Source organism: Callospermophilus lateralis, chromosome 6 (genome assembly GCF_048772815.1).
Source record: "Callospermophilus lateralis isolate mCalLat2 chromosome 6, mCalLat2.hap1, whole genome shotgun sequence".
NCBI lineage: Eukaryota > Metazoa > Chordata > Mammalia > Rodentia > Sciuridae > Callospermophilus > Callospermophilus lateralis.
Genome location: NC_135310.1, coordinates 128,207,034 through 128,279,122, shown reverse-complemented (window position 1 = coordinate 128,279,122; position 72,089 = coordinate 128,207,034). Strand labels below are relative to the sequence as shown.

The 72,089-nt window shown below is 34.0% G+C and overlaps 1 protein-coding gene across 1 annotated transcript; it reads right to left on the bottom strand.

The window, feature by feature from the left end:
* Positions 1 to 11,831: 11,831 nt before the first annotated feature.
* Positions 11,832 to 62,273, bottom strand: LOC143402068 (uncharacterized). Its single transcript, XM_076859555.2, has 18 exons — positions 62,107 to 62,273; positions 58,094 to 58,208; positions 57,765 to 57,938; positions 54,395 to 54,501; positions 53,202 to 53,339; positions 50,698 to 50,762; positions 32,130 to 32,163; positions 29,275 to 29,347; positions 24,448 to 24,529; positions 22,297 to 22,395; positions 21,671 to 21,702; positions 21,502 to 21,574; positions 19,127 to 19,200; positions 17,600 to 17,693; positions 14,517 to 14,545; positions 14,353 to 14,431; positions 12,489 to 12,598; positions 11,832 to 11,861 (listed from the first exon to the last, which is right to left on the bottom strand). Exons 1-18 carry the CDS (start codon positions 62,271 to 62,273, stop codon positions 11,832 to 11,834), a joined length of 1,575 nt encoding a protein of 524 aa, XP_076715670.2.
* Positions 62,274 to 72,089: the final 9,816 nt, after the last annotated feature.

Here is a 72,089-nt window from a genome sequence, read left to right as displayed (position 1 = left end):
GTGGAAGGAGACCTTCATTGTTATACAAAATACATGTATGAAGATGTGAGAAAAAAAATAATAGTGTTACCTTAGATTAGGTAGAGAGAAGTGATAGGAAGGGAGGGGAAGGCTGGGGAGATAGGAAGGATAGTAGAATAAAATGAACATTATTATTACCATGTGTATATATGTGAATGCATGACCAATGTGATTCTGCAACCTGAATAGTCAGAAAAATGAGATATTTTATCCCATGTGATTCAAATGTATGATATGTCAAGGTCATTTTATTCTCATGGGTAGCTAATTAAAACAAATTTAAAAATCACATAAAAGTAAAATAGAGTCTTGCCTAAAGTTAAAAAATAAATAAATAAATAAAAGTACTATTGTTTACATTAGTAAATTACTAAAATAATATATTGGTAGTTTTCTAGGACTTTGGACGTGTAGGGATTAGAAAACTGATAGCTAAGAGGTTCCAGGTTTCTTTTCAAGAACATGAAAATGTTCTAAAATTGACTGTGTAAATGGTTACATAACTCTGTTAATGTACTAAAAGACACTGTATTTTACATATTATATGGGTGAATTCGATGTCAGGTGCATTACATATATCATAAAAATGCCTTTTAAGAGATGTACTGAAAAAAAACTTAGCTAACATTTTTCATTGTCTAGTTTGGATATCAGTCCAGACATAATACAAATATTTATATGCTTCATAATGTATCTAAATAAATGAAACAAAATAAAGAAATAGCATAAGTATTTCAATAATTAAACTAAAACCTAAAACATATCTGTATTTTGAGAAAAGCATAAAACAATTTGTACACATTTTTAAAGTCAATTTAGTAATTACTTGCAGATTTTGAATAGATGCACAAAAATGAAGTAAAAATAACAAATTTTCCTGAAACATTCTATTAAATAGTACCTCTAATTTAGTTTTCCTTGTTGTACCATAGAAGTAGAGACAGCATGAAAAGCTGCTGGGTTATAGAAAAAATCTCAGCTTTCCTCAGACTAGATATTTTAATGAAAGTTGCTGATTTTGTAAGAGAAAAATTCTAAAAGAAAAATTTAAGTGTAAGGAATAAGTGTAGTATAAAGATCCCCAAATATAATAAAATCAATTATAATGAAAATATAAAGAAAGCTGTTCATTGAAATTAGTATCCCAGAATAACTTTTATTACTTAAGCAGGTGTTGATTTACAGATGACATGTTCAATTTTCTACATACTTGACTTGTCATTTGTCTTAGTTTCTTCATTAAATCCTGTCTTTATATTTTAAATTTATGTGAAAGTGTGCTAAATCTTCTAGAGAAGACTCTGATACACGTTGTAGTTTCAGTGTACCAGCTGGTTGTTTTTCAAGATGTCTCGCAACTACCTGATATTTCTGTTAATGATTTTGTTACTCAGCTCACTTTAAAAATTTATTATTATTATTGTTATTGTTATTATTATTACTATTTGTTATTATTATTATATAATGATGTTTACTCTGAAAAAAATATCACTACACACAACAGTAAGCTGCTGTTTATTTCTGAATTCCCTTAAGAAAATAGAAGATTGTGTACTCCTGCTTAGTCACTATCACATTCCTTACACAACAGGGTGGGCCCTGTATCTCTACATACTGCCCTTGATAAAGTTGCAATATTTAACAAACTACTGAAATCTCAATCAAAAATGGTTACACAGGTCTCATTGGTAGTGGTGAATTCTACAGAGGTTATTATCCCTCTCTTATTAGAGACTCAAGTTAATACTCCACATCCTCACATCTTTAAAGCTTTGCTAAAATAATTCCAATATACTTTCACAAAGAATAAAGGAGATGCTAGGTAACCTGGTCTCCACTTCACTGCCTGTCCACATCTCCTAGATTTCTCACTGGTCCTCACACCACTCCTGCTTTACATAAACCCTGCCACCCTCATTAACCTGGACATGGGGGTTCAATGCCAAATTAATGAATTTTAGATGGCTACAATTATCTTTGTCACAATATAATAGGAATTAGGCCATGAAATAAAGAAAACTATTAGCAAGTTATCATGAATATATGCATCAAATTACAGATGAAATCAACTGTGGTTTTGCTGCAATTCATCACATTAGTCCCAATTTATGATAATGACAAATAGATGTTTTTAAAGAGGTGGACAAGACATGAATGAAAACAAAAAAAAATATCAGGACAGTTATTTTCAGATTTATGTTAAACTTAAATGACTAAAAATAAATTTACCAACTAGAAATATACAAAAATATACTGAAGAAAGTCTATTACAAAATACAGCATATACATTTCAGTTCAACTGTAAAATCTGAAATGAACTGTAGAAGTAACTAATTTATTTGAAACTAGGTATGAGCATTTCCATTATGTGTTTCATTGTGATCTTCAAGTATAGCAACAAGAAGACATTAAAATTGTTATTCGGTAATGGGATGTAGCTCATTGGTAGAACATGTGTTTAGCATGTGCAAACTTTGGGTTGAATTAATAGCACCAAAATTAGATATTGTTTCAGCATTATTGAGACCATATTACTAATGTCAGCATATAAACCTACAAAAAAATCTTAACTCAACCTCTTAAATCTTTATAAGAAACAATTTCTTAAATTGAAGGGTCAGGCCCAAGTTTTAAAAATTTCCTCCTTTTTAAATATTAAAATACATTTTAACTAAGTCTTTTGTGTTTAGTTGACACATGAGTACCTATAGTTATTTTAAAATATGTACACAATGTGTAAGAATCAGAGCAGGAAAATGGTAATACTCAGCACTTCAAACACAGATTGGTTGTGCTGCAAATGAGGTCTAAGTTATTTTTGCTGGACAACAGGTTGTAGTTCTGTGTTGATACAGAAACACATTCATAATATATACATTTTTATATTCATCAAGATTCAACATTTAGCCATAAGCAGATATCACTTTCAGTATTCCTTTAAAGACTCTTTATAAAGATATCTTGCTTGATACTTACTTCTTCTGCTTTCTCCTTTCCATATTGATCCAGTTGTTCTTTTAAATGATTAGTTTCATTGATTAATTCCAAATATTTGTTTTCCAGCATGAGACGATATCTGTCATTCCGAGCTTGAAGTTTTTTTATAACATTATAAAATTGGGTTTGGACATTAATAATTCCATCTATTTTATTTTCACCTTTGTTCTGATAGTCATGCAATTGGTCTTCACGCAATGTAGTTTCTCTTTGTAGTTTAGGTACCTTCTCTTTAGAAGCTTCCTGCTTTCTGAGGTGTTCATTCCTTTTTCTTTCTTCGTTTTGATACCTGTGTTCCAACTCCTTCAGTTGGCACTGTCTTTGCTTTTGGTGTCTGTTTACTTGATCTGTAGCCAAAGTCATTACTCTTGTCTGATGCAGCTCATTTTCTAGGTCACTTGTTTTTATTTCAGACTTTGGAACCTGTTGGGAAGGAATCTCACTACTACCGTTTAGGTTAGATACATCAATATTCTTTTTTTCCTGTGAACTAAAGTCTTTATCTCTGCCTCTCTGGAAAGCAACTTCTAGATTTCTTTTTGGTGTTGGACTTTCACCTTGATGGGGTGGAGCAGGATCAGATCTGGCAGGGTGAGATTCGACATCTGTTTCTGGTCTTTCTGTGCTTTGTTTTTCACTCTCAGGTGTGAAATTTTGCAATGTATTCTCAACTTTCCAAATACCCAACTGTTCATTGTCCTGAAATATTTCCATAAGTGTTTCCTCATTCAATTTTTGTGTCCATGGAAGGCTGGTATTCTTTTCTCTTAAAATTTCAGTATTCTCAAAGCACTTCTTTTCCTGGTTCTGATATTTTACTGTGTCCATTCCCAGTCTCTTCATAGAGACCTCATCCTTCTTCTTGTGATATTTATGCAATAGCTTGTTTTCTGTCCCATCACTAGGAGAAACCTAAGTAAAACCAAGGATACATTTAGCTAGCACTCAATAAAATGATGTTTCATAATTTTCACTGAATTTAAAGAAAAATTTGTTTATTTGTATAGTGAAAGGGTTTCAATAAATTGATACCTACAGAAGAAAAATTAGATGTAAACTTCTGAGCTTATAAAAATATAAATTCCCAAGAGTTCAAAAGTTAATTCAAGAAGATGGATCTATGAGAGTAAAAGAAAATTATAACTTAAAGAATATAAGAACTGCCAGGTTCAGGGGCTCATGCTTATAATACCAGTGTCTCAGGATACTGAGGCAGGAGGATCACAGGTTCAAAGCCAGTCTTCAGCAATTCAGTGAGACCCTGACTCATTCATAAATAAATAAATAAATAAATGGCTGGGATGCATCTCAGTGGTTAAGCACCCTGGTTCAATTCCTGGTTATAAAAAAAGAAAAAAATTAAAGATTGAAAAAATCTGCATTATACCAGAATGAAAGAATAGATTAAGTGATTAGTTAGTTTGCCAATGTAAAAAAAATAACTTTGCAGAAGAGAAGTGACAGAGAAAACCCCACACATATAGTTATCTAATACTAGACGAACACACTATAAAACATGCATTGGGGAAAGGATAGGTTCCTCAACCAATTGTGCTGGGAAAACTGAAAACCCATATGTCATAGGAGAAATTTAACCCCTATTTCTCAAAAACAAAGTGGATCAAGGACCTAGATAATAGATAAAAGACCCTAGACCTATTACAAGACTAGACAGGCCCAGCGCTCCATCTTGTCAGTGTAGGAACTGAATTCCTCAAAAAGACAATTAAAGCACAAGAAGTAAAATAAAGAATCAATAAATGGGGTGGTATCTTTACAGCAAAGGAAACCATCAAGAATGTGAGTAGACAGCATATAGAATGGGAGAAAATCTTTGTCACTGCCATGTCAGATAGAGCATTAATCTCCAGAATATATAAACAACTCGAAAAATAACTCACAAACAAAAAATAACCCAATCAATAAATGAACAAAAAACTGAGCAAGCACTTCAAAGAAAAATATGTACAGTTAACAAGTATATGAAAAAAATGTTCAACATCTTTAGTGATTAGAAAAATGAAAATTAAAACTACACTGAGATATAAAGAATGCAAGTAACAATAAGTGTTGGTGAAAATGTGGGGAAAAGATTCACTCATACATTGCACCAAGCAATTTTTCAGGAAAGCAGTATATAGATTTCTCACAAAACCTGGAATGGAGCGACCATTTGACCCAGTTATTCTGCTCCTCAGTGTATACTCCAATGAAACTATAGTGACACAGCCACATAAATATTTATAGCAGCTCTTCACAAAAGTTAAGCTGTGGAACCAACCTAGGTGCCTTTCAACACATGGAAGTATAAAGACAATGTGTCATATATACACAATGGATTCAGCCATGAAGAATGAAATTATGGCATTTGCTGGCAAATGAATGGAACTGGACACTGTCATGCCAAGTGAAATAATCCAGTCCTCCAAATCCAAAGTCTGAATATTCTCTTTAACATGTAGTTGTTAACACACATAAGGGTGGAGGATAAAAGAATAGAAGTTCGTCGGTTAGACAAAAGTGAATAAAGGGCTGAGAGGGGAGGGGAATATAGTAGAATGAATCTGACATTACATTCCTATGTTCACATATGAATACATGACCAGAAAAACTCTACATAGAAGAAGTTATATGCTGTGTATGTGTAATACACCAAAAGAACTCTATTGTAATGTATACCTAAAAACAATAAATAAAAATCAGAATTCACTATTTCTCTGTTGATCCACTTTTAGGATCATATGATCTACCCTTTAAACAGTTAAAAATTCCAAATATTTTATCATGTACCTATCTGTTGGGATGGCTTCAGTGGCAAATAAAAGAACACTTAACTTTAAGAAGAATAAGTTTGCAATCTGACACCTCATGTATTCAACCAGACCATAGTAAGAGCCTTAACTCTAAATCTACTGAGACATACAAAAGTTCTCCAAGGTCTTTTCCTAAAAATATTCCTAGCATATTCTGTTTTCTAACATTTTGTAGCTGAGAATGAGAATTGCATCTATTGATAAATTATAAATGTAGAAACAGCATTAAACACATGATCTATATCAATGAACAATGTATCACAATTCTTAAAAGGAGCACAAGGCTAAAAACATAGGCAAATTGCATGATTTTTCTGCAAGTCTTTTGCCTCTGCTTCTAGTGCTCATCCATAAAGCCAGTTACTTCTGTCCTCTAAATGAATAAACACCAAAGAAGGCCTGTGTCTCAAAATACAAATGACAAATAAGGCAAAATGTGTAAGGCTCTACTGAGAAAATCCTAAGATTTCTACTCAGTAGCATTTGTTTCATCTCAGTGAATATTGAAACATGAGTCAATATAAAATAAAGGAAACAAACAGATCTTATGTATTAGGAACAAATACTTACCAGTAATTTATTTCTAAGAACAGATTATGGTATGCCATTTTTTCCAAAGGTGTTTTGTACTGAAGTAGGAGATTACTTGAAGCAAAGTATTTGTTTCTCTTCTTAAAAGTGAGAAAATGATTTGCAAAACCAGAGTATTTGCTGGCCCCACTTTTCCTCCTTACTTAACAGTGGGAGTAGTAATGCACATTAATACAACAAGAGAGCAAAGTCACTTCCCCAAACTAGAAGATCTACTATTAGAAGCAAGGGTTTTGAGATCATAGAAAAATCATCTATTCCTCTGGAAAATATTAAAAGTCTTTTCTCTTTATAAGGCTACTCTGAAAATCATCATGGGACTGCTGTGGAGAAATACAGTTGAATTAAGAACATTATTTAATTCAATGGGACAAAAATTGCACCCCTCACCTCCAAAATATGTACATTATGGTTATAAGTATAGGGATTCAAAACCCTCTATACTTTCCCATAATTAAAAAACTTACTATTTAACTATGTTACACACACACACACACACACACACACACACACACACACTCAATCATTTGAAAACAGAATAAAATAATTCAGGAAACATGTCCTTTCTACACATGTCTATCTTTTTTGTTTGCAAAGATGTGTTACTGAAATTTCATATTGTAAATTCTGGCATTATGGTCTCATGGAAATTGTCTGTAGGTTTCATTTTGTTCTGCTAAAATCTACAAATTTATTTCAGCAAGGTTCTGGCTGTATATGAGCAGGTGACAGAAGTCTAAAAGCTTAATTTAAGAGTGGGACCTTCAAGATTAAAAAATAATTCCAAAAGGTAGATTTATTCTTTATGAGTAAATGTCTTACATTTCACTTGTACAAATAACAGATAAATTTGGGTGAGTGAAAACATTTCTTGGGGTGGGGATGTGGGTCAAGTGGTAGCGCGCTCGCCTGGCATGCGTGCGGCCTGGGTTTGATCCTCAGCACCACATACAAACAAAGATGTTGTGTCCGCCGAAAACTAAAAAATAAATATTAAAATTGTCTCTCTCTCTCTCTTTAAAAAAAATTAAAAAATTAAAAAAAAAACATTTCTTAAATGCAGACAGAAATGCAATTGTAAAACACTTTTTTAAAAAATGATTTAAATAGGTGCATAGATATTTAGTTTGCATTTTAACATAAAACACCTACATTTGTATTTATGTCAGTGATCAAACTAAACTTCTTTATTCAAAAAACAAATGCTGAACAACTACCAGATGCTAAGTTTTGCTGTAACTAGTTTTGTCATAAATATCATATTTAATTTTAGAGTCAGATAACATTGTGTTTTTTTTTTCTGGTTTGTCAGATCTTTTTTTTTTTTTTTTTTTTTTATTGCCAAATAATGAACATTGTGTTTTAAATCAAAATAGTAGTTCACACCCCACATACCCATGCTTTGGGAAACAGCAGACTGCATATAAATGGAGGTGCTATAAGTCTGTGTTTCCTGGCATTGTGGGAGATGTCTGAAGTGTGTGGAAGTACACACACATGATGACTGCATGTTGGTGAAATTGCCAAACAACACATTCATCAGACCACATTGCCATCACTAAGTGAAACATGGCCACATACAATAAGTTAAAGGGATTTTATAAATAATTCAAATGAAATACAGTAAAAATTTGAAACTTTACTGAACATTCATTTACCTGATTAAAATGATTTCTTGCAGTCTCCAATTCTGTATCTATTGTACAAACAGAGATTTCAGCTTGCTTTCTCACATGATCCTCTTTGTTAAATTCTCTTTCTTTTTCTTTTAATGGGTTCTTATTTTTTTCATGTAACATATCATCATTTTTTCTCTTCACCTCATCTTCTTTTAAGGTATATCTGAAGTTAATATGGATGCCTTTTAATTGATTTTTGCCAAAAATGCCTTTTTATGTTCTGGCTCTTTGTATGCTGATTTAGTATCTTAATAAAAATTCTAAGTTCTCTGAAGCTTTTATAGTTTAACATTTTAAATTTCTCCTTTAATCTTGTGTAAAACATACATAATTGAAAGTCAGTAATAAAAGATTGTTTTGTTATTTGATAAGTTTCTGTTACTAGCAAATCTTTTAGATACCACAGAAAAGGAATTTAGAAATGATTAGGTAAATTGACAAGTTTAAGGTAATTTTTTTTTGCACAATCATAGGTCCTCGCCAGTTAAAAAAATAATTTCATGTCAAATAAGTTTTAAAGATATTGTTTATATACAAACTTATGAATTCAGTAGTAATATCATTTATCTTCATAAAATATGTCAGGTGTACCTATAATTGGCTTACAGTGTAACAGCATATTCAGACATTCTTTTTTCAATATGTGTCTTTTGGGGCTGGGGCTGTAGCACAGTGGTAGAGTGTTTGCCTAGCATGGGTAAGGTGCTGGGTTTGATCCTTAGCACCACATATAAATAAAATAAAGATATAAAAAAATATGTATCTTTTGTATTACTATAACCCTGAACTGGGATAAATGATCTAATACCTGTTATTATACTTTTTATGTTTCTTTTATGGTAACACTCTCAACTTATATTTTTGATCATTATGTATTTTACAAAAAAACTCAAAATCCATTTTTGAACAAGATGGGACCTAATATTTAATCCAATAATGAAGAGTAATATTCTTCAACAGATGAATGGATAAAAAAAAAATATGTGTGTGAGTGGGCACACACACAATGGAATATAAGACATAACAAAAATAAATTTATGCCAACATATAGTCTACTGTCATGTATGTCTAAAAAACATAAAAAGTATGAACAAATTTATGAATGAGAATGAATTTGAATAAAAATATGAACAAATTTATGAATGAAATATGAACAAATTTATGAATGAGAATGAATTTGAATAAAAAATAATCTGTTTTAATTTCATTTTTAATGAATGTTAATATTAGAAGTGTAGCCAAGTGTCTAGCTCAGCACTAGCACATCACACTAGTAACACAAAACCCTGAGTTTCATCCCCAAAATCAGCCTAAAAACTATAAATGTATAATAACATGTTTCAGGGCAGTGAAAAATGCCTCACTGTTGGAATACAAACTTTCTTGAGAGAAATTTAAAAATCCTGTAATCTTTTTAAAGTTTCCCAACTTTAACCAAATAACTCTATATTGAAATTTTTTTCAAAAGTAAACAGAAATATAGAAAGTTATTTTTTTTCTTTTCTTCTCATCCCCAACTTTGGTACCAGGGATTGAACCCACAGAAGCTAAATCCCTTAGCTACATCCCAAGGTCTTTTTCATTTTTTTTTTTTTTTTGGAGACAGGGTCACATTAATTTGCTTAGGACATTGCTGCTATGTTGATGAGGATTATTTTGAACTTTTGATCCTCCTATCTTTGTCTCCCAAGCTGCTGAAATTATAGGCACATGCCATAGTATCTGAGTTGGAAATGATTTTTTTATAAATTATATTTCTTGAAATATTAATTGTAATAAAAAGTTAAAAATATAAACAAATAACAATCCCTAATTATGCTTGTTAAATAAATAGATTACTAGCAGATGGGGTTCCATAGAGCCATTAAAATTGTGATGGGGAAAAATATGAACTTAACTTTTAGAAGTAATCACATTTAATAATATGCTATCATATTTGTAAGAATTTTATAATTTATTCATGTTTTTTCCTTTGCAAAGTGCTAACAGATGAGGCAGTAGTTAAAAAATTTTGTCCTTCTTATTTTACTGGATTAAAGGAAAAGATTCCACTCCGTCTTTCAATCTAGGATATAATACCTCAAATTGTGGACTTGTTGTTTCAATTCTATATTTTCTTTCTTAAACTCTGATACTCTCTTTTTTAGCTCATGAATCTCATTTTCCAGTTGTGCATTTTTTTTAACATGTAGTGAACACTGTGTGCAGTGACTTTTTTTGCTTTTTATTATTCTTTGGAGTGATAGAACTGCTTTCTGGGTTTTCGACAGGCTAACAGAATCTGTCAGAAAAAAGAAGATAGAAATAAAGTATGTGACTATTTTAAATATATGAATGCTGTATATTTCACATGCATTATTTATACACTAAAGCAATGAGTGCATAAAACACGTGACACAATATGCTAAACTCTGAAGATATAGCAGATGAGATTAGACCCCTATTGTTCTTTAGCTTAAAGTCTAATGGAGAAGACAGACACAAAAAAAAGATCATTATAATTTTAGACAGATGATATTAGAAAAGAGGTTTGTGATCTAATACATAAATCTGATCTATAGAAAAGATTCCCTGAGGAAAATGAAAATACACTGAGAAATGAACAGAAAGCAGGTAGAATGTGAAGAACATTATTCTTTCTAACATAAAAATTCAAGTTTTCCAACTCCCCTGTGGTCTATACTTGTCTTGTACAGAAACTAAGAGGGACACTCCCACTATAACCTGCTGCTGGACTTTGGTCTTGAGAGAGACAACTCTTTATCTTTCTTGCTTTTTCTTTATTCCCTGTTTACTAGGTCCATTTCTCCCAGTATTAGAATATATCAGCACTCATGTTATAAATCAATATTCTATCCAAAGAACTGTGTAGAATATGTTGTTCTTACCATGGACATGTCCATCTTCTTTCTCTTTTGCTTTATGATGTTTCTCTCCAGATGAGTGAGAAACACACATCTGCGGATGATCCTCAGAAAATACCTGCAAAATAAAGGACCTCAATGAGCTGCATGAAGACTTCACTATCATTCTTTTAGACAACACCCAAATTTTGGTCTTGAAAGCAGCTAACTAACATGTAGATAACTACAGACTGAGCAGTCATACTTTCCATAGGGTGTCTTAGCATTGTGTTCCAGATGAAGCTGAACACTTATTTTCCAATGGCTTCTAATTTGGTAAAAGCAGGATGGATGTCATAGAAAAGGCATTCCTTGACAACATGCTAACAAAGGTGTATACACCCCATAGGATGGGAGGAATGATATTCATTGTAACTCATCCGACTTTGCATTCACCATCAAATGTGAGAAGGCTTTCAAGTCTTATTTTAAAGAATTTTGAGGAGTATGTTTCATATTAAATAGGATTACACTTTTTAAACAATGAACTAACAAAGTTTTTGTTTGAAAATATGAGACTTAGGTGTTCAGTTGGGGATTTGACACTGAGATATGGCCCCTGCCCAGGATACACCCCAAAGGGAAAGCTGTAAACCCAAGAACCTACATATGCCAGCCAAATAAAATAAATCCAGATGTGTGCTAAATCTCACACCAGGAATGTTGGCAATGTGAGAAAAAAGATGAGACAGCATCTCTAAATTCCATCATTCCCCCATTAATGCACACAAATACATTTCTTTAATATACTAAGACATTTTGATAAAATTATTCAACATATTGACTGAATTTTCTGCAAGGATGAGAAACAAAATGAAAAGGTCACTTTAATTGGCAACTGGAGTCCTCTGAGTGAACTGAAAAATTGTTTAATTGTTTAATACATGTAAGAAGACAGAAATTGCATCAACATACTTTATACAAAACCAGAGATATAAAAAATTGTGCTATATATGTGTAATAAGAATTATAATGCATTCTGCTGTCATTTATTTTTTTAAAAAATCAATAAAAAATAAACAAAAAATAACAAATAAACATTAACCAGGATGTAAGGTTTATATATTTCAACTTGTAGCAAATAACTACTAATTTTCACTAGAATTTTGAGCCTTTGACAACATCACACTTTCACATGAATGCAATCAGTGACCATTACCATTCATAACCCAGGTGGTTATTCGTCAGTCTCAAATTTAGTCTCAACTTTTTATTTTTCAAAATGTTTATGCAAGTGGAAGCACAAGCAACATTTAGAATTGTTTTGCCTCCATTACATAGTAAATTTAGCTATAAGTTGACAGGACTACTAATGCTATTTTCAGATTCTAACCAGTTCAGAGTGGTTTTAGATGTAATTAATAATATATAATGCCTGGATTCCAAAAGACTATTTAAAAGGTATTTTCATTTGGCCTCCTTTACTTTCCTCAAGAAAGGAAAACAAGAAGAAACAGGAAGAAATGCTTTATATGTTGACATACCTGAGACTGGGTATATTGAGCATCATCAAAACTTTTGTGCTCTTCTTCTGAAGTCATGTCAAAATGGGTCTCTGCTGATAAATGGATACATTTACTCACATTCCTCAGAACTGCATTAGAAAGCATGAACATCAATCCAAATAGAAAAGGTAATTGTAACACCAAAATAACTTAATATTCCCAAATATGATTTCCAATTAAGTTTAAGATTTGGTGAATAATTACTGGTTTCAACTTTCCACAGTTTTTCTTTTTTTCTTTTTCTTTCTTTGTATATACACCTTGGGAGTGGACCCACAAACTTATGCATTCTTGTCAAATACTCTACCATTTAGTTCTATCCCATGGCCACTTTAATTGGCAACTGGAGTCCTCTGAGTGGACTGAATACAGCCATCCTTCAAGGCTTGGACTTCCAAGTAGTTGTGAATAAAGATGTACCCATTTGCACCCAAGAAACATTAAGTTCTCAGGGAGTATTTTTTCTTGATCCAAATCCTCAACACACATCTTATAGAGATATGACAGGATACAAGGTTCAGTGCAAACCATATTGCCAAGATTTGTCTACTCAAGATCAAAGAAATTTTCTCAGAAACAAGCTTGAAAATACACATGGAAAGAAGGGCTGATTCTGGGAAAATGTTAGTATAGAGTAAGCTGCATTCTAAGCTGAACTATTGCATGGAGACCAAAGAGTTGGTGAAAAGCTTCTCAGCAAAGTGAGTGAAAGAGGGATTTTATTCAAATCCCTAAAATTTCTGAACACTGAAAAGGTCCAGAGATTCAGTAATCTGTGTACCATAAACAAAAAAAGCCTACAACCTGCATGCAAATATCAGTGCAGATCTGCCTCAGACAAAGGGGGAGAGAGAAGAGGAAGTTGCATTCTAAGTTGTACCATGATGTGCCCTGCTAAGGAGAAACCTGAGATCAAAAATATTGCTTAAACTGATCTGACCAAAAGATGCACTATGCACTGGTGCTTAAAAAGCATGCTCTTCTCTCAATTGGTGATGGAAGTGCTGAAGCCATAGCCATCCTTGGAAAGAGTTCAACAGTAATTTCTTTGATTCAGTTCCTCTAAACAACACACACACACACACACACACACACACACACGAGGATCCTGGAAGTGCCTATCAAGGGACCTAGGTTGTGCCTGATGGAAGGTAGAAAAAACTGGTGCAGGCTAGACTATACCTATGTGACTCCAGTGAGAAGGGCAAAGGGGAACCTATGTGTCTGGAAGCTAATGTGACCAGCTGAAGTGTCAGAGAAAATGACCTAAGAAGGAAGAGAAAATGTGCCCCCAGGGATGCTGTTTTTTCTGGCTATTCACTCCTCAAAAAGACAGGTGAGAGGTGAGTAGCCAGAGAACAGGAGATGGTGAGAGCATGAAATGCTGTAGGCCCACACAGAGAAAAGTATGAAATAGGTCAGGATTTGTCTCAGAATAAAGAGATAGATGAGGCCTAATGCCAGAGGACAGTTGAGGCAGAGGAAAGGTATAAAGATACAGAATGAGGCTTGGCTCATGTCAGGAAATATTTCTAAGAAATTTCAGAAGGTTGACCTTTCACATTCTAAAAAGATGCTTATGGTGACATTTGCATGGTAGCTAGTTCACGCCAAAGACTGGAAATAGGGAGAATGTAATAGTATGATATGTAGGGGAAACAATTCAGAATTGAGGGGATATTCCCAGAAACACAGAGGAGAGATCATTTTCTGTGACTACTGATGACATTGTGAGGAAAATCCTCCCACCTCTTTGGGAAAACCACCTTACATGTAAGAACACTAGTAGCATTTGAAGTGTCTTAACATTGTGTTCCCTGGAGTGTTGTAATGTGAAACTTACCCAATTTGACTGTCTTTTCTTTCACCTTGCCTAATCCTTTCCGTGGAAGGGCCTCTTTTATTGTGATGGGATCGGTGCACTTAGAAAGAAGATAGTACATAAAGAGTGTATTTTTCATTGACTACAAAGTTAATAATTTAGAATAAATATAGAAATTTAATTACCTTTCTGAAATCAGATGAATCCCTAGAGGCTGAAAAACAAAAGGGGTATATAATCAAGCAAAGTTGAAGAGGACAAAACAACTCATACATTACAGATGCCTCGACATACATCTGAGGTCCATGGTTCAGCTGTGCTAAAAATTATGCTATTTCCTGGGTTTCTGTGCTGGCTGGTTTGGCTGACAACGATCATGTGACTAAAATCTGCCAAAGGAATTTTGTGAATAGGTTTTGTGAAACATGCTGTTCATTTCACAAACCTGAGATTATTTGTCCAATGACCATAAATAAAACAGACAAGAAAATATATACCAATGCAAAGATACAGATTGATGGAGAATCCAACAATCCTCTAGTGGAGAAGCAAAGAAGGTCCCTAATAGATTCAATGGCAAAGGTGAAGTCAAAACAAAAACAAGCCATAGAACATATCTTACTGAAATACTATTGAAAAGATTTTATCTTTATAATTTTAAGTATATATATATATATATATATATATATATATATATATATATATATATATATATATATATATATATATTACTGCATTTGTTCTTTCATTTTTGTTTAGTAAGGCCAAAGCTGTGTTCAGATCCCAGGGAAATGTTAGGTTCATTTCTCAACAAAGATATCTGAAGGAGTCAGTTGAAATACATATTTTGACACTGAAAGCTATGACACCTATTGTTTGTTTCTTATATTCAGGTGGGATGCTGGTTCCTCTTGTGCATCCTCTATTCCTGTATTCTCTGGTTTAAACAGATTAGATTTTCATGATCCCCTTGTGTGAGAACAGATAGTTTCCACATCTAAGAAATAAGGTTTAATTAGTTTAAAATTTTGAGACATGAAAATTTAAAAGGAAAGTTGAAATGGAAGAGCAGAGCTTTATCTGATAACAATAATATATTATTACACACACAAACACACGCATATATGACAAAGATTTTGGGTATTCAAAGAGTAAACTGTATAAAGAGTTCTGTTTACAAATGAGTTTGGTTTGGTGTGACTTGCCAGTGTTTTAAGTGTAATCATAAAAGGCCAGGCCTATCAAAAAATTATAATCAGCTTTTGAAGGATGAGGATGTACCTCTGTAATGAAGTGAATTTCTAGAATGCCCATGATCAAAATTTTATTTTCAGGCAAATAGGAAAGAAATACAGAAAGTAATTATGTAAGGAAAAAGAGACAGAGAGGGAGGGAAGAGAGTAGAAGGAAAGAAGGAAGAAAGGAAGGAAGGAAGGAAGAGAGGAAAGAAGAGAAAGACAGAGTGGTCATTAAAAACCATGAATGATTCTGAAATATAATTTTGCTCCTCAGAATGACTCAATTTAAACCACAGCAAGCAGTATGTCTGATAGGTATGGAGAAAAGATGGTCATGGCTGGAATCTTTCCCCAACTTACAAGCCCCTCATGATTCAAATGATGGACAAGTTACAATCTCTCACATATTGTGAAAGATAGATATACTGATAGCCCCTGAATTGCATGCTCTCAGTTTCCCCATCATTCCCTCCAAGATTACCCAGCTAACTTATTTTGTTTCTTCCACATTTCTTCTTCCCAGGAACTTTCAAAAGCAACATCTTGATCTCTTGTCTTGATTATTTATATTTTCCATTTTGTCCATGAATTATCCCCACTCTTTCTTTTTCTTTTCTTTTCTTTTTTTAGTTGTAGATGGACACAATGTCTTTATATTTATTTATTTATTTATTTATTTGTTTGTTTGTTTGTTTGTTTATTTATTTATATGTGTTGCTGAGGATAGAACCCAGTGCCTCACGCATGCAAGGCAAGCACTCTACCACTGAGCTACAACTCCAGTCCACCAGTCTTTCTTAATTCCCAATTTAAGGATTAGACCTAAGAAATATAAATTCTGTACTTTCAGTTCTTATCACTTGCCAAGAGACAAGATCAGAATAAAAACTAGATGTATGCAATAACTTTATTACATTTGATGTTCCAGTGGCTCTGCATTTAGTTTTGCTAAAAGGAAATCCTTTCCTGACCTCTTTACATGGTGGCCGGCAGATTGTGATCATTGGAATCACCTTACATGGAAGAAAACATAGATGTGCAGGCCAGGTCAGTCAGAGTATGCATTTTGAATAGGGATCCCCACAGATGATCTACTAGAGTCTGAGAGTCTGGGTCTGCACTTAGTCTGCTTCTCATTTCCCTGCCTTCAAATGCCTTACAATAATAGAGCAAGTTTTTCACCCAATCATGTTAACAAACCTGAACGATGAGAAGAAGTCCTTTCTCCTTCACTTACTCACTGTATTCTCTCTGCTTTTCTCAGTGTCTATTCTCCCTTCTCCTTTCCAAATTGTCCAAAGAATATTTTAAAAACCTATGAATTTAGGTATCAGTCCATAACAATTTGCACATTTTTCCACTTCCCATACTTCTGTGTCTGCCATCTGTGCTCCATCCCAGGTAGTGGCAAGAATGTCTATGATATAGGTATTTTTATTTTTTATTTGTTTTAATTACAATATTGTTTTATATAAATTAATGACTAGACACATGGATTTATGAACATTTCACTTAAAAAGAAAATAAACTTCCTTTCTTCATGATCAGTTCTTCATGTGTCAATTCCTTTCTAATGACAACTCAGAAATGAGTGGTGAGAAAAAATATTCACACCTTGAGTCATTTGCACAACTGGAAACTCCCATTTTCCTTCCACATTTTGAACAGGTGGTCTTTTTATTCTGGTACATGACTGAAATTTATCAGCCTTCATGGCTTCTTTTTCCTTCATTTACTCGCTGCACTCACTCTCTCTGCGTTTCCCAATGTGTATTCACCCTTATCCTCTCTACTTCACAATTTCCAACTCTCCTATGATCTATGCATGTTTTGTATAGAAACTAAGAGGGACACTCCCACTATAACCTGCTGCTGGACTTTGGTCTTAAGAGAGACAACTCATTATCTTTCTCACTTTTTCATTATTACCTGTTTACTAGGTTCATTTTTCCAAGTATTAGAATTAATCAGCATTCATGTTAGAAATCAATATTCTGTCCAAAGAACTGTGTAGAGTATGTAGTTCTTACCATGGACATGTCCATCTGCTTTCTCTTTTGCTATATAATGTTTCTCTCCAGATGAGTGAGAAATGCACATCTGTGGATCACCCTCAGAAAATACCTGCAAAATAAAGAACCCCAATGAGCTGCATGAAAACTTCACTATCACTCTTTTAGACATCACCCAAATTTTGGTCTTGAAAGCAGCTAAATGTAGATAAGTACAGTCATATTTTTCACAGGGCAACCTAGAATTTGTGCTTCAGATGAAACTAAACTCTTGTCTCCCAATGGCTCCTGATTTGGTAAAAGCAGGATGGATATCATAGAAAAGGTATTCCCTGAAAATTTAATAACATAAATGCATGTATTCTAAGAGTGTAAACAACCATATATCACAACCCCAAAAGATGAGAATGCATTAAATACTTAATTAAACTTAATTAAATACTTATTTCTTGAGAAATATAATTAATATTATGTTGCATTACATGTTTTAAATAACAGACTTATGAGACTCAGTGTGATAAGAGATTTGGAATTATGTGATGTTGAGCAGGAATAAGACTTTATTGGACTTGCCTCATTTTGGTCATCACAGTTTCTCACAGGATCTAAGGAGCTTATAGTAAGTGTTTCACTGAGAGAAATTCCAGTTTAACAAAATGACAAAGTAGGGTGAAGAAATGTTTCTATCATACTGTTAGAAAGCAACACACAGGATCTGGGTACAGTAAACAACATGTTCCTCTGAGAGAGAACTAAAAAGTACACCAAAGAAGAAAAATGACAGCACAAAAATGTACAGCACTTCCTGACTATTTTCAGAGCTTGAGTCATATTGGCTCCTGTGTGCATTCTGGATAAAAAAAAAAGAGCAACTATGGAAAAAAGAAAACCTGGAGAGGCACCGTAGACTGCCTCAGACCAAATGAAACCTAAAATTTTGGCTTTTAGAATAGTAAATGAATTCAAGGATTTCACCAGCCATCCATGGGCTGGGTGTGTGAGCTATGCACATTTGAGTGTATGAGAAAAACTGGCCTGAAATTGCTGTCTGATTAGGATCTGCATGTATGTGTGTCTTTTCACTAACTCTGCCTGTGATACCGACAGAGCACCTGAGATGGATATGATTTTCCATGTTTATATGTAACTAAAACTGAACCATTGGGAAGGACAATCTTACCATAAATGTACTCAATGACCATCACCACTATATATGTTCATTAATTAAAATGGTTATTAGCAAAACCACTAATTTCAACTTTTTCATCATTTTCAGGGGTTAAAAAAATGTAAACCCAAGTAATATTCAGAAAAAATTTCTGCCCGAATCACAAAGATAATATTTATCTACATGTTATCCTGAATTTTAATGCTATTTTCAGATTCATAACCAGTTAAATTCTATTAGGTTTCAATATTAAATTATCTTTGGATTTCAAACCACTGTTATGAAAGGTAATCAAATCTGCCCATATTGACTTTCTTAAAACAAGGAATAAAGTAAGAAATCAGAAGTTTTAAAAAAATATATCTGAGTGAACACACCTGTGGCTGCTTATTTTTGGTGTCATCAAGACCTTCCTCCTCTTCTTCAGATGATGAGAACCAAAGTGGTTCAGCTGAAAAATGTATGTAGATTTACGTAAACAACTTAGAACATTTAGAGAGAATGATAGTCTGCCAAAAATAAAAAGTAATAATAAGCTTGAATTTTAGGTGCTATTACCTCTTTAACTATTTATTGGTGGGGTATACTTGTGTGTACTCAGTGATTTAACCCTAGAACATTGCAACATTGGCAAGAGTTCTACCAGAGTCGTATATTTGTTTATTTTTGGAAACTGGGTCTCTTTAAAGTGTTTGTTTTGGCCTGAGACTTGCCATGCTCTTGTCTCAGTCTCCCAATAGCTGTGTTTAGAGGTGATCCACTGTACCCAGCAGAGAAATTTTTTTCAGGGAATGTTTTTAGTGGTATAAAACTTCAACAGTCTACCTGAGGAGACACTATGTATCACCAGGTTTAAGAAACAAGAATATTTCAAAGGTATATCCACTCAAGATGAATGAAAATTTGCCAGAATTAAATTTTAAAAACACTATAGAAATGTGGGGATACACACAATTTGGTATTCTCTTCCCCATAACAGTAACTTTTAAAAACAACTATTCATCAGTAGTCATTTCCACAGTGACTTAGACTCTCTCTACTGCTATCAATGAACATCTTGCATATGCAATGTTTTTCTACATTACTCTAAAAAATGTGTTCTTCTATCTTAGTCTGTTCAGTCCTGCATGATTATCAATCTCCTTGTCATAAACTGCTTTTTACCCCCTTGAGGTATCTCAGCATTTCAGCCACTGTTCAACTGGATATCTACCAGTTGACTTGTAAATTACTCCTTCCCTTGTCTAGCCCTTTGGCTCCTGAAATTGAGAAGACCTCTTTTATATCACCTTAGCATCAACAGTTTATTTGAACCAAGAATTATTATGTTCCCTATGAGAATAGAGTAAAAAGGTGCCAGGAATAGTGGCTTTCCTAGAGCTAGGATTCAACAGAGACTAAAGGAATGAGGTTACCAGTAAGAGGCAGAAAATGGGAAAAGCTTAAAACACTGTAGCTAGACACAGAGTGAAGCATTAAATGGGTCAGTACTTGTCTGAAAATATAGGGACTGGTGAGGAGCCATCAAGATGACAGTAAAATTAAGGGAAAGGAAAAAGTGTTAGGCTGAACACATGAAAGATTTCTGGGTAATTTTAAAAGCTGGCATTTTATCTTCTAGAGAGGTTCATAGTCACATTTGCATTTTAGCTAGATGGCTCCAAATGCTGAAGACAGGATGAGTGTGGAGAGCATATGCATAAGCAGAAATGAATAAGAAGGTGGCAGGAGTGCCAAATAGAGGGAAGCAGGCCAGAATGGAAAAAATGTTCCATAAAAAATAGAGGATATATCATTTTCTGGGACCAGTGTAGAATGAAGTTCCATTAAGTAATAAAGGACAAAGCTGGGTCTCTGGAATAAGAGGCTCTGTACTGTTACACAAGGTTTCAATTAACATGTAGAATAAAACACACCAACTGTTTAAGTTCTTTGTGTTTACCATGTAATATATGAATTTCTCATTTTTGTATGTTAAGGAACTCATTTTAGTGCTTGGGGGTCAGTTTCCTGAATCTTGGATTTACCCAACCTTCCAATGAATAAGAGAAAAAGCTTTGTGGCAGAGCCACTGCTTAGCATGCCAAAGTATCTGTGTCCAGTCCCCACCACTGAAAAGTAAACTAAAAACAAAAGCAAACAAAGAAAGAAAGAAAACCATGAAGAGGGAATATATAAAGTGGTTTGTGTAAGTATTTTTGAATTTACAACTCTGGGTCAATAAAAATCATAAAAGAGTAATTTCCTAAAAATACTCTATTAGTTTTATAGAAAATGAATAATATAAAGAATATATAATAATACTTTGTATGGTTAATACACAGATAATCACAACTGATGAAGGAATAGAATCCACAACTGCATAAAGTACAACTCGGGTTCAATGTAATTATTCAATAAAGTGGGTATTATATTAGAATTAAGATTAAATTTTAATTGGGTCTTGTTTCACACACTATACTTAATCTCTGGGTTCAGACACATATTTTTATGTTCATCTTCCAAAATTTGGAAATTATTGGCAGCTATGCAATAAGTTTTTATAAAATTTTGGAGGAAAATAGAGCCTCATAATTCACCTATCAGGTATAAGAATTCTGGGAAATTTAATTTTAAAAATGTGTGAGATAAAGATTTTTTTAGAAATTATTTTGTTGTGACTTTAAAGGTATTATTTTAAACTTCTATGCCAATAAAGACACTGGAATGTGTATGTATGTGTGTATGTAAGTATATTATATATTTTTTTTACCTGATTTGCATATCCTTTCTTCTGTTGTCCCCACTGTATTCTTTTGAAGAAAATACCTCCTGTCTAAGATAGGCTGTATGGGTTTGGAAAGTAGATATTAAATATGTGTTGTACATTTTATACTATACACAGTTAATAATTCAAGATAAACATAGAAGTTTATAATTACCTTCACAACAGGATGTGTGAAATTCTGAAGTACTGAAAAGCAAAAGGGGTACACAATCCACAAAACATGAATATGACAAAATCACCCACACCTTCCTGCTGAATTGACATGGAGTCAAGTTTCATGGGTTAGCTTTGATAAATAATATTTTAACATTTGGACTTCTGTGTTTGCTGGTTTTTGTTGAGTACAGCAGCATGATTCAAATATATTGAAGAAAAACATCCAATATTAGTTTAATTAAGCATAGAGTTCAGTTTTCAAAAGTGAGATTACATTTCCAATTACCACAAATATAATAGGGAATGCACACATACCAAGTAAAGGTGCGGATTGACTGAGGGAATGGGGATATCTAATCAGAGGAGCAAAGGAGAAATTTTGAGGCATCAATATATAAAATAGAGAAAATAATTTAACAGCAGGTGTATTTAATGTAGCCTATCACAATCATTTCATTAACTTTATTACAGGTATGTATCCTGTTCCTCCATTTGTCCTACAATATAGTAAGTCCAAAGTTGTGAAAACCGTCAAGTGGAAAGTATAATTCATTTGCATTGAGGAAAGTTCTGAGAAATGATCAGCTTTGGTATACATTTATTAAAATAATCATTTTTCCATACCCATGGAGGACAGTGGTGTATCTTCTTTTAATATATCCTCTGGTCTGACCCACTCAAAGTTTCTTGATTCATTCATTTGAGAAGTCATAGGAACTGTATCTAATAAATAATTTTTAATAAGCATAAAATATTAATATATGGTAATCCAAAGGGGGAAAGTGAACTGAAATGCAAAAGAATTATCAGACATGAATAACCTTTTATATTTCAAATTCATTAGCATATATACAAAAAATAACAGCTTTGGTAGTCAACAAATTAACCTAAAGAGTCTGCTGTTTACAAAATGAGTCTTGTTTCATATAACTTCTTAGACTTTCAAAGATTTTCATAAAATATCTGTCATATCAGAATACTAGCTATTTAGAGAAAAGGACTTGACAGAGTAATTGAGTGCATTCCTAGCATGCCCAAAGCCATGGTTTCATTAAAGAAAAAAACTAATTGTCTTTTAAAATGCCCCATGTTTCTTAAATGCTATGTTTCTGATCTCAAATACTGATATCAATACATCCCTATACTTGGTAGTTATGGAGCAAAGGAATTAAAGTGGCTGGTTGCCCCGATTCTAACAGTTTTCCCTGCTTAAAACCATCTCTGGACCAGAAATTCACACTTTTGTTTGAAGGCAAATATAATGAAACCAGCTGAAATGCATTACACCTCAGTCTCCTTATTATTACCTTCAAAATTACCTAGCTAATTTTATTCCCTCCTCACTACCCCCTCCCTTTGATTTTCAAAAGCTATCTGTAGACCTGTAGTCTTGATTCTTTTTTTGTTGCTGTTGTTGTTTAGATTATTCCCACTACTTTTTCTTCCCAATGCAGTAACTGTATCTTAAAAATACAATTTCTAGGAGCTGGGTTTTGGCTCAGTCTTAGGGCGCTTGTCTAACACACGTGAAGTACTGGGTTTAATCTTCAGCACTATATAAAATAAATAATATAAAGGTATTGTGTCAATTTACAACTTAAAAAATCTTTTAAAAATACAATTTGGGGGCTTGGGTTATGGCTCAGCAGTAGAGTGCTTGCCTTGCATGTGCAAGGCCCTGGGTTCGATCCTCAGCACCACATAAAAATAAATAAATTAATAAATAAAGTTATTGTGTACAACTACAAAAGATATTTTAAAAAATACAATTTCTATGTTTCATCCATTTGTTCTTCCCCTTTGCCAACAGACATAATCAAAAACAAAGCAAGATTTATGCTATGATTTAATATAATTATACCATTAACTAAGAAACAATGGCTCTTAATTTAGATTTTCTAAAGGGCAATTCATTCAACTACTCTTGCAAATCAGAATGTAGTCTGTGGATCAAGGAGCATTGGAAGCATCTTTGAATGTATTCAGGATGTAGAACCAAAGACCTGCTGAGTCAGAACATACATTTTGTACATGGTCCCCAACATATGATTCAATAAAATTTGAGAGTTCTTAAGGATGCTTAATCTTCTACCAATTCCTCTAACTTAACATGCCTATTTGATGTTTCTTTTTGCTTTGTTATTTGTTATTGGTACTGGGGATTGAACCCATGGGTGTCTAACTACTGAGCAACATCCACATCCCTTTTTATATTTTATTTAGAGAAAGGGTTTTGCTGAATATCTGAGGGCCTCATTCAGTTACTGAGCTGGCTTTAAAATAAAAATTATTTCTCCGTCTTCAGCCTCCAGAGCCACTGGGAATAGAGGCATGCACCATGTGCCTGGCCATTTATTTCACCTATTTAAAATTCTCCCTATTTTGTACTCTAATTTGTAGATGTATTATAAGTCATAATCTTTCCAAGGAATGTTTTATCAGGCCATCATCAATGTGCATCTGCTTATTTTTTTTCTTTTTCTTTCTTTTTTTTTTTGGTTGTTGTTGTCTATAGTCTTTTCTCATTCTTCATTTCTGAATTCTTCTCTCCCCTTTCTTATGTCTCAACTTTCCTCTAATTTCAGCAGGTCTGTACCTAATAACTCAGCTCCTCTAGGATCACTCCAACTTACCCTGTGGTTGCAACTTGATAAGATACACTATTTCAACTCCCATTCTATTTATTATTTTCATTTCTTCCACTATTAAATCATACTAGTGCTCATGTTTTAAACATGCATTATATCCAATGATTTTATAATGAGTGGTTCTTACCTTCTGAATGTCCATTTATACCATCTTTTTCTCTTTGATGTGCATCACCAAATGAATGACCAACACTATTCTGAGGAAGAATCTGAGAGATAGTTGTCTGGTAAAATTAAACAACCAATGAATTATATGAAGATTGCCTAATCAGTATTCTAAGGAGACACCTAATTTTCCAGATTTTAAATAAATTAGATTTAAAAACTAGGGAAGTACACATTAAAAATTGAAATATTTTATATCACAGTGTTATATATACTCTGCAAATCAGCCAAATATTATATTCATTTGTCTACTAACTCTATAAAACCAGGATAGAAGGACAATAGAGAACTTCATCTTATCAAGATGAAGGCTAGGGTTTTGGATCATATATATATATATATATATATATATATATATATATATATATATATATGATAATGGGGTTCATTATAACTTACACAGAAATGCATATAACATATTTAGACAAAGCTTACTGCCCAGTACATTTTCTATCCCTTCCGATATCCCTCCACTAATCCACCAAAAGCAGTTGTATGAGGACAGTTTATACTAAGGGCTACCTCCATTTGAAAATCTAAGATATTTCAATTTAAAAACCTCATAAGGCATCCCAAGGTCTAAGAAAAACCTCAGTAATGAATTCTAAAACCAATACAAGAAAAGAATTAATTAAAGTCAGAGCCAAAATTATAAAATAGATATTTTAAAAAAATAGTAATAATGAAACAAATAGTTTGTTTTTAAAATGGTAAATAAAACTGATAAACCCTTGGCCAAGGGAACTAAAAGAAAAAAGAAGATACAGATGAATAAAGCTAGAAACAAAAAGTGAAATATTAAAACAGATACCACTGAAATCCAGAAGATCTCTAGAGACTATTAGAAAACTTATATTTCAATGAATGGGAAAAATTTAGACTATTTTAAAGAATAAAATTGAAAGATAAATAAATCTAAGGGATATTAATGAAATATGTCATAAAATGTTGAATCAAATAGCTAGAGGAAAACCATAGCTCAATAACAAGCAATTAGGTTGAAGCAATAATAAAAAGCCTTATGGACCAGAGGTTCAGAGGTGAATACATGGCTAAATTTTATCAGATATTTAAAGAAGAACTGATATTAATCCCCCATTACATTTAAGAGCAAAGGAAAGATGCTTCCAAAGCAATTCTGCAAAGTATTACCCTGACTGGAAAAGTGAATATTGGACAGAACAAGAAAAAAAAAAAACAGATATCAATATCCTTGAGGAACATAGTATAAAAATTCTCATAAAACCTTTGCAAACCACATTCAACAACACATTACAAAATAACATACATATCAGGCATAGTTGTGTAGGTCTATACTCTCAGAAAAGCATCAGGTTGTTTGAGGAACACTGTAATTTCAAAGCCAGCCTGGGAAATTTAGTGAGATCTGTTATCAAAGTGAACAATAAAAGGTGCTGGGAATGTGGTTCCTTCGTACCATGCTCCTGGTTTGAGACTCTAACCACATACAAAAAAAATCCATAAAAGCTGATTTTGATCCAGGATGATTCAATACATGCAAATCAATAAAACTAATACATCACATATAGAATCAAGAGCAAAATTACATGATCTTTTAAGAAGCTGCAGGAAAAGACTTTGACAAATTCAATGGCCCTTATGACAAAGCTCTGAGAGATTAGAAATAGGAGAATTTTATTAAAAGATAATAAAGACCAAGTATACCAAATCCAAAGCCAATAGTAAAATCAAGAATATTTTCTCTAAAATCAGGAAATACACAAGGATGTTCATTGCCACCAATCTCACTAATCACAGTACTTAAAATTTTAGAAAAAGAGAAAGAAATAAAAGGGATTCAAATAGGAAAGTTAAAATGTTAAATTATTTCTATATGCAAATGATTTAGTCCTATTCTTAGAAGAACATAAATAATATATTATGAAAATTCTAGTTTGATGAATGAATTCATCAGAGTTACAGGATACAAAATAAACATATAAAAATAAACTGTTTGTCTATATACCATAGCAAACCTAGAGAGAATAAAGCAAGAGTAATAGCTCATTCAAATAACTTTAAAAATAGCTAGGAATAACCCTAAACAAGAAAGTGAATGTCTTCTTCAAGAAAAATTACACATTGAAGAAAAAAAAATAAGAAAACAATAGGAAGTAAAAAGATCTTCTATGTTCACAGAGAAGCAGAATGAATATTGTAAAAATGGGTATAGTACCATAAATGAATTATAGATTCCATGTATTCCCATTCAAATTCAAATGGTATTGTTTGCAGAAATGGGGGGAAAATAACTACTTCTAAATTTGTATGGAAGAAAAACAAACAAACAAAAATATACTTAGACAAAGTGATACTGATCATAAGAGAAACAATGGATAAACCACAATGCCCAATTTCAAAATATAAAACAGAGCCATAGTAATAAAAACCATGGTCCTGGTGTAAAGAAAGACCCATAGACCAATGTATAGAAAAGAAGTCAGAGAGCAAACCCACACAGGTACCGTCATGTGATACTAGGCAAAGACACCAAAAACATATTTTGGAGATAAGACAAACAACATTTTAGAAATAGTGTTGGAAAAACTAGATATCCGTATGTAAAAGAAGAAACCTAGATGCCTATTTTCTAACACTGTACAAGAGTTTATTCAGAAAGGACTAAAGACATATGTACCAGACTAGAAGGTTTACAAATACTAGAAGAAAATATATGGAAAACACTTCAGTATGTAGGGAATAACTTCCTGAATAGAGCCCCCTACAGCTCAGAAAATAAGAGCAACAATGGATAAGAGAAGGTGCATCAAACTGAAAAATTCCTGCGTAGTAAGTGAAACACAAAACAGTAAGAAGTGGTAGCCTCCAGAAATGGAGAAAAGCTTTGCCAGCTATTCTTCTGACAGAGGATTAATATCCTAAAAATATTAATGCAAATATCTTAACACCACAAAAACAAAAACCTTTTAAATAAATGAGCAAATGCACAGCTAGTTCTCAAAATAAGAGATACAAATGGCCAACACTTCAGGGAAAAAAAAAAAAACATAACATCTTTATCAATCGGGAATATGCAAATCAAAACAACATCAAGTTCCCATTTTCCACCATTTAAAAAAGCAATCATCAAGAAGGCAAATAATTTTGGGAAGATGAGGAGAAAAATCTCTTACATGTGAATGGCAGGGACATAAATTACTATATCACTATGGAAATTCATATGAAGGCTACTCAAAAACTGAACATAGAACTACTTTATTATTCAAATATACTACTCAGTACTTACCAAAAAATATTAAAGTCAGCTTATTTTAGAGATATACATATGCCCATCTTGCCATGACACTATTAATAATAGGCAAGTTATAGAATCAGGCTAGATGCTAGTTAATAAAAGAATGGATAAAGAAAATGTGGTATATATAAACAAGGAAGATTTCTATGCTTAGAGAACAACAAAACTAAGTTAATTTTAGGAAAATGAATAAAACAGGGAAGCATAATGTTAAATAATATAAGCCAGACTCAGGAAACAAGTATCATATATTTCTCTCACATGGAAAACTAGAGGTGGAAATGTTCAACATAAAAATAGATGAATAATAAATTTTATCCATTAGCTCTTCATAACTGAAATAAAATTAATTTCAAAAACAAAAGATATCATTTACATTTAACCTTATTTTAGCTTCTCCAGGATATTTGCAAATATATTTCCTAACCTGGAATAGTTCATAAAAATAGTAGTGTTTTACAATAAACATTAAAGTAAGTAAATACAGAAACATCTAAAATTTGAAATTTCAAAATTTGACATAGAATTTATATATTTTTAAGAAACTATAATGGAAAAACAACAATTCTGAAACTAAAGTATTACCATACAATTATTGAGTGTTTCTGCTTCCAGAACTGGTAATTACTTTGCACACACCATTTATTCTTTGATTAGATTAAGAGTAAATTTTTAGAAAATTTCATTACCTCAAATTTCTTTAGAATTTTTATTGGTTCTTTTCAGTAATACGTCAAAATAGAAGTCATATACTAGAATATAATTATAAAAGCATAGAATATAATTTGTTCTAATTCAGGACCCAGTACTTCCTTCTGTTCTTCTAATCTTTCTGCTATTTACTTATAGTTTTTTTTTTTAATTACTGTCACTTTTAGTAGAAAGACTCAAAGTATGGATATCCAAGCCATTTTAATACAAGTATTAAGATACAGATTCTAGATTTCTGGGTTGCCATAATTCCCAATATTACTTTAGTATAAATATGGAGCCACAGAAAGAAATAGAGAATATAGGTCTCCTCAAATGCTATGATACCAAAATATCAAGGGTCCAAGTAAAAAAAGAAAAGTTATGTGTAATGTATATTATATATTCCAAACTAAAGGCACCAGGGAAATTCCACAATTTTATAAAAATTAATTTAGGCATGAGTATTGTAAGTCATGTAAGAATGATTTAAAAATCCCAGTAATGAAAACTGATACAAAAAATCCTTGAATAAATATTATATTTCCTCTACAGTTAGAAAGCTGTTTTCAATGCAATTTTTCTTTCACTACGTATTTCACAGCCCATTGTTACTTCCAGCCCCCACGATCCCCAAGTACTTGAGAGAACAGTGATACAAAAAGCATTTTTTAAAAAAAATCAACATAATTCTTTAAAATGGATTCTTAGCAAATATTCATATAAAATATAAGAAAAATATAGCTAAATTTTCAGCATTAACATCTTAAAACACAAAATTCAGAGCAAGAACATGAGGTTTTTTACAAAAGATCACTTTACCTTAATAGGAGCTTCATAGCTGTCCTGAACCATTGCAAACAAGGAATCACCTGAGTGTGATTTTTTGATAGATCTTTAAAGCAAAAATGTATAACAAAAATGGTGAATAGTTTTCTTTTTAAAATAAACTCTGTTTAATTTAAGGTATAACTTATTAAATGGTGTTTCTTGATTGATTCATTAAAATATGACCTCCAATTTAACAAAATAGCTTGTGTTCACCTCTTTCTGACTCTACTGCTGTGAATCTATAAAATATTCAATATAGATATTAAGGCACTCTTAGTTCCAATTCAGAGCAATAGCCAATACATGAGCAGAAACAGATAATAATTTGTTCTTGCAAATTGCCTGTCTTAAAGGCTGAATTTAAAACCCAATTAATGGCTGACATTTCTTTTTCACCTGAACTGAAACAAACCTCTGGTAACACAAGACAAGATAACAAGAGGCACAGTTCTCTCTCGTGAATATCCAGGAGTCAAATACTAAGCAATGTTGTTCTTCAGCATTGAAATCACCAATAATAATACACTATTTATTCCCTCTACCCACAAATAATGCACAGAGTTCTCTGGAACTTTAAAAATTATTGAAATTTAAAGAGTGAATATATATATATGTTATTTAGAATACCTTTGTCAGAAACATTGAAATAAATTATAAAATTGATTTTTCCTGTATAGGTCTCACTTTATTCAGGTTCTCATAAACTAGCAAGCCCTTTAAAACCTTTACAAGCACTCAGACACCCGGGGGGAAAGACTGCCAGAAAAGCAGAGTCTTGGTATTTGTACCTCTGTTTCCCTAGCTATTATGTAAATACCCTCCTTTCTCTGGGAATCCATTTCCCAGTCACTCATCTGCAAAACTCAGTGGCAGTCTGTAAACTTGAAATCTACATCCCTTGAATATTCAGATTTCTGACACAAGGTTAAACTAAATGGAGTCTCAATCATTGGCCTGTCTGAATACCTTTTCAACTACTCAACTGAAGATTTGTAATAACTTTCCCTGCCCATCACTCCTTTGCCCAGCACTACATGTACATTTTAAGGACATCAGCAGTTTTTTTTTTTTTTAAATTAATTTTTATTGTAGGTTGTTCAAAACATTACATAGTTCTTGATATATCATATTTCACACTTTGATTCAAGTGGGATATGAACTCCCATTTTTACCCCATATACAGATTGCAGAATCACTTCAGTTGCACAACCATTGATTTACATATTGCCATTCTGGAGTCTGTTGTATTCTGCTGCCTTGAGGACATCAGCAGTTTGGAAAGAAAGTGAAAGTGAATGAAAACCTGTTTTGTGCCACAGATTCATGTATTCTAACAATTTCCACAGTCTGTTTCACTAGTCTCTAATTCATTCTTGCATCGCAGAGATGAAAACAGGCAAAATACATGCTATTAAGACTTCCTCTAAATTTTGTATTAATATGCCTTTATAGAGAGCTTTTAATATTCTGTGTCCTTCATTCCTGTTTTGTGCTCATCAAACTAATCATAAACCCTAAGATTTTGGTCTCTTTTTTAAAATGCTTATTCCTACCAACACAGTGTTGTTACTCTGGGTGAATACTTTTATAGCCCTTTCCTTCACTAGTTAAATTTTGAACCTCTACCAATGTGTTCACTTAAAAATTCTAGTCTTGTCCTCTTTAGTTGGATTCCTATAGTCAATCTTCAATCTATTATTTAAAAAATCACCTTAAAAATGATAACCAAAAATGTACTGAGCTCAGAATTAAGAAACTGGAGTTTAAATCTCATTGTTGTCATTGTTTGTACCCAGAAAACTCCCTTTAATATATTTAAGTTTCCGGTACATCCTCAAAACTATCATTTGGCTGGCATGTAGAACACATGCTGAAAGATAAGAAGGTTTCTAAAATTCCTTAAAATTCTTAAATTTCTAAACTTTTGATCTGTCAAAAGAAAAAAAATATTCAATTGACAAAATAAAACAGAAACACAAAGAGAACAAAACAGAAAATACAAATAGAAATTAGATAAAAGTTTATAGTCATAAAAAAGGAAAAAAAAATATAAAAGTAAAAGTCTTCATAAAATTGTTAGGGGTAGTAATTGAAGAGAAACTAACTGGAAAATCAGGAAGTAGAGAAATTAGAATGTCCTCTAAGGATTAATATAAGTAATACAACATTGTCTAAATAATGTTATTCATAACTTTCAGTAAAATAATTTCTCTACAGCACTTGCCTGATCTTCTTGTTTACTAGAAACCATGAGGCCATAGCTCTGTGAGATTTTCCATAAAAGCTTTTGATATATTAAGAAAAAATCCTGATTACTAGTGGAACTGTCAATATCAGGACAAAATCTTGGACTACAACCTGGCTTATCAGGTAAAATATAAATCAGAATTAACACACAACTGCCTTTGACTTTCTAAATGATGATACACAATTTGAAAGTTAAAATGTGAATATATATGTTATTTAGAATACATTTGTCAGACACATTGAAATAAATTGTAAAATTGATTTTTTCTGTATACGTCCCACTTGGTATCAACCTGTACAGTGTAACAACACAATGGAGTTGTCAGCCAGGTAAGACTACAGTCTAAACACAGGCCTGAAACTTATTAATTACACAAATATGAAACAAATAGTCAACCTCTATGAATGACAGCTCTTTATTAGTAATTAACAGATTATAATAGCACAGATACTTTCAAAGTGCTTATAAGATAACTTTAGGAAACAAGTGTTAACTGAATGTGGTGTCTGTCACACACTAGAATACTCAACAAATCCTTCTACCTTCACTCTCCACTTAGTTAATAGACATTTTTTATTTAAAATCTATAAATTCATACCTTCTTAATGAGTCATCTTTAGGACTTTCTTTAACTATTAAATAAAACAGTAAAATATATAATTAATCAAAAACAGAAATATAAAATATAAAATTTTATGACTCTGATGTTTTGTTATAAAATGTTCCTCCAGACCCATACTCGTAGAAATTTTTAGAATTAATATTAATTGTATTTATGACAGGTAAGTAATGAATGCATTAACAACTCCTATGCTTCCAACTTTGTACTTATCAAATGCAAGGAAGAAACAACAGGAATTATCAAAGTTTGATACTTAAAAGTAAATCATTGGTCCCATAATCATAATCCTTATTAAAAGTTGCAAAAATAAAAAAAAACCTTATCATTGTCAAATAAAGTAGCATAAATATATAAGTGTCAAACAAGGGGAGACATGATGGTGAATTAGCAGGAAGTGGATTTTCTCACAGCTCCACCATATGGGACTCAGAGAGTGAGAAAACTGCTTCACTGTGAGGTGGGAGATAAAAGCATGTCACTGATACTCAATATTGGACAGAGACCTTGAAAACTGGGGAATTTGGGGTATATCAGACAAAGATGAGAAACAGAGCTGGAGCTTAGGATCTGATGTGATTGGGGGAAATCTGTACATTAGGACAAAAAAAGACTAAAAAGTGATGCAGACAAGGGGCTAGGGTTGTGGCTCAGTGGTAGAGTGTTTGCCTAGCATGCATGAGGCACTGGTTTCAATCCATGTAAAATAAAATAAAGATACTGTGTCTACCTAAAACTAATTACATATATGAAAAGTGCAGCAGACAGTCTTGAATGCAGAATGTGGGACCACAGGGTCAAGCTATTCTACTCATTAAACTGTGCATGAAAGTCACCACCAGTCTGCCTGGAATGTACAGAGAGCTAAAGCTGGAGACATATTTAAACATCTGCACTGCAATGGCACCAACTCAGACTGGAAATTTAGATCCATGTGTTGGGGCTCAGTCTGATATATAAATCTGGCAGACACCATCCACAAGACATAAACTGAGCCTAGCAAATCAGGAGAATTTCTGACATGGACAGTATTTCTCCTGGGGGTAATACTAGTCAGACAGGCCAAAGAGAGCCTGTCCTCCTCTCCCCCCTTGACACAGCTGTGCCCAAGACCAGTGGCAGTTGCTTCAAAATCTCAATGAGCAGGAGTGATGAACCTTGGTGCTTGAGGGCAGACCTAAGGAGGTAAGAAATAACAGTACCCTGAAAAAACAGAACTGGTAAAGGACTGGCTTCCCTGTCCCATGAATGTAGCCCTGGGGAGAAGAGTAAAGTCCTAGGTGTGCACTGATTTATTTATGCCCAGTAACTCCCCATGAAATGAAACACCTGGGGCAAAGATAGGACCTCACTGCCTCCCCTGAGAACATATTGTAGAACCTAGCATGACCTATACCCTGGGGGTGGAGCTGACAGCACCTTTCACAGCTCCCCATACCATCCCATGGAGAATAGAAACTGAGAGATGAAAAGACACTTTGGAAGAGACAGCAAGCACATACTCTCAATAACAATCCTGTTTTTTTTTTTTCTCTTTTTAGTTTTTGTATGTGTACTGATGGATACATGAAGGACATTCATACACTTGTACATATTTGTTTATGCTTTCTCATTTGTACTATTCTGAAACAGTTATTTTTCCTTACTCTGTTGTTAAGGGTTAAAGTTTTCAATTAGCCTATTTTGGATTGAGTTTGTGTTCTGTTTCAAACCTTTTATTTCTTTTTGTTTCTATTTCTTTTCTTTTAGAAACAGTCAAATTCCATTATTCTCACTTTACTCTTTATTTATTTTACTTGTTTTTCCTTCTTCCTCATAAACAATACATCGTATATCACTTTGCTTCTGCCCTACTCACATCTTGAAACCGCTAATCCTTTTCTATCACCATTGCTTTTTTCTTCATAATGAACTCTATTTTTAATTTCTCCCAGAACTCTTGGTTTATAAAACTCCACACACCACCACTAATGCTAAAGCAACAATTAATACAATTGAAGCTATAGAAAACACTTATTCTTTTATTTTATGAAAGATATAACTCATGATTACTTACTGTTATTACTGATATAAATTGATACAGTTCTGTTTATTGTGCCAACTAACTTTGTGTGAAAATAAAAATTAAGTATGCAATTTAGTTCTATATTTTTATGCACAGTTGGTTGCAATTATTTGGCTCCCCCCCAATCTGTGAGCCACAAGATACTACAGGATCACTAGAAATGCACAGAATAGAAGTTCTGTTACTAGAGATCCATTTTGATACATGAATAGACACACAAACAATATGAACAAGCAAGGGAACAAAGCATCCCAAACAAACCAGAATGACCCAAAAGCAGATTTCACAAAAACCACAGTGAAGAAAATATCAGAGAAGGAATTTTGAAAGTTTATATTTCAACCGATCTATGAGATAAAAGACAAGGTAAAAAGTAAAATCACAGAGAAGACACAAGAAGTAAAATATCAATAAGGAAATAGAAGTTCTAAAGAAAAATCAATCTGAAATTTTCAAACTTCAGAAATCAATAAACCAAATTAAAAATGTAATGCAAAGCATCACCAATACACTAGATGACTTAAAGGACAAATATTCAGGTAATAAAGAAGTAGTGCATAATCTTGAAAATAAAGTTCATCATGGAGAAAAGGTGTCACCAGACCATGACCAGAATTTAAAAATATATATATATGGGATAATAAGAAAAGGCCAAATTTAAGATTCACTGTGATAGATGAAGGTATTGAATTTCAAAACAAAAAATGAACAATCTTTTCAATGAAATAATTGAAAATTTCCAAAATTTAAAGAATGAAATGAAAAATCAAACAGAGGAGGTATATACAACTCCAAATATACAGAATTATAACACTCCTAGCCACAATAGTATGAAAATGCCTAACATACAGAATAAGTATTGAATTTTACTTATAATAGAATTTTAAAACTTGATAGTGAAAAATAATTGGTGATATTCAGAGGCAAACCGATCCAGATCTCAGCTGATTTTTCAAAGACCCTAAAAGCTAGGAGGTCTTGAAATAATATATACTAAGCTCTGAAAGAAAACGGATTCTGCATAGAATACTAAATTATATCAGATTTTAATATGAGATAATAACATCCATAATAAACAAAAGTTAAAAAAAATCACAACTAGAAAGCTGGCATTATAAAACACACTCAATAAATATTTTATTAAGAAAAAATAAAATATGCAAATAAAAACATACAGAAACTAAAATTAAAAGAATAGTTAATCAAAGTAGAATCTATTTCAACTTGATAACTAGAAATGAACCAAAGTAACAGGAAAAATAAATTATCTCTCAATAATAACACTGAATGTTAATGGACTCAACTCATCAACACACATACACTGGCAGATTGATTGGGAAAAAAAAAAGAAACCAACAATAGCCTGTCTCCTAGAGACTCACCTCTTAGACAAATACATACACAGACTAACTGTGAAAGGATGGGAAAAACATATCATTCACATGGATCTTATACACAAGGTGTATCTACTTTCATATCTGATATAATGGACTTTGAGCAAAAGTTCATCAGAACAGATAAAAAATTCCATTTTCATACTGCTTAGTAGAGTAATACAACAGGAAGAAATAATAGTGGTAAATATATATGCTCCAAACTATGAAGCATCTAAGTAATCAAAGAGCTCCTTCCCAATATAGAGAATCAAACAGATCACAACACAATAATATTGGGAACTTTAAGATGTGTCTCTCATCACTAGAAAGATCATACCAACAAAAATTAAATATAGAACTAAAATTACAATAAATAATTTAGACTTAACAGAAATGCACAGAATATTTTACTCATCAATGACTGAATATATTTTCTTCTTAGCTGCACAGGGAACATTTTCCAAAATAGACCATATTTTAGTACATAAAGCAACATTTCACAAATACCAAAAATAGAGCTAATACCTTGAACTCTGTCAGACCATAATGGAATAAAACTAGAAATCAACAAGATGAAAATTTAAAAAAAAACTAACACTAAGAGACTAAATTCACTATTGAATAATGAACAGATAGATGAACAAATCAGAGTTTAAATAAAAAAATTAAATGTAAATGAGAATAGTGATACAATATATAAAAACCTTTGGGACACTAGTAAGGCAGTTCTAAGAGAAATGTTTATAGCATTGAGCCCATACATTAAAAGAATAGAAAGTTACTGAGTAAAATAATCTAACATTATATCTTAAGGACCTAGAGAAAAACTCTAAAATCAGCAAAATATAGAAAAAAAATAAAAGTCAAAGATGAAATTGATAAATCAAGATGTAAAAACTGAAAAAAGAAATGAATCAAAATTTTTTTAAATGAACAAAATTGATAAATATTAACCAAGCTATCAGAGAGAAATGAAAAGTACCAAAACCTATGGTGAAAATGGAAATATCAGCACAGATACTACTGAAACAGATCATGAATAGAAGCTATTTTTCAAAATCTATACTCCAATAAGCTAGAAAATCTAAAAGACATCAGTAAATTCCAGGTGACATGAGCTACCCAAATTTAACCAGAAGTATATAGAAAATTTAAAGAGATCAATTTCAAATAATGAGAATAAAAAAGTCATCAAGACTCTACCAACAAAGAAAAGCCTAGGACCAGATGGATGCTCAGCCAATTTCTACCAAACCTTTAAAGAAGAACCAATACCAATCCTTCTCAAATTATTTCATGAAATTGAAAAAGAGGGAATTCTTCAAATTCATTAAATGAAGCCTATCTCACACTGATACTAAGTCCAGACAAAGATACATCAAGAAAAAAAATTCAGACTAATATCCTTGATGAACATAGATGCAAAAATCCTCAATAAAATACTGCTAAAACTCATACAAAAAATAGATTTTAAAAAATAGTGCACATGACCAAGTGGGTTTCATCCCAGGAATGCAACACTGATTCAACAAATGGAAATCAATAAATGTAATTCATCACACAAATAGATACAGAGATGAGGACACTTGATTATCAAAATAGATGTAGCATCTATTTTTTACATAATACCCCATCTATTCATGCTTCAAACACTAGCAAAAATAGGAATGAAGGAATCATACCTCAACATTGTAAAAGCTATACATGACACACCCAAGGACAACATAATTATGAATGGAGAACAACTACAGAATTTCTTCTAAAAACTGCAATGAGACAGGGATGCCCACTTTCACTACTTCTATTAGTACACAATGCAACTCTTAGCAAATACAAAATGTAGAGATAATACTCTGCAATCTATCGAATCATAAATGAATAAAACACCAGAAGACCAAATTCACGACTGAATGATAAATAGAGAGATGAACAAATCAGGATCTTTAATCTCTTGCCAGAGCAATTTGGCAAATGAATGTAATTAAAGGGATATGAATAGGAAAGAAAGGGCTAAAACAAGCACTGTTTGAAGAAAACGTGATTCCATATAAAGAAGATCCCCTCAAAAAATACTCACTAGAAAACTTCTAGAACACAAATGAATTCATCAAATTTCAGGATACAAAAGTAACATTCATAAATCAACTTTGTTTCTATAGTCCAATAAAAGATGAGCTAAACGAGAAATTAGGAAAATTATCCTATTCAAAATAGCATAAAAAAACACTTGGGAAACAATCTAACAAAAAAGGTAAAAGACCTCTACAATGAAAATTACAGAACACTCAAGAAATAAATTCAGGAAGGTCCTAGGAATAGAAAGACTTCCCATGTTCTTGGATAGGCAGAATTAATATTGTCAAAATTACCATACTACCAAAAGTGCTATATAATTTCAATGCAACTCCCTTCCAGAGCCCAAAGATGTTCTTCACAGAAACAGAAAAAGCAATAATGAAATTTACTTAGATAAACAAGAGACCCAGAATACCCAAAACAATACCTAGCAAGAAAAATGAAGCAGGAGGTATCACAATAACAGACTTCAAATTACACTACAGAGATATAAAGGCAAAACCAGTATGGTATTGGCAACAAAACAGATAAGACCACCAATGAAACAAAAGACAGAGACAAACCCACATAAATACATTTACCTCATACTAGACAAAGGCATAAATATCATATACTGGTGCAAAGATAGCCTCTTCTACAAATGGTACTGAGAAAATTTGAAATCCATATGTAGTAGAATTAAATTGAACCCTAATCCTCCCACCATGCATAAAAACTCAACTCAAAGTGGATCAATTACTTAAGTATTAGAACAGAATCCCTGCACCAGATAGAAGAATACATAGGCCCAAAACTCCAACATATCAGCTCAGGAACTGACTTATTAATAAAATCTCTAAAGCACAAGAAGTTGTTGGTGGGCCTGACCTTGGGTCTACATGAAGGAATGCTCATCTTTCTCATTGTGCAGCAGGGATGTCCTAACATACAACACTGTGTTTTGGAACAGAGTGTTGTCAGAACACTGGCAAGCACCATTTACCTGCTCCTTTGACAAGAAATTACTCCCCAGTTGCTAGACTCTTGGTGGCAGGACTCCCATAATATTATATGTTGTGTATCCCCTCTGGCCTATCATGACTGCTGTATGTAAATTGGAACATAGGCACTATGAAAGCTAGTTTTGCTGCATAATATAGCAGAAGCAATTATCTGAAACTCTCTTTGGAGGGGTTTCTGTATGCCCTCAAGCTCCCAAGAGTAGATGCTGAAAGGGAAGGCCCCTCAACACAAAGTAAAACCAATTTTCAATAAATGGTGCTCCATCAAACTAAGAAGCTTCTTCACGGCAAAGACAAAAACCCAGAACATGAAAAGTGAGCCAACACAATAGGAAAAAATACCTTTGCCACCTGCACCTCAGAAAACGCATTAACTTCCAGGATAGATAAAATAATAATAATAATAACAATAACAACAACAACAACAATAAAAAAAACAGCTTAAAACTAATAATAACACCATCACCCACCTCCACCCATTTAATAAATGAGCAAAGAAATTCAACAGGCACTTCACAGAAGAAATTCAGATGGTCAACAAATGTATGAAAAAAAAAACTACTACAGAAATTACAGAAAAGCAGTAAACAGATCAGGGACAGAAAGCTTACAAAGACATTCCAGTGTAGGAGACAGCAAATATGCTCATCTCTTACTTCCAGCTACTTTTTCTATCTTATGTGTGGTACAAACAAAACTTTACTTTCCCTAGGAACAAAAGTGTTGAAAGATGACAACCTTCAGAGTTTATACACTCTTATCTATACCACATGGTCATAGGGAAATACAGAAAAAAGCACTAGGGAGCTAGCAGCAAGTTGTTATGTAGTAATAGCTGATATGATTAAATATTTAAATAGGCTATGAACTCACTCATGCTTTCAGAATGAGCCAAACATTGTCTCTCCATATAGAAGAAATTCTTTCCCACTTCATTAAAACTATAAAACAAAACAAAACAATACAACAACAACAAAAGAATAAGACATTTACTCTGAGAGAATCTACTGGTAGGGCAGAGGAAAGAGCTAAGTGGTAATGTATTGCATAGAATGAAGGAGCTCTGGCTTCAATCCCAACAGTGAAATAAATAATGATGATGATGCTGACAATGATGGTGATGATGATGATGATGTGGAGGAGGAGAAGTACAAAGGACTTGTACTGTTAAAATTATATAGACTGAGTTTATATTCACCACTCAAAAGAAGAGGAGTATTTCAATTCATGCATGCTATTCACATTCTAGTCTTATTTCACATGGCAAGGTAGATGTAAAAGACCATTTGATGACAATTTTATAAACTATGACTTTTTAAAAAATATTTTTTAGTTGTAGTTGGACACAATTTCTTTATTTTATTTTTTTTTATGTGGTGCTGAGGATTAAATCCAGTGTTTATCATGTGCTAAGTGAGCACTATACTACTGAGCCACAACCCCAGCCCAAACTATGATTTATTGAGACTTTTAAATTCCAAAAAGAAGAGTTTAGCTGGTCCCAGGAGAGCAGGATGGTCTATTTAGTACTGTGTTATACAATGTGATGTCAATTTTCTCAATCCTCCTCATAAGTGGAAGATGTTTATAGACTTCACACTTCTTCAGCATGCAATCTATATGCCCTCATGTCCTATACTGATGTAAAAAAGTACTAAAAGTGGAAGACAACAGCTTTAAATGTAGCCCACTCACAGAGAATGTGCCTCAATTTCCTGATGTTATGGGTTCAATCACTGGCACCACAAAAGCACTGAGATCTATTTTTTTTCAAGTATACTTTTCCCTTTCCTGTTTGTTACCTGAATGATTCATGGACATTTATACATATTCATAATTTTTTTCTCATTTGTAGTTTTTTTTTTTTGGTACTGGGGATTGAACTTGGGGATATTCAACAACTGAGCCACATTCCATTCCTGCTTTGTATTTTATTGAGAGAAAGGGTCTCACTGTGTTGACTAGCTCCTAGCCATTGCTGAGATTTGCCTTGAACTCACAATTCTCCTGTCTCAGCCTCCCAAGCTGCTGGTATTATAGGTTTGTATCACTGAACCCAGAGATTTCTAGCATTATTGAAGCAATTTATTTTTCATAGATCAACATTTTTACCTACCAATAAAGAAAAGTCCACAACTAGATAAATTCTCTGCAATCCCTACCAAACCCTTAAAGAAGAACAAATACCAATACTCCTCAAATTATTCCATGAAATAGAAAAGGATGAAACACTTTCAAACTCATTCTATGAAGGAAGAATAAACCTGATACCAAAACCAGACAGAGATACATCAAAGAAATAAAACTTTGGACAAATATCCCCAATGAATATACATGCATCAACTCTTAATAAAATACTGAAAAAAACTACATACAAAAACATATTAAAAACATAGTGCATGCTGGCAACATGGTGGTGGGTGCGGAGAGATCAAGTCTCTGACCTCTTCAGCTGAGTGGGCATAGGGAGTCGTAAACCATCTAAATGCTGTTTGCTCAGGATCACTAGGCAATGCTGAGCTGATGTGGATCTGGGGCGAACAGTCTGGGCCTCTCAGAACACACACCAAGACTGGATTGGCTGAATTCAAGCTCCTGTTTGCCTGCTTCTCGCAGACAAACTGCTGTGACTCAGCACTAAACAATCCCACTGAAACAACTGGTCGGCCCTTCTGAACCTGCGGAGGTTAATGCCAACTGAGCCTTCATAGGCAGTGGCCACAGGATTGAGATGGGGCTTGGAAGAGCCAGTCAGGACCCACCCATTGCATTGGTTACCCAGCAAAGGAAATGAACTGTCGCCATTTGCATGGGATACCACCATGGCAGAGAGCTGACATCACCAGAATGAGGCAGAGGAGATAACTTCATTGAAACCAGCAGCGACAGGTGTGTAACCCCATAGCCTTCCCTCTCCACACAGCAGGGAAACCTTAAGGGCCCCTCCCAGCTCTCCCTTGAGCATGATAGCCAGACCAAGGGAATCAGGTGTGGCACAGGACCCGCAGCACGGGACCCCCGGCTACCGCTCCCACCAGTGCTGACAACTGAGGTCTCTTGCACCAGCTACCAGAGGCGTGGCTACCAGAGGGCAAGAAAAATTTGCTGAGGGTTCTCAGCCCCAAGCTCCACAACTTAGGGTCTGAGGGAATGGCAAACAGGGAGAGTGTGCCCAGTCGTTCATGAAAATAGGGCTCCCGGAAGCAGCAGACCTGGCGTGTAGCCAGTATTCTGGTGAGCATCACCAGTGAGCAGGGCCTGGCTTGAGGAAAAGTGGGGAAGTGACTAGACACAAGAGAAGGCCCTAGGCACTCAGGATTGGAGACCCGCCCAGTAAGGGAGGAGGGGCTGCTGTACACTGATTGGTTCCCGCATATTGAGAGGAGAAGCTTGGCCCAATGGGCACAGCTCCAGAACTGGAAGAGAAGTTAATCAAACTCTAAGATTGCATTTATTAATTTTTTTATTTTGATTTTTTTATTTTCATATTTTTGTTGTTTTTTAAATTTTTTTTTAATTTTTTAAGTTATTTTTTATTTTTAATTTTTAATTATTTTTAAAATTTTTCTTTCTTTTTTATTTTCTATTTTTTTCTTTTGTCTTTTAATTTCTTTTCAATTTCCATCTTTCCCCTTCCTTGAATTCTACCTGCTTACTCTCATTCTCTTTAGTGACTTCTTCCCTTCCCTTCTAATACCTTTCCTCCCAAGCATCAAATAAATTTATAGGAGTAAACAGTAACTCAGCAGTCAAACAGAACAAGAAGTAACATGAGCAGCATTAAAAAGCAAGGAAGAAAAGGAGTACAAACAATGCAGAACAGCCTAAATATTCAAGAGGACCTAGAGGCATCAGAAAAATGGTCAAATAAAGAACTCAAGGAATACCTTAGACAGATGGAATGGAACTTTAAAGAGGATATGAGACAGAAAATTAAAACAGTGAAAGAACACATTGAAAATGAATTACATAAAGAGTTAAAAGAAGAAATTAACCATCTTTATCAGGAGATAGAGATTATAAAAAAATCAAACAATAATTCTAGAAATGAAGGAAACTATAAACCAAGTTAAAAACTCAAATGACAGTATCACTAACAGAGTGGAGCAAGTAGAAGCCAGAACATCAGAAAATGAAGACAAAATATATCATCTTGAAAAGAGTTTAGCCAACTCAGAAAGGCTAGTAAAAAATCATGAGAAAATCATCCAAGAGATATGAGATAACATAAAAAAACCAAACTTAAGTGTCATCGGGATAGAGGAAGGTACAAAGTTTCAAACCAAGGGAATGAGCAACCTGCTGGATGAAATAATTATAGAAAACTTTCCAGAAATAAAAAAGGAAACAGATATACAAATTGTAGATGCATACAGGACACCAAGCATACAAAATCACAGTAGACCAATGCCAAGACACATTGGTATGAAGATATCCAATATACAGAACAAAGAGAAAATATTAAAAGCTATAAGAAAAAGGAGGCAGAATACATTCAGGGGTAAACCAACAAGGTTAACAATGGATTTTTCATCATAGACGCTGAAAGCAAGAAGATCCTGGAACAACGTATTTCAAACACTGAAAGACAATGGATGCCAACCAAGAAAAAAAGGTACTCTTGTACATTGCTGGTGGGACTGCAAATTGGTGTGGCCAATTTGGAAGGCCATATGGAGATTCCTGGGAAAGCTGAGAATGGAACCACCTTTTGACCCAGCTATTGCCCTTCTCAGATTATTCCCTGAAGACCCTAAAAGAGCGTACTACAGGGATACTGCCACATCTATGTTCAGAGCAGCACAATTCACAATAGCTAAACTGTGGAACCAACCCAGATGCCCTTCAATAAATGAATGGATAAAAAAAATGTGGCATTTATACACAATGGTGTATTACACAGCACTAAAAAATGACAAAATCATGGAATTTGCAGGGAAATGGATGGCACTAGAGCAGATTATGCTAAGTGAAGCTAGCAAATCCCTAAAAAACAAATGCCAAATGTCTTCTTTGATATAATGAGAGCAAGTAAGAACAGAGCAGGGAGGAAGAGCAGGACGAAAAGATTAACATTAAACAGAGACATGAGGTGAGAGGGAAAGGGAGAGAAAAGGGAAATTGCATGGAAATGGAAGGAGACCCTCATTGTTATCCAAAATTACATATAAGAGGTTGTGAGGGGAATGGGGAAAAAAACAAGGAGAGAAACGAATTACAGTAGATGGGGTAGAGAGAGAAGATGGGAGGGGAGGGGAGAAGGGATAGTAGAGGATATGAAAGGTAGCAGAATACAACAGTTACTAATATGGCATTATGTAAAAATGTGGATGTGTAACCGATGTGATTCTGCAATCTATATTTGGGGTAAAAATGGGAGTTCATAACCCACTTGAATCTAATGTATAAAATATGATATGTCAAGAGCTTTGTAATGGTTTGATCAACCAATAAAAAAATAAAATAAATAAAATAAAATGCATGCTGAGTTTAACCTACTGTTAAACCTTCTGTTTGTTAACCTTCTGTTGGTTAAACCTACAGAAATCAAAACAGGATTCATTAATAGACTTAAAAAACATAACATAATTATCTCAATAGTTCAAGAAAGAGCATTTGACAGAATACAGCATCCATTCATGTTCAAAATGGTAGAAAAAATAGGGATAATATGAATGTAACTGAACATTTTAAAATCTCTATACCAAAAAAACCCAAGAGTAACATGATTCCAAATGGAAAAAAAGGAAACATTCTTTCTAAAAACTAGAAAAAGACAAGGGTGCCCTCTTTCACCACTTCTATTCAACATATGAATATTGAAATTCTAACCAGAGCAGTTTGGAAAAAGAGATTAAAGGGATATGTATATGAAAAGAAGAGCTCAAAATATCCCTATTTGCTGACAACAATATTTTATATGTAGAAGACACAAAACTACCCCACAAAATTTTTAAAACTCATAACCACACTCAGCATAGTAGCAGGATATAGAATTAACACTCATAAATCAATTATGATCCTGTACACAAATTATGCATCAGCTGATGAATCACAATGGATTCAAAACAATTTAAAAAATAAAATAATCAGGAAACAATCTAAGAAGTGAAAGACCTCTATTATGAAAATTACCAAACACTAAAGAAAGAAATTGAAGAAGACCATAGAAGATGGAATATTTCAAATGTTCATGGATTGGCAGGATTAATGTTACCAAAATTGACATACTACCAAAATGCTATAGTTTTAATGCAACTCCTATTAAAATGTCAATGATATTTCACAAAGAAATAGAAAAAGCAGACATAAAAATTCACTTGGAAAAACAAGAAGCCCAGAATATTCCAAACAATCCTTAGTGAAAAAAGTGAAGGAGACAGCAGACATCACAAGATCCGATCTCAAATTATACTATAGTGCTACGAAAATGGCATGGGATTGGCACCAAAACAGGCAAAATGTCCAATGGAACAGAAAAGACATCACAAAGACAATAATCACATACATACTGTCTGTTAATCTAGACAAAGGCACCAACAACATACATTAAAAGAAAAGACAGCCTCTTAAACAAATGGTACTGAGAAAACTGGAAGTATGCATGTGGCAGAATCAAATTGAACCCCTACCCCTATCCCTGCACAAAACTCAACTCAGAATACATCAAGGAACTAGGCATTAAACCAGACATCCTGTACCCACTAGAAGAAAATATAGGCCCAACTTTCCATCATCTTGTCTTAGGAACTGACTTCCTCAACAAGACTTCTAAATTGCAACAAATAAAATCAAGAATTAATAAATGGGAAGGTAACAAAGTAAAAAGCTTTCTCACAGGAAAGAAAATTATCAAGAACATGAACAGAGAACCTACAAAATGGGAGAAAATCTTTACCACCTGCACCTCAGAACATTAGTCTTCTGGATAGATAAAGAATTCAAAACAAACCAGCACAACAAGCTGAAAGAGGAGGATCAGAGTTCAAATCCAGCTTCAGCAATGGTGAGGCACTGAGCAACTCTATGTCTAAATAAAATGCAAAACAGAGCTGGGTATGGGGCTCAGTGTTAGAGAACTAGCCTTGCAGGTGTAAGACCCTGTGTTTGATCTTCAGCACTACATAAAAATAAATAAATAAATAATAAACAAGTAAATAAGTAAATTGTGTCCACCTACAACAAAAATAATAAAAATAAAATAAAATAAAACATAGGGCTGGGGATGTGGCTCAGTGGTTGAATGCCCCTGAGTTGAATCCCCACTACTTGCCCCCATTAAAAAAAATCAAAAACTTAACACACACACACACACACACACACACACAGCCCAATATAGTTAATATTCTCTTCTAGGGTCATAGGATGTCAATAAATGTGCAAAGGATCTGAAACTGGTTGTTTACAGAACAAGAAATACAATTTGTGAGCAAATATACTTTTAAAATGCTCAATATCCAACCAGCAGTGTATGAGGGTACCCTTTTCCCACATCCTCACCAGCATTTGTTGTTGTTTGTCTTCATCATGGCTGCCATTCTTACTGAAGTGAGATAGTATCTTAGGGTAGTTTTAATTTCTCTTTCTCTAATTGCTAGAGATGGTGAGCATTTTTTCATATATTTGTTGATTGATTGTATATCCTCTTCTGAGAAGTGTCTGTTCAGGTCCTTGGCCCATTTGTAGATTGGATTATTTCTCTCTCTCTCTGTGTGTGTGTGTGTGTGTGTGTGTGTGTATGTGTTTAGATTTTTGAGTTCTTTGTATACCCTAGAGATTAGAGCTCTATCTGATGTGTGAGTGGTAAAAATTTGTTCCCAGGATGTAGGCTCCCTATTCACCTCACATATTATTTCTCTTGCTGAGAAAAAACTTTTTAGTTTGAATTCATCCCATTTGTTAATTCTTGGTTTTAACTCTTGTGCTATAGGCATCTTATTAAGAAAGTTGGGGCCTAGCTCCACATGAGGAAGATTAGGGCCTACTTTTTCTTCCATTAGATGCAGAGTCTCTGGTTTAATTCCTAGACCCTTGATCCATTTTGAGTTAACTTTTGTGCATGGTGAGAGATAGGGATTCAATTTCATTTTGTTGCATATGGATTTCCAGTTTTCCCAACACCATTTGTTGAGGATGCTATATTTTCTCCAGTGCATGCTTTTAGTACCTTTGTCAAAGATAAGGTAGTTGTACTTTTGTGGGTGAATCTCTGTGTCCTCTATCCTGTACCATTGGTCCACCAGCCTCTTTTGGTGCCAGTACCATGCTGTTTTTGTTACTATTGCTCTGTAGTATAGTTTAAGATCTGGTATAGTGATACCATCTGTTTCACTTTTCCTGCTTAGAATTTCTTTTGCTATTCTGGGTCTCTTATATTTTCAGATGAATTTCATAATTGCTTTTTCTATTTCTGTGAGGAATGTCATTGGGATTTTGATCAGAATTGCACTGCTGGTGAGGTTGTAAATTGGTGCAGCCAATTTGGAAAGCAGTATAGAGATTCCTTGGAAAACTGGGAATGTAACCACCATTTGACCCAGCTATTCCTCTTCTTGGACAATACCCAAAAGACCTAAAAAACAGCATACTACAGGGACTCAGCCACATCAATGTTTATAGTAGCACAATTCACAATAACTAGACTGTAGAGCCAACCTAGATGCCCTTCAATGGATGAATGGATAAAAATATGTGGCATATATACACAATGGAATATTACTCAGCACTAAAAAATAATAAGATAATGGCATTTGCAGAGAAAAGGATGGCATTAGAGCAGATTATGCTAAGTGAATTTAGCCAGTCCCCAAAAAACAAATGCCAAATGTCTTCTCTGATATAAGGGGGGTGACTCAAAATGGGGAAGAGAGGAAAAGCATGGGAAGAAGATTACCTATACACAGGGAAGAGGGGTGGGAGGGAAAGGGTGGGAGAAAGGGAATTGCACGGATGGTGGAAGGAGAGCCTCATTGTTATACAACCTACATGTATGAAGAAGTGAGAAAACAAAGGAATAGTGCTACCTTAGATTAAGAAGAGAGAAGTGATGGGAGGGGAGAGGAGAGGTTGAAAAGATAGGAAGGATATTAGAATGGAATAGACATTATTATTATTGGTGTATATAGGTAAATGCATGATCAATGTGAATCTACAACCTGTATACTCAGAAAAATGAGATATTGTATCTCATGTGGTTTAAATGTATGATATGTCAAGGTCATTCTACTGTCATGTGTAACTAACTGAAACAAATAAAAATAAAAAACGAATTTTAGTGCAAAAAAGTATATGTAAAATGGCATAAATTGACATAAACATACTTTATATTCAGAGGTAAAATTGTGCTTTATATGTGTAATAAGGATTGTAGTGCATTCCACTGTTGTCGTGCACTTAAAAAATTATAAAATCAATAAAAAGTATGAAAAAAAACACAAAAATGCTAAATTTCTCTAGAAATTAGAAAATGAAAATTAAAACTACATTGATATTCCATTCTTGGTTCAGTCAAAATAGGAATTATCAAGAATACAAATAACAATAAATGATGGAGAGAATGTGAGAAAAAAGTTACACTCATACTTTGCTAGTGAGACTGCAAATTGGTGCAAGTACTCTGGAAAACAGTATGAAGATTCCTCTGAAAATTTGGAATGGAAACACCATTCAACCAGTTATCACCCCAGTTGAATCTTGATTTTATTTGTTGCAATTTAGAAGTCTTGTTGAGGAAATAAGTTCCTAAGTTGACATGATGGAGAGTTGGGCATATAAATATATATCTCCAAGGGACTTTAAATCAATATACTACAGTGACACAGCTACATCAATGTCTACAGCAGCCCAATTCACAATAGTTAAGCTATGGAAACAACCTAGGTGAGCTTCAAAAGATGAAGAGTGAAATTTATGGCACTTGCTGGTAAATGAATGGAACTTGAGATTACTATATTTACTGAAATAAGCCAATACCAAAAAAACCCAAAGGCCAAAAGTTCTCTCTGATCCTAAATAGAATCAGATGTAGCCCATGTATGTAAAAAATACACTCTACTGTCATACATATCTAAAAAAATAAAATAAAACCTGGTGTTGAAAAAAAATTAAAAATAAGAACAGCGATAAAAAGCTTTAACCTAACATACACATTTAGTAATGGAAAGAGATGGCTAAAATTGAGTGGTCTGGACACACTAAAGCAAGACTAGAAATAAATGAAGAAACTCTTACAGAATTATGCGAGTTTGAGATCTTCATTTATGCAGGTTCTCAGCCTATGTAGCTCCCATATATTTGAAGACACCATATTATTAACAAGTATGGAGGAACCACCACAGAAAATGCATTTCAGATACTCTACTGCCCATATCACTATTTCACTAACATGACTCCACTCTCACAACACTGACAAAGAAAGTTGTTACTTAACATTGCAAGCTATCACCACTTAGGAGTCACAGATAAGACACAGGAAACTACAATAGAGACACCATTTGGAAAATACTTCAACGTCACACATTTAATCAATAGCATAAGACTCATCATCCAGGGAAAACAGTTTCCTAAGCAGACACTCAAATAAATGTGGAAAAGATATATATCCCTGAAGATGTACAAATTTCAATATAGAAATATAAGAAAGATAAAAAGCAAAGTAGCATGACTGTTTTATAGTTAATTACCCTAGAAACTATTTCCAAAGATAATGCAATATACAAAAATGCCAGAATAAAATTAAAAAAAAATGTTAAAATAGTGAATTATTTCAAAGATGAAGCAAAGAGAAACTGAGTAGATTAAGGAAAACAATGCAGGGCATGAAAGAACAATTCAATACAGATTCTGAAAAAGAATCAATTAGAAATCTTGAAAATAAAGAGCTCAATACCTCAAATAAATATATCCATTTTAAGTTAGACCCATAGACTAGATCAAGTGAAAGAAAAAAATACAGAGCTTGAAGTTGATGATGAAATATCACATTCAGACAATATCAACAACAATCAAAATAATTGTAAACAAATTACAAAACCACTAGACACAATTCATAGATACTTTTGTGAATCACTGGTACACATAATGGAGAAGAGGTATAGGCTACAGGCAATGAAAGCTTTCTCAGTGAATACAAGAAACTATTTCTTATATCTTGTGAAAGTTATGAACATCCAGGTATAAGATTTTAGAATACCAAATGGACATGGCCCGAAAAGAACTTCTTTAAATCATAGTCTATAAAATTACCAAAGGTACACTGAAATCTATAATAAGGGCCAAAGCAATTATAAACACATCAGAAAAATATTAGATTTCTGAGTAGAAATTTTAAGGCCCAGGAAATGGTATATTTAAAACCCCAAATAAAAATGTTAAAAAAGAAACAAAGACAATAATTGTAAAATGGATGGAAAGGGTGGTCATCATGTTAAGGTGAAAAAATCAGAAACAAAACCCCAATTATCACATTCTCTCCCTAACATGTGGAATCTGGGAAGAAAATAAGAATGACTAGAAAATGATGGAGGGAATACTAAGGAAGAGGAAAGGTAACTGGGGATGAAAAAGGGAGTAGAGGGGAAAATGGAAGTAAGGAGAGTGGTCAGGATTCAAGTATTGTATATGTGTGTATAGAAATATCACTGTGAAATTCACTAATGTAGGCACTCAATAGGAGCTGATATTAACAGTCGACAAGAACACCTGGTTTTATAACAAGTCCAATCTGCTATCATGTGACCATATACGAAACAGAATGTATAATTTAAAAATATTCTTACTTCTGCAAAGACATAAAATTTCAGGGTCAAAATTAATGTAAAATTTCTTCAGACAATATCATTTAGATGATAAATTTCTTATAGTTAATTATTAAGATATCCTGGATTCTATATGACCAAGAAAGATATAAAAAATATGAATGGAATTTGAACATTTATTTTTTTCCACTCTTCTTTTGTGATCAAACATTCTTACTCTTATTTTCACAGGGCATGAACACCAAAAGTAACTCATTTTTTTTTAAGTCTTACCTGGATTGAAATTTACTGATGTTCTAGATTGTGCTTTCATGTATTGAAGAATTAAATTCCTGTTACTGTATTTGAAAAAAGTAATAAAATTGGTATTTTAACACTCATATGAAAACACTGACCAAATATAATTCCATACTTAATAATGTTTTAGATCTAGTATCAGAACTTTTTCATATGCTCTCCTAATCTGTATGCCCTATAAACATTTTGTTAACTTGAAAATTATTTGTACAATGTTTGTTTTTTTCTGTTTTGTGAGATGGTATTTCATGATGATGGTCAGGCTGATCTTAAATACCTGGGCTCAAGCAATTGTCCTGCCTCAGGCTCTTAAGTAGCTGGGGTAAATGCATGTGTCACTGCACCCATAGCTTGAAGTTAAAGAAGAAAAAAGATAAAATGATCATTAATTGAGAACAGGACAGGTAAATATATTAACTAGTGTAGCTTGAACTCAGAAAATGTCTTGTCTCTGTAAAAAATAGTTTTTTGTTCTTGTGCAACTTCTTTCTCTTAGGCTTAAGGCCTTTTAAAAAATAAGGGTTGTATCACTTTAGTTCACCAGGTTGTTATGGAGATTTACTACGATAATATTGAAACATGTTAAGCAAAATAGTAAAATAATGGCATACTTAACAACTTAAAATCTCAGCTAGAACTAATGTGCATTTTTCATAGGTTCTAATATTCAAAAGTTAAAATTATTTTTAAAAATGCTTGAGTCCTAATTTTCATGATCAATTGGGCTCTTCTTTGTGCTTTATAACTCAAAGCAAATCAACAATTAATTTATAACTATTTATAAATATCTCCTTAAATTAGAGAATATAATCATCCCCTTCTGTGAGACTAATCAATAATAACAAAGGCAAGAAATTAACAAATGCCAAAAACTTGGACTACTACTATTTCTTCTCTACCTAGTTGAACAGAATCAGCAGATAAGTGTAGCTACATTTCCATGTTGATCTCCAACTGACTTGGAACACAAAATTTTCTTTAAAACTATGGATACTGAGGAGTCATGATGGGGCTTAGCTCTCTTAGATTCAATAAATCTGCTTAATCTATTCCTTTTGAGGCAGACCTTAATAAATGCTGAAAACTTTAGGCAGCGATTCCAACAGCTTGAAAATTTCCATTACTTGGGAAAACTACTAGAAATGCCAATCTAAATTGGCACTCACCATGGAAAACAGTGATGTGGAACCCCCTGCAGTCAAAGGAAATATATTTCAAGGGATGGAAGGATTTGGGGCACAGATCTGTTAGCCAAGATGACAGAAAACTCTGATCTCTTCCAGAGATTACTTGAAGCTTTACTTGAAGCTTTCTAATAGATTTGAATGATTTTAATTTTATGACAGAAAAGACAAAGTCCTAAAAGGATAATGCACCAAAAAGGGCAAGGCTAATATGGGGATTCCACATAAGGTTCCTAAAAGGGGGACAGGGTCAGAGTGCTTAGTATTTGTTGGCCAAAGCTAGAGGCCAAGCTGTCAAAGCAGAGTGCTTCTGCTAGGAAACAACTGTTGAATAAAAAAGCATAAGTGCATGAGAACTAAAAAAAGTGTTGAGTCTAAGTGTGGGTTACCATGAAGGCTCAGGGATTGGATCAGTCAGGATATTTTGAAATAAAAGCTCTTCACGACCAGACTGCAGGTCCAGGTCTGGCAGAAACACCACAGCAACAGAACTGACAGAGACAAAGGAACAATTTAAAAATCTATTTATTCCCCTCCATCTGACTACAGAATTATCTTCCTTACACTTCAAGGATATCATTAGGTCCTTGATAAATTAAAGGAGGATGGTAGAATAGCTAACTTCAGCTAAACAGGGAATTTCAAGACTCAAATAGCAAATTATAAAATCATAGGTGTGATACTATCTGTCCCTGTGAGGAGGGGTTATGCTTGAAATGAATTGGATAATGCTGGAAACCCTAAGGATGAAGGTTTACAAAGTCCTAAGATATTAGCTAGAGGTATATCTCAGTGGTAGGAAAATTTCCCAGCATGCATGAGAAGAAAAAGAAAGGAGAGGGGAAGAGAGAGGAGAGAACAAACCTTGAAGGTGACTCATGCACACATCACTACTTATTTTTTTTAAATAACTAATCCATTTTAATTATGTATATATGACAGTAGAGTGCAATTTGATTCATTGGACACAACTGCAAAAACTTTCATTTCTGATTTTACAGGATGTAACACTGCATCCTATATGCAGTCATACCTGTACCAAGGTAATAATGTCTATCTCACTCCACCATCTTTCTTGCCTCCATTACCCCTCCATCCTTCTCTTTGCCCCATCAAAGTATCATCACTGCTTCTTGGCTACACTTTGAAGGGTTTCTGACTAATGAACTGTCCTAACTCACTACGGTTCCATACATAGTAATGCTATGAAATCTCACCTCATATATAAGATGCAACAGGTGTAACTATTGTGGATATACAGCTAATGTTGATTAGTATTGTAATGTAAATACTTACTCAGTATTTCCACTAGCAATGGCATAAGACAAGGCAATCTCTCCACAATTATCTGAAGCAGACACATTAACACCACATTGAAGAAGAAGCTCAGCTATGTGTGTTGATTTATGTTCCACAGCCAACATGAGGGCTGTTCTAAAATAAGAGAGATAACTTCAAATTTAGGTATTTTAATAAGTTTATTTAAAAAGCCATTGTAATACATTTTACCAATTTGACATCTAGCTTTACATACACTAACAGACATATACATCTTGGAAGATCAAATCTTTATCTTTTCTTATCTTTCTAAATCATTGGTAAGTCTAAAAGGAAAACAAACACATAAAAAAAAATCACGAGTCCCAAAAAAGGAGAGTTACAAACTTAAAATCCTTCAATGAACATTAATTATGATGAGGTCATTCATCTGGAGTTGGCAAAGATTTCAATGAATAAAGCTCCATTTCTTTCTTAGAGTGATGTAATATATTGTAACTCACAGTCAGCCAAAAGTCAAGGAGTAAAAAAGGTATTTGCAGGTACAACATAATAACAGCAGCACTGGTGATAATAATAATAATTGTTGCTTCAGTCATTCACTCTGAGAAGCATTTGCCAGGCATTGAAATCAATGCTACGTGTATAATCTTGCAACCAGATTTCAAGCATATGTTACACTCTTTTTCATTATAAATGTTCAAAATTTGTCAAGACTAATTAGACGTCACTTAGGAAAAATCTGAAATCAATATTCTACAAATTAAGTAATTTAAAGCAAATAGTCATATAAAGGAAAAAATAATTTTCAATGTCTATCTATACTCAACACAGCATTTCCAAAAGAAAACTATACCAGGAGAAGATGAAATATTACAGAAAATTTAAGAAGTTCAATACTGAATAAAAGCACAAACTAAAACTCTATATTTTACAAAACTAACATGAAAACTCTAGCTAACTCAAGATTATGTGATCAACGAAATCAAATAGTAATCATCAGCCAATAATTATAAGGGCATGTGAATCATACTACATACTCTTATTTGTGTTGCTCAATTTGAATAATTGCTTTTCTCCTCAATTTTAGTTTATGTTCATGAATTTCACTCTATTCAAATGATTATGTCATTCCCATTATTTTAATATTTTCAACTTGAGTGATTTTACTACAATATTAACCCTTTTTCCAAAAATATAAAGTACTATACCTTCCCTTATCATCAACTGCATGTATGTTTGCTTTATTCTTAATAAAAAATTCTACCATCATCCGTCTGTTTTTCTTTATGGCGAGTAAAAGTGGTGTTTGGCCACTCTGAAAAACAATAAATATAATTTATTCACAAAATTACTACTTTTCAACTGAAGTTAACCTTACAAAATACTGTATGAATATAAGCATATAATAATAATGTAAATTAAGTGTGGCCACTCTCTTCTCTTCCCATTCTGCTTCCATACGTGCTGCTCTTTCATTTTGAGATGCCTCTCCTCTGCCTAGAGTGGCCACATGAACTCCAGAATTTCTAAAACTGCTTCATACATTCATTGTTTCCATGGAACTTTGCCGCTGTCCAGCATTCATCATGGCATCTTGGAGTTATGTAACATGAACCCTCCTCAACCAAGAGCATCTTTGGGACATAAACTGTATTTTATATCCCAATAGCCCCATTCCCTAATGCATATTAGTAAAGGTTATAAGTATTATATTTCATTATATTTCATTAACAAGCCAAATTCTCAACTCACTAGTAGGGTGTATAAATCATATTCTGAAGAACATCTAATTTTCCAGAAATACCAAGCAGCATAGAAAAGATTCCTTGTTTTACTGTTAGAAAAAATTTACACAACTGTGCATTGTGAGTCCAGAAGTACAGAAATAGCTTTTCCATTGCTTAACACCTACTTGACACCGATTTTTTATTGGAGATATTCACATGTGAACAATTGAAGTTACAGGAATATATTTCTGAGAGCTTTCCAGCAACATGGAAGTTTTCTCCATGTTATACAAGTCCACTTGATTCCTTTTTATTTATGAAATCAAAATCCCAGATTCCAATGTAAGGAATTTCTGCTTAAAATTGATAGAGTCTGAGTAAACTATGTTGCTTTTTCATAATTGTTCCTGTGTCTTCTCTTATTATAAGTTGAAAGATATTTATCTTACATGTCAGAAAGTTCAATACAAAAATATATTATTTTTATGCAATTGGAAAAAAATTTTCCAACTAACCCACTGAGAGGGGATTAACAAAGAGAAATAACCAACTCAAAAAAAAATTATCGCAGAGCTGGGATTATGGCTCAGTGGTAGAGCACTCACCTAGCACATGTGAGGGCCTGGGTTTGATCCTCAGCAGCACATAAAATAAATAAAATCAATGTATTGTGTCCAATAAGAATTAAAATATAAATATTTTTTAAAACTCCAAGCAAACAAACAAAAAAACCACCCAGTCAATAACTGAGCAAAAGAACTAAACAGAAATTTCTCAAAAGAAACACAAATATCCAAACTATATATAAAAAAGTCTTCTACATCTTTAGCAATTATGTTAATGTAAATAAAAACTACCCTAAGACTTTATCTTACTCCAGCCACAATGGTAATTATCAAGAACACAAACAGTAATATATACTAGTAAGAATGTGGGGCTGGGGACATGGCTCAAGCGGTAGTGCGCTCGCCAGGCATGCCTGTGGCCCGGGTTCAATCCTCAGGACCACATACAAAGATGTTGTGTCTGCTGAAGATGAAAAAAGTAATAATAATAAATATTAATTCTCTCTCTCTCTCTCTCTCTCTCTCTCTCTCCCTGGTTAAAAAAAAAGAATGTGGGGGTAAGGCACATGTTTACACTGTTGGTGGGACTACATACTAGTACAACCACCCTGGAAAACACTTTGGAGATTCCCCAAAATCTAAGAAGGGAACCACAACATGAAACATCTATCCCATGACTCAGTATTTTCCCAAAATTAGTAAAACAAAATTTTACATGTAACTGTATATTAATACCGTCACATGTGTGTTTACAGTAGCACAATTCACAACAGGTAAATTATGAAATTAAACCAAGTACCTGTGAATGGATGAAAGGATTAAGAAATTCTGGTGCACATACATACAATGGAGTATTACTCAGCCATAAAAATACATTATGTCATTTGTTGGTAAATGAGTTGGTATGCAAGAATATCATGCTAAGTGAAATAAGTCAAATAAGAAACTCAAAGGTAAAATATTTCATATGTGGAAGCTGGAGTTAATTAAAGAAAAAGAAATGAAGAACAGAATATCAAAAGATGTAAAGAAGATCATTAGTGTAGAAAAAGAAGATGGAGAGGCACAGAGATAATGAAAAAGGGAAGGCAATGAAGAAGGAAATCTTTAAAATTCATGTTATATGCATATATAAATATACCACAGGTAATTGCACCCTTATGTATAAGTAAAAAAGAATCAACCAAATATAAATAAATAGACAGGTGAAAGGAGGTCCAGGAGAATAGGAGGGGAGAATGGAGGAGGAGGGGTAGACAGATGGAAAAGAGGAAATCAATGACTCAACTGGAATTCCATGCATGTAAGATTTTGGGGGAATGAATTCAACTACTATGTAAAACTATAAACTCTAATAAAAATAACATTGAAAATGTATTCTCACTTGTAATGACAATCCTGGTAACATAATGCTTGGTTATTTTCCAAAATTCTTTTTATTCTCATCTACTTTAATTGCTACTTAAAGTTACTTATAATTTTAGGCAAAATTTAATTCAGAATTTTGTGTATCATCAAGATTTATGCTGATCTACACAGATTACTTGTAGCATCATAAAAGGCACTAAACATTTGCACTTTAAGGAACAAAGCTGAAGACTGATTCATAGTACAGCTGGTGAAATCCATGAGTTATCTACTTCTAGCAATAATTTATCCATTCTAGCAATGAGTGACATAATCAGCCTTTCAAAAATTCCAGTGGGAACATGATTTTTATAGTATATATAGAGAAAACTATTTAACTTCCAAATTCTAAATTCAAACACTTAATCCCATTTGCAAAAGATTCATAATATATTATGTAGTCCATATTCTTGTATATCAGTAGAAAACACCATGAAATCTTTATCACACTATATTTAAAAAGAGGAGCTGTAACCTCATTTATACAGGCAAAGTAGGTGATTGGGAGTAAGTGCTGCAGTTGCCAGAAGCAAACTGAAGAACATGTGTGCCCAGCATGTGGGAGGCAAACCATGCACACCACACCACACAGTACTATGGTTCAAGGGGACCGCATCAGGTTCCTTCACAGAAGCTTGAAGTTCAGATTTCTGCATGAGTCTCTTGAATTCTAAGTGTGGATTCAACTGATGGAGGCAAACTAAATACACACATGAACTACAAAAGAAGGAGGAAGAACACAAGGAGAACTCCCAACATTTACTAGTATTTTAATAAAAAGAAAATTTGCTTATAATCAGTATTTTTTAACATGCATTACTGTTAATTTTAAGAAAAATTTTAAATATTTTTAAAATAATAGTGATTGATGTATATACCATGTTTTTGGCTTCAATATCTGCGTTGGATGAAAGCAGTTTTGTTGCTATTAATGTGTTCCTATAAAAGATAACATAGTGGAGCGGAGTTTCACCCTTGTTGTTGTGAATATTTGGATTGGCACCATGTTCTAGAAGAATAATTGCACATTCCTCTTCCTCATATTGTAGGGCCTGTTGGTTTTAACCAAGAAAAAGATTGTAAATTTTGGAAATCCAAGAAAAATATTTCACATTTTACTCATTAGTTATAACTAAATGGCATTAACCAATTTTTCTTCTAAGCATTTCATCAAATTCATTTCCTGCAAAACCACTGGTATATCTACCTTCATCAATGGTGTGTTGCCATCACTGTCACACAAGTCGACATTGCATTTCCTCTTCACTAGAAGAGCCACCACTGCTGGATTGCCATAGGCACAGGCATAATGTAGAGGTGTTCTGTGCAAGTAAGAAGCTTTATTAGGAATTCATAAGGTACCTTTTGAAATATACAACTATTTATGCAATTATAAACATTAAGTAGCTCATAATTCCTCTATTTTCTTATGACAAAAGTACAATATTTAGTAGCTGTCATTACTTATTTTATTAATGAATGATCAGCCTATGCCACTGACATTTTCTTCTTATTTCTTGTTTCTGATACTGCTGGGGATTGCACCCTGGGTTACTCAACTAATGAGTCATATCCTAAGCACATTTTTATTATATAAACAATTTTCATGCAGGGTCTCACTAAGTTGCCCACTGTGGTCTTTTTTTTAATTAATTTTTATTGTTGGTTGTTCAAAACATTACATAGTTCTTGATATATCATATTTCACACTTTGATTCAAGTGGGATATGAACTCCCATTTTTACCCCGTATACAGATTGCAGAATCACATCAGTTGCACATCCATTGATTTACATATTGCCATACTAGTGTCTGTTGTATTCTGCTGCCTTTCCTATCCTCTACTATCCCCCCTCCCCCCTTCCCCTCTCCTCTTCTCTCTCTACCCCCTATACTGTATTTCATTTCTCCCCCTTAATTTTCCCACTGTGGTCTTAAACATCCAATGCTCTTGCCTCAGCATCCTAAGTCACTGGAATCATGGGTGTGACTGTGCCTGGTTCCATTGATTTTACTTATTTTTGTTTGCTTTGTTTTCATATTGCTGGGGATAGAACCCAGGCCTGAAGCATTCTAGGTAAGGAAGGGCTCTACCACAGAACCACATCCCCAGAGCAGAGCAGCCCACTTGCCTAGAAAGAAGATGAACTTGAGATTTAGTTCATCTTCAGTTTGAATTCTACTTTAGACTCTGTGATGTACTAGTTATTCCAGAGTCTTACTCTCCCTCAATTTCCTAAAAAAGTAAGGATTAAAATGAGTATCTCCCTGAATACTACCAAAATGCTTTATGGAGAATCTATATAAAACATCTGAAGATTTTGTAGCAACAGCAACAGCTCCATAATTGGTAGCTATTGTAATCAATATTATTGCTTTTTATCAACTAAGAGTATTTCAATTAATAAGTTAGTAGTATTGTAGTGAGTTTTAAAAATATATTTTTAAAACTATGTATTTCAATGAGTCTAAGAGGATTTTTTTTCTTATCATTTTAACAACACTGACAATGGAATCCCACTAATAATTTGGGCTGCATTACAACTATAATTGGCAGCATTTATTTTTTTCTTCATAAACAAAATAAAGAACCACCATAATTCATGGTGCCTTACCTTAAGTGAAATGTGAGTCAAACAATAGATTTATGGCAGTTCTCATGACATGGATGGCATTTAAATTTAGTTTTAAAAGTATGATAGGTAAAGTAGGCTGAATAATAACAGTAAAAGGCCAAACTGAAAGCAAACTTAATGCCAAAGGAAAAAGAACCCAAATGAATTAGTATGGTTAAATTAATTCAGTATTTATTTATATGGGATTTATATATAAATCAGGTATTTTCAATGTTCAGTATTTAATACTGTCTTAATTTTTCACAAGGGACTCTTACAATTTCTTACCTCTATGAATGCATGATTGAAAAGGAGGAAGAAATGTTTCATTTGAAATTGAGTCCTATCACGTCAGTTTTAATTAACTGGTCACACCTAGAAAGTTTTTACGTAAGAGTTCTCTGAGATAGTAGAATGTGTCAAATACAAAATAAGTAGCTGTGCAGTTCTTGCGCATTAAAAACGTATTCATTTTATGAGTACAAATGAATAAAATTAAAGAATAATTCTCTAATGCTTTACTTTATAAAAGTTTCACTTAAAAATACTAAAGTTGAGAAGTTTAGTATTTTTATGTGAAACTTTTATAAAGTAAAGCAATATTTTTTCAGGAGTAATAATCTTTTATACTTGCTCTCTTCTATTCTCACCAAAACAAAATTATTAACCTATAATTGCATATGTAAAATAAAATATACATATATAAGAAATGTATGTATAGTAATATATACAATAGATGAAATGCACTATAGGACATCTATATAGAAATGTACTAGAAGAAAACATAAATGCTTTCTTCATGTTGGCAAAGGCGTTCTAAGAAATAATGAATTTGAAAGAAGACTTCTTTTTTTCCTACCTCTCTTTTTAAAATTTATTATGTGGATGGTGATGACAATGTTATTGTTGTTGTTTTGCTGGTGATTGCACCCTTACCCTTTGCTTTGACATGCAAGAAGTGCTCTAACACTGAGCTACATTTCCAACCTTGGAATTCTAATTTAATCAGATAAAATACTCTTAATTTTACAGATGCTCAAGTGACAGTGACATATGAACATAGAAAAAATATTTATGTCCTTGGCAATAGAAGGAATTTAAGTCTAACAAATGAAATAAATTTCTCAGCTACAATATTTTGAAGATGAAGAATAGTGGTATTGGGCTGTTGATTATGGCTTGAGCTGTTTATTGCTCCTCAAATAGATGATTTAATGATAACTGCTGTGCCACATTTAAAACTCTGCATGCCACTACCTACCAATTCCATTTTACTCTCCTTCCAGATATTTGAGTATTCTTTTTATCCTGTTCCAGTCACTTATCTTTTGGCCATTGGCAAACAAGTAATTTTTGAAAGTTAATAATGTATTTTGATACACAGAATGGCAAGTCTTTGTTCATTGCAAACATTTTCTTAGTGTCATCATGATCCTAAATGACTGCGTGTGGAACTAAAAAATGTACAGATATTTTTATTTGTTTTTTGTGAAATTGATAACCACAAAGAGAGCTCACATTTGGTGTCAATGAGTATTCTAATGCACAAACCACAAGCAGGGCCTACCTTTGATACTCTTAGTCCCTTCAGAACAGAGTAGGGCAAGCTACAGTAGGGCAGCAGCAGGCAGCACTATACAGACTAGGCACCCTTTGTGTGCTACTCCCTTGGCCCTGGTGACTGAGAGCTTGCACTGCCTGGATGCTCTCAACCAATGCTCTACTCTATATGCTTGTACAGATACACAGTAATGGATAACTACAGGAAAGGGTACTGGAACAGTGGAATCAGCAATTTTGGAATTTTGTGCAAGAAGCTTTTGGCAGATGCTTTTTTACTTTAGTCTAAAGTGATAACAAAATTGAAAAAGCATGCTGTGTTTGGTGTTTTGGAAAGTGTGAAAGCTGCCAGTGAACTCTAGTGTCCTCTGTGGAAAGGTAGTTAAAGGTAGTTAACTTCACTAACTGAAGTTAATGAAGTATTTGCAGAAAATTCAGGGCTTGTCAACACTGTTGTTATGAAAATGGTTGGATGATTAAGATGACACCAAGTTATCCTAAGAATTTCATAAATTAATGAGTGAAGCATGTGAGAAATAAGTAAAATCTTATTTTTAGAGGTGGAAGACACACCCCTAAACATACTAGTGTGAAGGAATTTTAAAAATATAAAAAAGAAGAAAGAACATGGAGCCATCTTCCCAATTCAGAATTCTTGTGAGGCTCTTGGGACACAACAGGTAATAGATTACATCTGAAAAATTTTCAATGCTTTTGAAAATGTGTACATTAAAATCTGTTGTGTGTATTTATTTTTAAAAAAAATCAGTGACCTTATAGGGAAATTTTAAGTGTCTGGGAAACCAGTGAAAAATTTGGTTTTGTTTAGCTGCCCATTACAAGTCCTGGGTACTGAACTTCCAAGGTGTGCAGGTCCTGGATATTGAGGACTCCACAGGATATTAAAGTTAAATATTCTGGTGAAAGGAGAACTGGTATCCTTTCTGCTCTGCTCCCATTGGCACAGCCTGGATGGTGCAGGCTTCAATTCCATCAGCCCATTGGTCCCTTACCCCTCAGTCCCTGGCCTCCCAAACCCTATTACCTATCTTTATGATCCGTGCGATCAACATGACATCCACGTCCCAGATAACGTTTAATTCTTCCAAGTTCACAATTTTTTGCAGCCTGGTGGATCTTCCCAAGAGGGTTATATCCGAAAAACTTGATTCCCAGGCTTATATAAATAAACTTTCTCCAGGCTCTATCCATCCTAAAGACAATTAGGTAAAACCTCTGTCAAGTGGCCTACCGAAGCAGGTTGCCACTACCTATCTGCCAACCAACTGGCAAAATAGTCGTTGCCAGGTGACACTGATAAACACAAATGCACATTCCACAATTTGCATGGCCCTAGGTGATTGGCTCCTGGAAGGTACGCCCCCTTTACTGTGATCAGCGCCTGGCTATTCTATGCAGACCCCACCGAGAACCGGGTGGGACTCCCCTGAGACCCCCCCAAGACCCATACAATGAGTGAGATGCCCCACCAGAATCAGGTGGGCCTCAATGGTGGGCAGGTGAGAACCCCCCACACCCAGACCTGGGTGGGCAGGACTCATCCTCTCTGCCATTGCACAGCTGCCTATGTCCACAGCAGGAAACAAATACTGCACTCTTCCTATTACTTTATTCAGTAAATGGCAGAAAAGGAGATCTCTGACTTAAGATGTCCATTAAAAAAATCTGGAAAAATTCAGGAATGCATTTAACTTAAAACAACAGATTAGAAGAAAACAACAGAATAACTGCACCAAAAGCAATTTTAGTGTCACTCTGCTGCATCATCCACTCCCTGACATAGCTCTGCTCAACACAAAGAGGGAGTAAACAGCCCACCAGTTCCACTCAAAAGCAAAAGGAGAATAGTGTAACAACCATCACTCTAGGCTTTCCAATGTAGTACCAAAATGTCCTGATTCAGTTTCTCCCAACCCAGATTACTGAGCAGAGAAGAATAGATGAGCTATTTGGAGATGACCTGAAACAAAGAAGAAGTGGTGCAACACATGAATCAACTTGCAGCTGAAGAAATCATGATCCCCAATGGCTACTCTGCCCAGAATCCCCACAACCTCTGCACTGTCTCCTTCTGTAAACAACTCTAGCCTTCATTTCTGGCATTCCCTCAGGGTTTGCCATTACATACTTCAAGTGCTTGCTCCAAACAGACTGCAGTAGTTTTTGCCACTGAGGCAACCAACAGCCACAGAGGAACCCTGCATCTTTCCTTACTACAAAAAGCCTCAAAGGTGTTTGCATTCAGTCTCCAAGCACCTGTACCACTACCTCTAGATTCTGCCTACCCAAAGTAACCTCAGCTATAGTTGCCACAAATCCAGACCCAAGGTCCCCAAACAGCCTTTTCCTGTGCAAGAGGACATGAAGGCTGCAGTCCATACTGGAGGCACAATCCCATGTGATGGGTGTACACCTGCAGCCATATCCACACACACTGCCAGATGTTGGACTGGCAGTTGCACATGCACAATACCACTTCCAACACCTGCCATGAGCCACTGCTTGCCATATTTAGCAGCCTCTGAAGTTACATACACATGTGTCACCAGCTCTGTTTCATGGTGATATTAACATATGTAAGCACCCAGAGTCCCATTAACTATCCCCACCACCATGTAGCTTTGCCTGAAGAGAGTTGTTTTGTGCCACTGCACACGTTTCTCCTCAGTTCCACTCACAAAAAAAATAGTGCATGTTTTCAGCCATCCTCAACACCTCCATGTCCCTGCCACCATACTTCAATTCACAGGTGAGGTTTCTAGCTTTATGCATCCATGATTAGGCCCCAGATCTGTAGATATACAGCAGCCAGGCAAAGCTCTGCTTCTGGTCCTTCCCTGAAGCCCTATGTGTCTACAATCAGATCTGATCTTGCAGTCCTGTGCTTTAACAAACTAGGTCCCACCTCATAGGCACTCTTTGCCAGCCCTGACTTCTGTCCTTGGTCCTAGCTTTTCCTTACTACTTCTCTACCCACAGGTAGCCTGTCTACATTGCACATGCCTGCAGCTGACACTGCACCAATGTGTGCACACTGCCTGGCCCATATGGCTTTCACCTTTTCTAGTCTTCTCTGCATGGATCTAGAGGCACTATCTATGACCCAGCTAGTCCTCATAGCAACTCTAGATTTCCCATAGCTCTAACCACCAATGACCATGAAGGTTCTCATGTTACCAACAGTTGTGCCTGCTAAAAGAGGAGCAATGCATCCTTCAACCTCAGATAACAAAGATGTTGCTCCATGCCACTAGACCAGTGCTATACTAGGTCAGCATGTCCTCCCATACTGCTCTGCAGGAGAAAGCTTTCTCATCCTCAAATAAGTCCTTAAGTCTGGAAGAAGTAATGGTTTCTTCAAATGTGCATGCACCTTTTCAAGCTACTAGGGTCAAGAAGAATCAGAGAAATGTGGTAAAACAAGGAATACAGAAAGTCTTCATTAAATGAATGGTCCAACAAAATTAGAGACCTTGATATAATGAAAATGGGAGAACAACATAACAGTTGGGTTAAAACAAAATCAGTTCAATGAAGAAAGTGTATACCAGGAGCCAACCCATGACACCCACCCTGATTCAGGCACAGATGACTTCCTATTCCTCTTAGAATAAAGTTCAAAATACTCACCATGATCCACAGTCCCCATGACCAGGCAATGATCTCCGTAATCCTTTTGTACCCTCCCTTGATCTTGCTCCCTCCCCTCAGGGCCTGTGGCATTATTTCATATCCCTGCACTTAATCCAATGCCTCTGGTAGCACCTTGCTTCCATTTTTCCTGCCATCACAGGATGATGAAGCCCTCACTCAGAAGCAAGCCAGTCTTGGAACCATGAACACTGAATGCCTAGTTTGTGTCCTTTACAGAGCCTTCTTTATTGTATTTATTGTACTTAATTTGTTTTACCCCTAAATATTAACTGAAATGAAGGAGACCAGACATATTATCTTGGACACTGTTCTAACCTACATAACTGACTTGCACTTTATCTTCCAGGACTCAGTAAAATTTGCCAAATGAGTGAATAGATGCATGGAGACACTCATGGACTCTCTGCTTCTCTAGGCTTCCAGGTCAGGACCTCCACATATGGCCCACATCAGCCAGTATCCCTCAATCTCCCTTGATAAGCTTTTTCATTGGCAAAAATAATTTTGGCAAGTCATTTTTTAAAGAGATAAGCACCATACTCAGGTTCTCATACACGCTAAAGCACTCTACCACTAAGCCATATACCCAACACCTGGGTCAATGCTTTTAAACAAAACAAGATTCCTATAAAATGGTCTGGTGTTGGGGGGGGGTTGAGGTGACAATTGGAGGGAGCCACATATGGAACACAGAGTTTTTGTGGCAGATGAAAGGCCTTGTGAGGACCACACTGCATACTCTTTGCACTGCTGATGTTTGGGGAAACCTTTCTGTACCATGCCCACCCAAAAAGAAAAACCCTGCCAGCCTAGCTTCTTCAGAACTAAATAGAAAACATTAATCAGATAGATTGAACAGACATCTATGGACTATTTAATCCATCAACAATAAATTCATTTGCTTCTCCATGAAACAATGACCATTCTTTGAAATAGTTTATATTGTCAGGCGTGGTGGAGCACACCTGTAATACCAGCATCTCAGGAATCTAAGACAGAAGGATTGCAAGTTCAAAGCCAGCCTCAGCAAACAAAAGGTGCTAAGCAATTCAGTGAGATCCTGTATCTAAATAAGGCTGGGGATGTGGCTCAATTGTCAAGTGCCTCTAAGTTCAATCCCTTGAACCAAAAAAAAATCATATTTTTGAGTACAAGGTAAATACAAGAAATAGAGATAACTTCTTGCACCCTATAAGATCATAAATGAAAGAAATAAGAAGTTAATGACAAGAAACAAACCTTTTAATGCCTGGAGGTTAAAATATACAACTTTGGATTAGGATTGGATCACAGATACAATCAGGGGAGAAAAAATTTCAGAAATAAATGGGAACAGGGATACAATACGTCAAAATTCATTGGGTTAGTAACACCCATAAATAACTTATGTACCTATATGTCAATGGCAAATGAACTGAAAAAGAAATTAGAAAAATATCCCATTCAAAATAGCCTCAGAAAACAATAGAATACTTTGGAATATATATAAGAAAAGGTATGAAATAGTTCTACAATGAAAACTACAGAATACTGAAGAAAGAAATTAAAGACCTTTGAAGATGGACAGATCTCCCATGCCCTAATTCTGCCTATCTTAGGCAGAATTAATATTGTCAAATTAACCATACTACCCAAAGTGCTTTGCAGATTCAATGCAATTCCTATAAAAATACCAATGAGTTCCTTTGTAGAAATAGAAAAATCACCCATAAAACTCATTTGGAAATATTAGAGAATCAGAATAGGCAAAGCAGTCATTAGCAAGAAAAGTGATGCAGGAGGCATCAAAATCAGTACCAGAACCATGACAAAGAAGAGAAGACACAGAGAAAAACCCACATAAGTACAGTTATCTAATATTATAAAAGAGCACCAAAAACAAACACTGAAGAAAAGGTAGCATTTTCAACAAATGGTGCTGGGAAAACTTGAAATACACATGTAGCAAAATGAAATTAAACCCCTACTTCTCACCCTGCACACAACTCAAAGTGGATCAAGGACTTAGGCATTAAAACATAGAATCCCTGCAACTAACTGAAGAAAAAGTAGGAATGTAAGCTTAGGAACTTACTTTCTTAACAACACCAGTACAGCACAAGAAGTAAAATCAAGAATCAATAAATGGGATGGAATCAAAGAAGCAGCCTTTAAAATTCTTCTCAGCTCAAGAAACAATAATATGAAGAGAAAGCCTACTGAACAGGAGAAAATCTTTACCACCTGCACCTCAGTTTCAGCATTAATCTCAAGGATATATGAAGAACTCAAAAACTTTATACTACTACTAATAATAATATTAATAATAACAACAGCAATAACAACCACCCAATCAATAAATGGACTAAGGATCTGAACAGACACTGCACAGCAGAAAAATACCATCAACAAATATATGAAAAAATGTTCATCTTTAGTAATTATAAAAATGCAAGTCAAATCTACACTGAGATTTCATCTCACTTCAGTCAGAATGGCAATTATCAGGAATTCAAGCAACAATAAATGTTGGGGGGATGTAGGAAAAAAAGGTTCATTCATACCTTGCTGGTGGGAAGGCAAATTTTCAATTTATCATTATGGAAAGCAGCATGGAGATTCCTCAGAAAACTTGGAATTGACCCAGTTATCCCACTTCTCGGTTCATTCCCAAAGGATTTAAAGTCAGAATACTACAGTGATGCAGCCACATCAATGTTATAGCTAAACTATAAAACTTGTCTAAGTGCCTTTCAACAGATGAATGAATAAAGAAAATGTGGTATACATACATAACCAGATATTACTCAGCCTTAAATAAGAATGAAATTATGGAATTTGGTGGTAAATGGATGGAGCTGGAGAATATCATGCTTAACAAAATTAACTAATCCCAAAGAACCAAAGGCTGAATGTTTTCACTGAATTTCAGATGCTAATTAACAATAAGGGTTGGGGTTCCTAGGGATGAACAGAGGTACTGTGGATAAGGCAGAGGGGAGTGAAGGGAGGGGGAAAGGAATGGAGGTAGGAAGAATAGCAGAATGGATCTGACATAATTACCCTATGTGCACATATGACTACATAACCAGCATGAGTCTACGTCATGTACAACCAGAAGAATGAGAAGTTATGCTCCATTTATGTATGATGTGTCAAAGAGCATTCCACTTCCATGTACAACTAAATAGAATGAATAAAAAAAATGTTTTTAGGTGCTCAGTAAAAAAGAAACACATATCAAATAAATGTAAAAGATTAAAAGGTGTATCAAAGATGAAATCAGAATTAGAAATCACCTGATCCAATCCACCTATTTCATTAATGAAAAACCTTATTATAATACTAACATATCCCCAACCACAAAAAAATGAGAAAGTCAAATAATTATCAAAATTATACTACATATAGAATTATAGTTCACATGTGAAAAATACTGTGATACATACAAGAAGAATAAAATTTTATAAGATGAAGGCAATCCTCATACTACAGACATTTTCTGGCTTAAAATTGGCACCCATGCTTCTCAAGGAAAAAAAGATGATGGACATGGAGTCAAACTAATGGAGTTCCCTCCACAGCCATCTGTTTTCTTCTCTGGCTTAGTATCCTTCATCCTTACCGCAAGTTATACTATTCCACCACAAGGATGAAAGATCACCCAAAGGATCATGGCAGGCACAAATGAGGAACACCAAAATTGGAGGCAAATGAGAAAGGAGGGCTGGGCTATTACTATCATCAATATGATGGACTAACACTAGCTTCCCTGTGTGCCTAATGCTAGGAATTCAAAAAGAAGTGAGATAATATGAAACTTTATTCAGCCATAAAATAAATGAAATTATGTCATCTGCAGAAAAATGGGTGGAGACCATAATATTAAACAAAATAAGTCAAACTTAGAAGATCAAAGATCATATGCTTTCTCTCATATGTGCAAGCTAGAATGGTAAAAGAAATAGAAAGGTGTTGGGGATGATCTCAGGAAAATCAAAGGGAGATAATTAAAGAAAAAGACCAAGGGTTGAGAGGTAGGTAGGGAGGGAAGAAGTGCTGGGAAGCAATATTGGCCAAATTATATTGTTAAATTTTGTGCATGTATAAATATATAACACAAATCCTTGTTATGTACAATTATAATGCACAAACTTTAAAAATGCTGAAAAAAAATAATAGCCAGTATGAACTGATTGTTTCAGCTTAAAAATCTACAAATATCTATAATCATTTTATGATGCTCTGTCTCTTGGAAGCCCTATTACATACGTACACATGTATGTATAAGTTTTTCTGCATATTTATATTACTGTACTAAACATAGACATAGATACATGATAGATAGATAGATAGATAGATAGATAGATAGATAGATAGATAGATAGATTATGACACTCAAGACTTACAAAAGAACTCAACCTATTCATAAGCAGGGTGAGCCCCTGACCTTCTAAATGTGGACCCACTTAACTAAAGACAGCATGATTTATGCTCTTTATATAATGGCTTCTGGTTTTCTAACTTAAGTGCTTTTCATTTGGGTCCTTTATTTATTTTAACCCCAATTTGATATCCCTACAGATATATTCATGTTCTAAAACAGAAAGGGATAGACAACCTGTCCAATATTAAAAGTAAAAAAATATTGAATACCAACTAAAAATGATATTATATATTTTCCAGCATCCAAAATACTGCTAAATGCGAAAATAGGTTCCAAGGAAAAACTTTCTGAATAACAAAGGAATAAGAATCAAAAAAAATAAAAAACTATAAAAGTAACCTTACCCATATACCTTATAAAGGCAACATAAAATGACTTACTTACATATCATAATATAGAAGTTATGGTAGCTTATAGTTATAGGTATTTAATTATAGGAGCATTTACTCCCTGCTGAAGGGCATTTATGGTTCAAGGACAGAGTCTCTGTTTCTACACTAATATCAATCATTCTTCCAACCACAGGAAAGTTCATTCCTGAATTCTCATTCTGTGTCATATGGTCAAGTATTAATGAGAGACAAGGGAATGCCATTCAACTGTAATTGAGATGCTCATATAGTTTTAAGAATTTCATTAAATTCATGTCACTCTACTACAATCATTTTTAAAAGAATGGTTTATAAGTATGAAGAAGGAGTGATTCAAAATCTTATTTTATTACATCTACAATAGAAACATACCTTGATGGTTTTGATTCAGATACATGGTCAAATGTTTATATTTTCCATTGGGTAGAGTTATTTAATGTTCCATACAAATCCACAAAACATTTGCTTACTGTACCCTGTCAGAAAATAGATTTAGAGGTAAAAGTATCTGTTATTTAAAAACTGTGTAGTGAATATGGCTCTCAAAATATCAGTGGAAAACATACTTATTATTTGTCTTGAGAAAAATATCACTTAATATTAAAACAACAGTTGCAAGATAATAATTGGAACAGCTCAGTGAAATTTCCCACAGTTGGTTAACAAGTCACAATATATAAACACCAATATAGCTGAGAAGGATATGAGTTGGTTCCAAAATGCATTTATAACTTGAAGCTTTTAATTTAAATTTTCCTTCTCTTCAAATCAAGTAGCCCAGCCTGAAGAACTCTCCAAATCATTTGAGATAAGCTTATGTATATTAAATAAGAATATATACTGGAGGATCTAATGGATCAAATTTATAGTCTCAATCATTTTTTTCCAATTTGACTTTGAAGAGAAACTCAACATTGAAGCAAAACCAGTATAAATGAAAATGTAAATCTTAATATATAAAATTGAGATACATTAAGTTCCACTTCAAAATAGCCTTAAAACCTGGAAAAGAATAAACTGAAAAAAAAAAACAAAAGCTCAAAATTTTGATTAAAAAGTATCTCCTTCCCTGTTAATAATTATCTATTAATATAACTACTATACCATACAACAATTTTAAGAAGGAAAGTTTATTTTTGCTTACATTTTCAAAACCTTCAGTACATGGTTGGCAAACACCACTGCTTTGGGCTCAAGGTCAAATAGAAAATCTTGGCCAAAGTTGGAGAAGAACATAGAGATTCAGGCTAATGGTGTCAACCTTTTTGATAAAATAACACTAAAAAAAATTTAAACATTAAAAATAAGATAGACATATACATACACTATACATAGAGAATCCCAAAGAAAAAATATTAAGATAAAAAGCAGCTCTGCAAGACATATTATAATCAAAGGACCTAACAATGGAAATAAAGAAAAATAGTAAAAGATACACATGAAAAACATTAGGTCACATTTATATAAAATTATATTTGTTTGTATAAATTTAATTATATTTATGTTTATAAGCTTCACTTCAAACTTCTCACCTCAGACTCTAAAATCAAGGGGGTTTGGAATAAAGTATTCCAAGCTTTGAATGTATATACTTACCAACCAAGACTGCTATGTCCAGCAAAGTTATGAACGGAACAAGGAATGACATGATCAGTGACATAATCAGACACGGAATGCAAAGGGTTGAATGTTTTATACCCTATGAAAAAGCTAGAGAGAAAAATTAAGAACAAACAGGGATCACATAAAAATAGAAAGAAGATCACACAGTGATGAGCCACCTGACTGGTTACAAAGACGTAAGAGGGTAAAGCAGTAGCTCCAGGATGAAATGTACTTTGGAATATATAAAAATGCCCTGAAGTTTCTGAGAATTCTCTCTCAATGAGGAATAAATTAAAAACAATATTTATGCCCTTAAAAACATCATATGATTTAATTGCCAGAGGAAAGAAACATTGCACATGTATCAACTGAGGCTATGGAGAGAATTCATTCATAAGTCGCCAGAAGGCAGTACAGAGTGCAGTGAGTGAGTGGAGGACTACTGGCACTCTCTCAGAAGAATGCCAGAACTCCTCACTTTCTTCACTTCAGTCATGGTTTTCACATCTATTGGTAGATTGTTGGGTTTTGAAATGTCTATCTCAAGTACTATATCAATAACCATATTGCCATCTTTGTTTTTGCTCAAATTCTGCTGTATGTCACAGCTTCCTTCCTCAAATATCCTCAAGTCCATGTTCAAAGGCTGGTTCTCCAATACAGATGCAAGTACACAGTCTGCTCTGATCAGCTACTGATGCACCAGGACCAACAACATCATGTCTTGACTAGCAAACAGTACTGCAGGAACTTCCACATATCCAAACAGAGCTACCAAAGAGGCACACATTGATAATGGCCCATGAGCTGAATGCTGATGTCACCAGCAGCAGAGTTGATGTTCCTGGAAAATGGGGTGCATGGTGTCAGCCAAAGACCAATCACCAGACAATTCTACTTTTTCAAAAATACGAAGACCCCATCCATTCACAGCTTCTACTTCCTTGGTCA

Excerpts from the sequence above, each read along its gene's own strand:
- LOC143402068 (XM_076859555.2), bottom strand. The coding sequence starts at position 62,273 with ATGGATAGAGCCTGGAGAAAGTTTATTTATATAAGCCTGGGAATCAAG. Across the intron at positions 32,164-50,697 it reads ATCAGTAAATTTCAATCCAG|TTAAAGAAAGTCCTAAAGAT; the intron begins GTAAGACTTAAA and ends TTTATTTAATAG. Across the intron at positions 29,348-32,129 it reads AAAGATGACTCATTAAGAAG|ATCTATCAAAAAATCACACT; the intron begins GTATGAATTTAT and ends TTTGCTTTAAAG.